We start from the raw sequence: 54000 nt of genomic DNA, 5'->3' as shown, positions 1-54000 counted from the left end.
GCACTGGTAAATAAAGAAAGGTGAAAGACCAACCTAAAGGTAAGCAGGTCACATCACTGTACAGCCTAGGACATTTAGCTGCAGGAGTGGAGTTATTTATTCCTGGCATTTCTATGACAAAAACATGCCTGGCTGTGAAATCCTCTTATTTTTGTCTCTTTGAGGCAGCTGCTGCAGCAGAAGCTCCTGAATACATGGAGGGATTCTAACATCATTGGCTAGAGAGAGAGGGACTTCAGGGTTGAGGGGTTGAGGCTTAGGAAACCGGAGAGATAACGAAGAGACAGGCTGGGCACAGGGACCATGGAGCTTGGTGGGAGACTGTCAGGTGAGGCTCCAGCTTGAGAATTAATGCTTAGGGAAGGGTGAAACCCTCAAAGTCCCCACTCCCTGCTGTTAGTGAGCAGTGACCTGGGTAGGTTCCCACCGACCAACCCAGGCTGTGCCTCCACTGCTTTTCACTGTTGGTCAGCTTGTGGAGACTCGGCAGCAACAGCCAAAGCTCCCGCGGGAATGTCCAGCAAACACAGTGTCTCAGAAACTTTCCTTTTCCCTATATGCACGCACAAAACATGACCCAAAGGCTTGCTCTGACTTCTCCAGGGAAACGACTGAGCCTGCTATAAATCTGCATGATGTTTGCTCTAGCTACCAGCTTTTACTCAGTCTCCCTGAGCGAGCACGCCCAGCCCCAATGTGGCCTTTGTGCACGTGTAAGCCCTGCCCGCTTTTGTCGAGAAGGCTGTAAAGCGCAGGGTTCTTGCTCACCCTCTCTAGGTCCACCAAAGAGCTTTAAATTAATGCTGAATGAGCCCTTTACCTTTTCAGGGAAGTTTAGGCACCTGACTAGAGGTGACAAACCAGCACTTTTAGCCATTGGCCACCTTGGTTAGAAAAGCAAAATACTTAGGCCAGTGTGGTGGTGCAGACCCCCACCCCTTGGGCTGCACTGCGATGTCGGCACCAGCCATTACGTTCTTGTTTAATTACAAAGTGGAGTGGGCTGGGGCAACGTGCTACTTTCTGACCTTGTGTAAGGAGGCAGGGGGTTGAAGTATTACAGTACCTTCCCGTCCTGGGTGCGAGTGCAGCAAGCTGGGGCGGTTACACACTCCCTAACTGCACCTGGAACCCCTGTTGCCTGGGAAACGTACCCCAACCTCCTCCTGCCTGGATCATCGCCCACTTTGAAGATTGCCTGTCGAGAATAATGGCTACAATGAAATAGTACTGACCAAAGCCAATCATCTTGTGACCCTGTAAATACCGATCCCAAGTGAGGCCCCTTGGAGCTCTCCAGGATTGCAGCGGGCTGTGTCTTGGCATCTCCCCCGGAGCTGGGGTGACTCTCAGGCCAGACTCTGACTGTCCACCTGTAAAGGGAGACAAAGGATAAACCATCCTACCACAAAGGCAGAAAGTGGAAAACCATCTGCTTGTAAAAGCTGATGAAGGGAAAACGTAATTCACCATAATTATAATCTGCAGAAAGGGAAACATCTTAATCATAGGCTAGCCTCTATAACTGTGTATATATATGTATATGTGTGTGTGTGTGTGACTTGTTTAGAAACTTTTTTGACTCCTTATCTAAATCACTGCATTGAGTATAACTGATTGTTGACTAATTAAGCATTGCAATATATATATAGTTCTACTGCTATCTTAAAGTTATGTAGGACTCACAATATTGCGTTAAAAGCACTGCACTAAAATCCCTGTACCCAAATCCCCTTAGTCATAAACTGTTGACCAAGTCTTGGACTAAGGATGGAGCCAGTCACACTCTCTAAAGGAGTTTAGAGGAGTTTAGAGGGGGTCCATTCTGAACCTCGTGACCCAATGGGAGGGTCTCCTTTATCTATCTCCTTAGACATAATCTGTTGTCCGGGACTAAGGGTGGATCTAGCCACACCTAGACTCCTCTCTGAGAAGGAGTTTAGAGAGCAAGGGGGACCACTCTGAACCTCATGACTCAATGGGAAGGCTTACTTTACTCCTTTCACTCCCAATCCCTGTTTAAAATCATTCCAGCCGAAGTCAATTTTTCTCTGTATATTTCTTTCACAACCATTCTAGCTCAACCCCAAGTCAATTTACCTTTGTATATTTTCTCCCACATAGTAAGTAATAAGAGTGAACCTTGCCATCGAACTTTGTGGTCACACTTTTATAAATTCATATTAAATCATAATTCATATTAAAATAATTTTTGCTAATATTGATCAAAATTGAACCCTGATAAATCTCTGTAGACTTTGCTAAATTACATCAAATTCATTAAACTGTCAAATTTTCATTCTACCTCAACAAAATATATTGCTGCTTTCCTATTCTGAGTGAAGTCCACTCCACTCATTCTGTGGCAAGCAGGGTCCTAAATCAGGATTCTGCCACAAGTGATTTAAGTGAGAACCACTTTCCTCCGTGACAGCCAGACATGCACAGAGACGCCTACATGCTTTAGAAACAGGTCTTATTCACAGGGTTTCCTTGCTCCTTGACTGTGGCAAAGGTCAGCAGCTGATGCTTGAGGCAGCAGTTTTGTTAGAGAGAGCATCTTCCGCAAGTCTATTGCCCAGTTCCTTTGGAAATGCTGTTCACATGCGAGTCAGCCAGCACCAAATCCCCATTCCCTTGTGCCAGAAAAGAGGAAGAGTGAGCAGGGGGAGCCCAACCTCAGTTCCCGTGCAGCAAACATACGCTGCCCTGTGCAGAAAGCATTTTGGTTTGACAGAGCATTGCCTAATCTCTTCAGTAGAGAAAGCTGAGCCACGGTGTTAGCAAGGCTGCTCCCCAGACACTCAGGTTTTCTTACTGCCTGCGTTAGACCCAGGAACGACCCAGATTTGGTGCTGATCTCATTTGCCTTTGATCAGCACTTCGTTTCTGTTGGCAAATACACCCTTTTATACTCTTTGAGATCCTTAAGTTTTTCTTAGCTCAACATCTAAATTATAGGACAGATTTAAGCACACGTTTGGTTATGAAATCACTAGTGATGCTGCTGATCTGACCTGTAATTTTATCAAAGATTAACATAAATCCACCGACTCCAGTGACGCTGCTGCTTGTAAGTGGAAATTCCCTGGGCTCCCATCAGGGCTTTTTCTGCTAACATGAATAAAGGACTTGCAACTTCCTTATAGACAGAATACGCCCACTGGCTTTTGTATTTTAGACGAAAGCCTGGAAGAAGACTTCCTGCATTCAGTTGATACACACAGGCACTGTATGTTTTGTTATTTACCTTGCTTATCCAGAACTGCAATAAATACTATCGAAAAATGGTAAAGAAAATTTATGTCAAAATGAAGAATGTTCAATTTTGAGATACATTAATTTCCCCTACCAGTGTCAGAAGGAAGCTTCACTTTTTAAGTAAGCTAGCTGCATGTCTTGTCCCCTGTGCAACTCCATGTGTCAGGCATCTTCATTATCAGGAGCTTTGTTTGGGTCTAATATGATTCTTTGAAGGGGTACATGGACCAGAGGTGCAGAACCATTTATGTACTAGTAGCCATCAAACCATTTTGGCTTCTATATATATACATAGATACAGATTAAACCTATAGCTATGTTTTTCAAGAATTAATTATTATGAAGAAGAAAATTGTAAAAGTATCAATCAAACAGAAATAAGCTTTAAACCATCTGAAGGTTAATTTAGCCACATAATGAATGCATGCTTCCCAGGACAGGTACTGGAGTGGGTACCTGCACTTCACAGAATCACAGAATCAAAGAATCACAGAATCACAGAATGTTAGGGGTTGGAAGGGACCTCGAAAGATCATCTAGTCCAGGCCCCCTGCCAGAGCAGGACCACCCAGAGTAGATCACACAGGAATGCATCCAGGCAGGTTTTGAATGTCTCCAGAGAAGGAGACTCCACAGCCTCTCTGGGCAGCCTGTTCCAGTGCTCTGTCACCCCCACAGTGAAAAAGTTTTTCCCTTATGTTAATGTGGAACCTCCTGTGCTCCAGCTTGCACCCGTTGCCCCTTGTCCTGTCATTGGACATCACAGAGAAGAGCCCGGCTCCATCCTCCTGACACTCACCCTTTACGTATTTATAAACATTAATGAGGTCACCCCTCAGTCTTCTCCAAGCTAAAGAGACCCAGTTCCCTCAGCCTTTCATCATAAGGGAGATGTTCCACCCCCTTAATCACCTTCATGGCTCTGCGCTGGACTCTTTCAAGCAGTTCCCTGTCCTTCCTGAACTGAGGGGCCCAGAACTGGACACACTATTCCAGATGCGGTCTCACCAGGGCCCAGTAGAGGGGAAGGAGAACCTCTCTCGACCTACTGACCACACCCCTTCTGATACACCCCAGGATGCCATTGGCCTTCTTGGCCACGAGGGCACATTGCTGGCCCCTGGTCATCCTGCTGTCCACTTACCAGCACCTGCCACCACATGCTTCCAGTGGTGCATGCAAAGTGCTGCCTTTGTCAAACATTTCCTGATTATAATGCCTCCTAATAGTTACAAGGTCCCAACTAGCAATTTCAGCTGTAAGCAGAGAAGCATACATTGGAGTTTTTTTCTTCCCCACCTGTAATTTTTTTGATCTCTGATTTATTATCATCTTCCATTCTATTTTCAAATGATAACTGTATATAGAACAGCAAGAATAGAATGGCCCATCCATCTCAGTCAAGGCTTTCAGAATTGAAATTCTTATTTCTGCACCCAAAATTCATGTAAAGATCTAAACTCTGTTAAGAAATAATCCAAAAGAACTCCTGATGCAATGCCATGACTCATTTCTGAAGTTCATACAAGGATCTCAGGACTGTATCTGAAAACCCAGGTGGCAGTCGCCATGCGTCTCTGCGCCATCACCTTCTGTATTCCCTGCCATACTGATGGCCTGCGGAGATAAGGCGAAGCAGGAGCCTGGGAGAGGTGACTCTGACTTCCTGGTCTGAATGTGCCTGCGCAGAGGGAGGTGTGAGACATGGTACGGTTCTTACGCTCCACGTCTTCTTGTGGGGTTTGGCACCTCCTGCCTCTCCCTTGCCTTCCTGCACTGCCTGTCAGTCTGAGTGACAGTCCTCAGCGGGCAAGTGGACTATAAGAGGGAGACAGCTCCACACATTTGACGACCAGGAGGATTTCTGAGCTTCAGGTTGCCTTGTCCCTGCTCAGTATACTTGCTAAGAGAAAAACTTCTTCCTGGCATGGCTAATGGGTAAGAGAAAAAATCATACTAGCTCTTCTCTAACGTGAAGGGCAGCACGGATGGGTTATATTCGTCTGGGAGACATGTAAAAGGGAGTTAGGTGAAATGTAGCACTTCAATAACCTTGCTTCTTCTTTCTATTCTATTAACTCTCTTCAAGCATAACAAGTTGGTGAGACAACTGAATCATAAGCTGTTTTAGCTAAAATAAGGTGGTGCTAAGATCAGATTTTGCTTAAACATAGCTGATAACATAGAATCAGTTCTCCAAACATCGTCTCCCTGCCCAGGACCTTGACAGAGTATTGGCCGAGTAACTGCCCACTCTTATGTTTGCCCTTGACAATGTATTTTCCTTTCCACCTACAAAACCTATCCTACTTATCCTTTGGTATTTCAAATACTAGCTTTAAACTAAGAAAAACATAATTGGACTCAAGTAAAAGACATTAAAAAATTGACACAATCGCTTGTATCTTCTATTAACCTTATAAGCTGATACATGTATTTCTCAACATTTGAACTGATTTTTTAAATTATTGGAAACTTCTTGTAAATAGTTGCTGTCCTGCTTTTGGCTGGGATAATTTTCTTCCTAGTAGCTGGTACAGTGCTGTATTTTGGATTTAGTATGAGAATGATATTGATAATACACTGATATTTTAGTTGTTGCTGAGGAGTGGTTATTCTAAGTCAAGGACTTTTCAGCTTCTCATGCCCTGTCAGTGAGAAGGATGGAGGGGCATAAGAAGCTGGGAGAGAGCATGGCCAGGACAGCTGACCCAAACTGGCCAAAGGAATATTCCATACCATATGAAGTCATGCCCAGTGTATAAACTGGGGGGGAGTTGGCCAGGAGGGGCCAATCGCTGCTTGGGGATTTGGATGGGCATCAGTCAGCAGGTGGTGAGCAATTGCATTGTGAATCACTTGCCTTTCTTGGGGTTTATTTCTTTTTCTTTTTGTTATCTTTATTTTCTTCTTCATTATTATTTCTTTTTAATTTCAACTATCAAACTGTTCTTATCTCAAGCCACAAGTTTTACTTGTTTTCTATTTTCCCCATCCCACTGGGGTGGGGGTGGGAGGAGTGAGCAAGCTGCTGCTTGATGCTTAGTTGCTGACTGGGGTTAAACCACGACACTGCTCAGGAGGTTTTCCAAATACTTTTCTTCTCTATGCCAAGATTAAAGGCTTTTCAAAACTGGATGTTGTTCAAAGGATCTCTAAAGGTAAATTTACTTTGGAGAAGATGTTCAATCAAACCTTCTTTGCAGGGCTTCACGTGACGCTTTTGCAATACATGTTTTTCTTGCTTTGACACTGTTGACTTGCTCACAGGTTTCGCCACTGATCCTTTAATCCTCTTCATGTCTTGAGTCATTTCTAGCAATAAAAGAACTTTTCTTGGGGCATTGTTTTGGATAGAATGAAAGTTTCATATAAGAAAATCACTTGGAAAAAACAGGGACATCATGTGAATGTTTCACTTGCAAGCTGTAATAAAGTGGAGACGCTAGGTTCTTTTGCTCTAGCCACACTGCAGGTGCATTAGAGTTACTATTGCAAAGAGCCGCCCCCAAAAGTTTTCTTAGCTCTTACAAGTGCAGACTAAGTATTCTTGTTACTGGGGTGGCGCTTTGCGCACATAAGCACATCCAAGCAAGACTCCGACTGGACAAAATCCAACTGGCCAGACTTCTTGCATGGAAGTAATTTATCCTACTCTTTTTCAGGAAAACCTTACCTAACTGCTGTGTGTCATGGATTTGCATTAAAGTGTTGGACGACTTCCCTTTGAAGTTGTCTCACCTCATATGTGTAAGCCAAGTTTATGGACCTTTTTTAAAGAAATACTGTCCAGAAAGAGTTTTACAAGATGACTATGTAAGTTGCTAAACAAGTTCTTTGCTTTCGCAGGGATGTATTTTTCTTTATTCTAAACTTCAGTTACAATGTCTAAAGGTGCTCTGCTCTATTTGGAAACTAAAGGGAAAACAAAAAGGCGAGGAAAAGTCCATGATAATATTCTGGTAGCACCCAGCAGAGAAAAAGGAGAGAAAACGCTTTTGTTTTATAAAATTAAGTGGCTTCAGAGTTTTGGGGCACATTTTCTGAATGCAGGAATACATTTAGTAGAAGCATATTTATTAAATAAATATGAGGATTGAAATCTGTAGGTACGCTCTTGCTGTAACCCTCTCCTGAGTAGACCCCTTGAGCTTGCCTCCATGAGCTCATGCGATATTCCATAACATTTCCAGAAGAGGAAAAATCCTACAGCACTTTATAAAAACAGGACAAATCTGCCAAGAGCAGACCAAGAACACACAGTAGGTATTGAAGGGCTGACAGATTTCCTGTATAGATGACTTTTACCAAAATACATACATACTAAAATATATTATTATGAAACACTATATATATGGAACAAAATATTGAAAAAAACCCCTGACATCACCCCCTAATATTTCACATACCTTGGATGTTCAACAGACAGCAGACTCCTATCTGCCACTGGTAGTTACTTCGAAAGTAAAAACTGTATTAGACATAATATGGCATTACTCAAACAGATGAGATAAGCTGGTGCACAGCAGTAGACAGCAGAAGGGTCTGGAAACCCAGGAGAAAAGTGAGCCAATAAAATTAGGTCAGTCCAAGGTAACATGAATGTAGACTTAAAGTTTGAAAACCATCTCCAGTACTGTTCTGTGAACTTGCTGATCTTGTTCTTTGGACTTCAGCTGAGCTGGTGAGATGAAAAATTTTCTGTTTAGTGTTGGTTTGTAAACTCTTTCAAGAAGGAATTGCTCTTCTTAAGGCTCTGGAAAGAATGTGGAGGTACTGCTGAAAATAAATAAAATATGCTGCTGTTGGTGGCTTCTGTGATATGCCATGAGGCTAACACCCTGTGAAGTTGGGCAGGTGCCTCATTTGGGCTGCACAGCCAGTATTGATACTGTGATGCCACAAGCCACACTTCTGTATAAGCAGAGCCTGGGGTTTGGGCAAGGGCTGAATATACCTCCTCTGTGACAGCCTCCTTCTGCTCCACTGTAAGATCCATGCAAGTACTTGTTCCAAGCAAAAAAAATCTTCCTTCATGTTCATGTTTAACCCTAGCAAAAAAACATATCTTTTGGCTCCCATATACTAGAAATTTTAGTCCTTTTCCTTCTTTCAGGTATTGACACCTATTGAAGCCCAGTTCAAAATTCAAGTGATCTGGAAGATATATCATTAACAACAATCTCAAAGTATCACAGAGCTCAAGTGAAAACAGACTGTCCGTGCCTCCTGCATAGTTGAGGCACACGATGACTCAAACTCCCAGTCGCAGGCAGACTGAGGTGTGGCAGCCAAAGTAGTTACGGTTGTCTGCCCTGCCCTTCTGTAGGAGGTTACTCTCCCCACTCTAAATAACACTGTGTATAATATGAATATCAAAAATATTCTTTATGCTCCTCAGCTGCTGCAGCTTATCCTCAGGTGCATTAATGTAAACTGACTGCTTTTGGCTCTTAACTCAGGGATATGAATTCCTCTGGGCAACATGCTCTTGAGGAGTTAAGCGCAGCTTGCTTATCCTTTTCACGGTTTTAATCTTAGGCCGTACAAGTTCCATCCCACAGTTACACACACAATTCTGGAGAAAAAGTTTCAGTTCTCCAAGCACACTTTGCTACTTTCTATTTCTTTCAACGTGGAGCTTAGACCAGCAGTTTCTGAGCCAGTCATAAAGTGCAGACCAGGACAGGAGAAGGCACATAAAATCCTGCTCTGCTGCTTCTAGACTGTTCTCCCACCATTTGATTAATGCCCTCTTTTCTGCTTTGACCTCTATTCCCTCCCTGCCAACAAGGGGGCAGGCGCCCGCCTGGCTCTTTCAGCTCTTCCTCTCAAGCTGCCTCACATCAAGGCTGCCAACATCAGAAGACTGTGACCTTGCCACAACATACATTTGCTCTTTCTGTTAAAGAGAGCAGGGAATTTGCCACTGGCAGGAGGATGCAGCAAGTATCTCCGTCCTGGCCAGGATAAAAGGAGAAGACATAACAGTAATCAGTTAGGAGGTTCAGAGTTGGGCTTGAAGGTGCCTTGGTTCAGTTTAGGAGAACCAGTTGTTAAATTCACAGCAAGTGCCCAAATGGCTATTTGAAAAAAATGCCCATTGTTGACAAATTTCTGTACTTTTTTTTTCTTTTCTTGAGAGCATCTGCTTTGGAGGAGAAATTGAAAATTATCAAACGGTTCTTCTCTCGGCTTCGATGCATGTGCTGGTTTGTAACTGATTAATTCAACTGTCAGTCATTTAAAGATTAATCCACTTCTCTTTCTTCTCCACTCTGTTGTCTTGCTCTTACATGTTAGTGGGGACATAATGCCTTTGAAACTGGAGCTACCTTTGGGTGGTTCATCACAACAACAACCATTCCTAAATCTTGTTGATAGGTGGATGGATAGACTTCTGAAAACTATACACTGTTATGTAGGACAAAATTCCATTAAAATGAAGAAAGGACGAGCCTGGGTAGGTTTGTATGTGCATCAGAGATCAGTGCGTGAGAGAATTTTAATTGTATGCAGACCCTGTGTTTAGAGTCTTTTAGTCACCCTCCGTCACACTAACTGTATGCTAAGATAACCACGCGTATGGGCGAAGGAAGGCATATCTAGTGTAGAGTCTTGCAGGAAAAAAGATAGGAAGAGTGTACATAAGATTGCTGCTAGAAAAACATCATAAAGAGAATCCTTTGCTTTTTGGTTTGTTGTGTAGTGTTGCTGCATGCTGATAACAATCTCCTGCTTGCCTCTGGTTTGTACATAGAATCCTCCTGAATGAAACTCCACATTCTTCATTTTTATTTCAGTGCATGGAAAACCACAGGAAGGCTTATTAACAAGAACTTTGTTAAAATATACTCTAAAATAACCCTAGGGAAGGCTCAAGTTTCCTTACAGGTTACCTGCATTTTTAAATATGAACACGAACCATAAGCTCTATGAGTTTTAGAGCAGCATTGACAGAAAGGTGTGGGGAGAAGAGAAAGCTCTCCTGATGACAAGCTAGTATCCGGAACATAGAGTGACATTAGAAGACTCTAGAAGTGACTTGCAGACTTAATAGCATGTGTCTTTTAACTTGTGTATATTTCTCTGGATTTCTTGACAGGAAGCCCTTCAATCATGAACTTTCTAAACTTTTCAATGAGATGTGGGACATGGATGTTAACCGCCTTATGCCTGGGAAGGACTACACAATTGATTTGCAGGTAACCAGTTGCTAAGTCACATGAGGATTAAGGGCAGTATGGTACTGTAGGAAAAGGTGTCTGCAAAACTGCCTTTTGCCGAGTTGCCTATACTTCGTTATTTCCACTAATGGCATAGGAATGACTGCCTAATGACAAAGAACCACTTAGGAGAGGGAACAGTACAGAGAACACATTAATGGTCCACACTACCTGGATGTTGGTTACAAGTGGAGTCTCTCAGGTGTCTGTCTTGGGTCCTATAACATTTAATATTTTTATTAGTGGCCTGGAGGAGATGGAGTGCAGCCTTTCCAGATGCAGATCACAGCAAACTGGTGATGAAGTTGGTATGCTCAAGCGCAGGGCTTCTCTTCACCTGGACATAGGCAGGCTGGAGGAATAGGCTAAGGAAGGGGCACCATGAAATTCAGGACAAAGGACAAATGCAATCAGAACAGGATGCCCAGAGAAACTGTGAAATCTCCATATCTGGAGGTTTTCAAGACCCAACAAGATGACACCCTGAGCAATACGGTCTGAATTCAGTGTTGACCATACTTTGAGCAGGACTAGATATGTCCTGAGGTCCCCTCCGCCCTGGCTGTTTCTCTGTGTGTATGACTGCATGTGTGTATGGTCTGGGTGACTTGCAGCAAGGGAGAAGGGGAGATAGGTCCTAAGTTATTCTTGGGGCAATAAAGAAGGAATTTGAGGAATTCCTGAGTCTCTCCTAGGGAGTATGGAGTAGCACAGAGGTGTGGGTGAGGAGCATTTAAGGATTGTTGCTACCAGTCCCAGGGAACTGTGAGGGAGGAGTGGATATCAGATTTGATGAGCAGCCATTTCAGTCCTTGCCAGCTCAGCGTAGTGCAAACATGACCATGTGTTTTGGCCACAAATTGCAGCAGGCCACTGAATATTCAGTATCCAATTCTATACTCGCACAAGTGCTCAGACACTTTATTTCAACATTGCTTCATATTATAAGATTTCGTTTTCTGTTGATGATAAACTTGAAAAAACGGGTACCTACCACAGGCCAGAATGTGCGTGGGGAAAACTTTTCCTGTGTGGTTTCTCCATTTCTCAGAACAAGGCTTTAGTTACATCTTGCCCATGTTAACCAACTGCTACTCGTCTTTTCCCTGCTTTGAGAATGCCCTATTTGGAACAGAAATTTGAAAATTGTCAGGAAAGCCTCCTTTCCATTTTGGATGTGCTTATTGGTAACATTGATTAAAATACCCTTAAATGTGGGCAACCAGAAGTCTTTGAAAACTTCAGAGCACCAGGATGCACCAGTCTAAAGCTGGTGGAGCTGCACAGAACTATCTCGGCATCTCCCTGGCACTGGGGTGGTGGCTGGGGCTGTGGTCAGAAGTCAGAAAACAATGGCTAAGCCTGAGGGATCCTAATCAGGAGTTGGACTGCTTAAGCATTATCAGAGAAGAGAGGACAATTAGATGGGCTAGCTTGGGGAGTAGGGACTCAGGAGAGAAACAACCCCTCTGCTGCACTGCGTGGCCTCATAAACTATACGCAGTGGGTCCGTGGGTTACAAATGAACAGAGAAGGAAGTGCCCAGATCTCCTTTTTATTTACTTGTGTCAGGAAGGAGCCGTGGCTCTACATTACTTCTCTTTATCATGTGTTGTATATATAGCATAGTAGCACAGCCGGTTACTGAGCAGAACTGAGCTCTTACATGGGTCCTCACAATCGTCTCTGAAAATGAGTCAACAGAGAAGTTTCATGCTCCTACGGTATCAAAGATTATGTCTTTTTTCTTTATGCTGTCAGTTCTTCTGTAATGTGTTCTCTTGTTTCATAGGAAGACCATTCCTAACAAAGAATCCTGATAGCATTATGGGTTTTGTTTTTATTATAAAGGCAGGCACTGTCTCCTCTAAGGGCATCTTAGTTCTTTCATTGTTTTACTCTGGTGTTTCTCCTAGGGAAAAGCAGGTGCCGCACAGCAAGGTGACAGTGCTGTCCAGGACAGCGCAGCCAGACATCTGTTTCACAATGTAAATGAAGAACGCCTGAAGAGCATAAAAACTTTTGCAAGTGAGACCTTTTATTTTATTAATTGTGGAAATGACATGAAGAATCCATGTTGGTTTTTATGTGTTTGTCTAAAATACAATATGATATATAATTTGGATGGTGATGATGATCATCGGGCCGCATGTCATTTGAAGGTAGTTTCTACAACATTTCCATGGAGGTTACTGTTGCCTCAGCCTCAGGACGAACGTCCTTTTGTGCCTTAGCCAAAATATGAATTTCTCTGTGGTTCTTCCACTACGAAGTGAAATGTGTTAAAAAAGACGCCAAAGTGATCTTTCCTGCTTTGCTTACAGCTTCTAGCCCTCTCAGATAGCACTAGGTCCACAGCTACTTCTTGCATTTCTGTTGAGGGTTATACTTCAAGCATGTCTATGAATGTGTGTTTCCTTCCCTGATTTTTCTTTTCCCCAGAGCGTTACATTAAGCTGATCAAACAGCCAGCATAACGGGCAGCACCATTTTTCTCTGTTCTCCCCCTTCATCTCTGAGCTACACAATGGTGTGTCTAGTGAGGGCAGCCCTGGTACTCATTGAACCCTATGCTGAGTCCCTTCAGCTCACTAACCTGGCAGAAGATGACTTAGGTTTTTGACCTCAAGTATTTTTCTACGAACTTGGTGTGCTGAATCAGCCCTCAGAGTCCACTGAGTGTCAGAGCACGTATAGACGAAATGACGCGAGGGAGCATGTGGCAAAAGGGGTGCGAAGGAGAAAATGAACCCATCCACTCGGTGGCCACACGCTTAAGCTCAAGCCATCTCATGTAGGTTTATGCTGTATTGTTGCTCTACCAAAGTAATGCCCACAAAGCTTTCTGCCAGCATAGCAGAAGCCTATGTTCATAACCCTACATCTGTAATTCTGGTGGTCAGATATGATTTGTTTTGGTAGAAGGTCACCATTGCTTCAGCACTTAGTTCCATAAGGAAGCTTAGCAGCGAGCTGTTTATCTTAAAAAGAACTACAGCAGTGGTCTGGCCTTGAGTCACCTCTAGACCTACACCCAACGGTGTACCTGAGAATGAAATTTGACGTATAAAGGAATGTCTTTCTGTAAGGGCTGTCAAGGCATATTATATGGCATCTTTTTATGATGGCAGTCTCTAATGTCAGGTATGATTAGGCATATGGCCTGTTCATCAGAACGAGGATGCTGAAAGTTTCTCTTTTTCTGCAGCCTTTATTTCCTTATTGGACAACTATGAGACATCAACCGGTGTAGCAGAAGTAGTGACTCCAGAAGAAATAGTTGAAAATAATTGTTTTCTTGATGCAATCTTAGCGACAGAAGTCATGAAAGTGAGTAACACAGATCTTTTTTAGTCAGTGAAAACACTGAATTAAAAAGTAAACTCTGTATATGTCTTGCTTTTCTATCCTTCAGCTAGCTCATGAATATCTGCTTAAAAAAAACTTAGCAAAGCCAAACCTTGCCGATTTCAAACATCAACTGTATGACATCTGGTTCGAGCTCTACGCCAGGAAAGAAGGAGACAGGTACGTTTGATGGATATGATTCTTGATAATCTCTTCACTATTCTGACTCAGGTAAATATAAGCCCAACTGCCATCTGTTACAGAACTGGAAGACAGCCTCAGAACATGGCCTAAATCAGGTGTTCATCGGTCCCACACAGATCATGTTTAAAGACTTACTGATCAGGTACTAACAGTGCTGACCCTTGGGGTACACCACTGCTGAATTGCCTCTGGCTGCACTTCGTGTCCCTAATCACAGGCCTTCAACTGCAGACATTCATTGACTTTTCGGCCCACCACATCATCCGCTTTTGTAATCTGTACCTCATCTATTTGTCTATGAGTCTGTTATGGCAGACAGTGTCACGAGCCTTGCTAAAATGTGGATAAGCAGCAGTGATGCCTCTGTGGCATTTAGTAGCAACCTTTATTATCCAACACAAATTTAGACTTCATGGCTAAATTTCATCAAAGTTTTGTGCAAAGTAAGAAAGAAAACCCAACAAATCCAAACAAATAAAAAAACTGCTCACAAATCAACCTAAACGAGCTTGTGCATCTTCTTGCCTGTTACCTCTGCCAATTTGAACTATTTAAACACATAAAAGACCTATATATTGTTTTTTTGGTTTATTACAGACCTGATTCTTGCGGTTTTGAACATGTTTTTGTTGGAGAAACGAGGCGTGGAAAACAGATCTTAGGTTTGCACAACTGGGTGCAATTTTACCTTCAGGAAAAGCTCAACCAAATTGACTACAAGGGATATGTCGCTCGGAAGAACAAAACCAGGGTAAGAACAAGCAGGGTGCCTTTGCAAATAAGACAAATGGATCCAGAGATAAAAGTTGTGGTAATGAATCAAGGCACAACAATGCAATCACAGACTCAAATGTTTTGAACCTAATTTGTCCAAGTGTACATAAGCAGAAGAAATACTGGTATGCCCTCAAGTCCAGCTTTCTTTTTTGCAAAAACTATTTAAAAAGGTAATGCTGGTGTTTACAGAATCACAACACTGCTGAAGCTTAATTGAGATGAATGATCATGTACGCTCCAGAGGACAGGGAAAAGGCTGTGCTCCAGCTATAGCACCCTGGCACAGCAAGGATGACTGAATCTTGCAATGCTCTCAAAAATCTGGTGTCGGAAATTGTATCTGTCTGGTCACAGCTGTGTTGGAGATTATTCTGTTGTTTTGTTTATGCTTTCAGCCTGACAAGGATGACCAAGTTTTGAGCATCCAGTTCAGCTGGAAGGGCTCAATCAAGCCAATTGGAAGCACCTTTATTGGTGTCAGCCCGGAATTTGAATTTGCCCTTTACACCATCATTTTCCTGCTGGCTGAAGAAAGAGTCACACGTGAAACAGTGAAGATAGAGGAATATGAGCTACAGCTGGTTGTTTGCCGCCATGGGCACCATATTGGAACAGCATATCCAGTACTTCTCAGCAACAGTAACGAAGACTAGTAGTTAGAGTGATCGGGCAACATTTCCTTTTTTTCTTGGGGGGGGCGGGCAGGTGGGGACAGACAACCAGACAGCAGAGTAAGTTGATGCATTGTGTTATACAACTTCTTTCAAGTAAAAATTGATGACTCACTTTTGGTCTGCAATGGAGTATTTAATCAATAGTGTGCCATTGCTCAGTATCTGACAAATCTTGAAACATACTGCTGCTTACATTAAAAGCTGGATCAAACTTACATCAGCCTTCCTTCACGCATGATAGCCCAGCAAATAATGGCATTTAGGAAAAGGCCATATTAAAATTGATACACGTATTTCTCTTATTTGTTAGCTATTGGATATCTGAAAGAGCAATAACCACACATTGCTTATACTTTGTCTCCCAGGCAGGAACTTTGATTTGGCACAAGCAGAACCACAGTACATTTTTTTTTTTCTCCTCTTCTGATTTCAAATGCATTTTTACAATTACAGTGCCCTGGACACACAGGAGACACATTCAGCTGTGAGAATTGTCATCAGATCAACAACTGGTCTATCACTGCATTGGCTCTGCCCAGGTTTGCTAGAAGCCACAGCTGGCTTTATTGCACCTAACTTTAAAAGTCCATGGTATAGGCACCTGTGTTCCCATTACAGGCAGTGATGCCTGCAGTCACTTATCTGCTTGTGTCATCTGCATGAAGATGAGAGGAGTGACCCTGCATAATCCGTTGACTCGATCCCCAGTGACCATAATAAGATGTCACTGGGGACACTGGTCCTAGCTCTGGACCTGGTCACTGGTCCCTCTGCTGATATGGACACTTCTGTCCCTGTTCTTCCACAATGTGTTCAGTACTCCAGTGAAAGGAATGTAATGCTTCTTGCAGCAATGCAGAAGCAGGCAGATGCTGAGACCCTCTGAGAGTGTGACAAGGCCTGTTGAGATGTGCACATCTCACAAGAATTTCTTCAACAGAGCAAGGATCTTTACTCAAACTGGTAAAAGAAGTGCATTTGTCTATTTGTTCTCCTGAAGAGGACCAGAAAAGTTGACCCATTGCTGTGGAATGTAAAACAGTAGAAAAGATCATTTGAAATGAAAGTACCTTTGGAAAGCAAGAAAAACATTACACTGAGCTGAGTGGGGACTTAATATATTTTCTATTTCTTAAAGCAATTTTCATATATTCTCCACATATTTCACCAGCTGTAAGAATCTTTACCACGTGAGGAATTTGGTCCTAAGCTCCAGTAAACCGTGTCCTATAGCACTGGCTGGCATTGATTTACATACTTAGAAATGTTACAGTGAGCAAGCCAAGTGTTCCTACAGCTGTTGAAACTACGTGAGAGGCTTTTCAGGCCTAATACACAGCAGGAGCAGTTGAGAGAACAGCAATAGAGATAGGCACCAATGAACAAGTTCACCCTTCCCTGCAGCATCAACAAGGGTCCAAATTTAGGTTCTAGTGTATATTTGAAGCACGTAGGATCTGAGGCAGATATTGGAAATAGTACAAAATCACTGAGCTGTCACACAGAATACCTGCTCCGTGGGCTAGAAACTTAATTCTGTGGAAGGTGAAAGGCATTCAGTTTCCTCCATGTTGGGGAAATTCCCTGCAGCCAAGGGCTTACAGGTCACGTTGCAGGCCTTGACTCCTCTTCAGAGTCCCTCTTCATCTTCACATATGTAGCAGGGCAGAACTGAGAATGCAGCTGAGCCAGCAAAGCCTGGGATGTGACCTGTAGCCTTGTCCCATGGCTCAGTTTGTTCCATACGTGCACCGCGTAGGTGTTCTTAAGGAGCTTTTGAAGGTCCAAGGAGCTGATTGCTTCAAATAACTTCTGCCATTCACCCCAGTGAATAGGATAAAAGGCTTCTGAGGAAAGAGCACTCACTCCTTTGCAGCTCATAGCATTCTGGATATTAGTGATGGAGCACCACTTCTTGAAGACACGCGTTAAGAGCAGTGGACCCTGGTGCCCCCAGGTCCAGCTGTTGTAGTTCTCCACAAAGTCCTTCATGCAAAGCTCCATGAACTCATGTTTGGGTTTAAAGGACAGAAAGGCCCCATTCAGCATATCATGGGACTGGATACCGAGGGCATTGGTGAGGTTCTTTAAGTTCTTAAGCACAATGAAGTCTGTGTCCAGGTAGATGCCACCGAATTTCCACATGATGACAATTCTGCAGGCATCAGACAGGACGGGTAAGAAATAAGGCTCCCAGCGCTGCTGAGCCTGCAAGTACCAGTTTGCCAGAGGTGTTCCAGAAAAAAGCTCTGACAGGTCCAGTGGACGGATTTCCACATTGGGAAAGAAGCTCAGCAACGAGAAGCCCCAGTGGTTGGGTAACGAGACGTCACCGTTTGCCAAACCTTTCATGAGCACCACGACCCTTGTCCCAGGGTGCGCCCGGGCTGCTGACTCCACAGAGCATGTGAACAGGTAACTTGGGCTAATTCTCTCCGAGGTCTCCACAAAAAACACATCCCCTGGGGAAGGAGCGGGTCCATCGGCAGTGGGATGAGGAAGGCAAGGCAAAAACTGTTCACACCTGTTTTGTGTAGGCAAGCTGTAGAACTGGCCCTCAGCATCCTCCCCAGCTCTCCAGTAGAACATGACAAAGGCAAAGAACACAAATGAAATGGTGAGAATAAAGAGAGCCCCAAGCCTGCAGTTCAGCAGCACCGTGGTCCGTTTTGGCAGGCAGTTGGACATCCTGGGCATTCTTGCTCCTTTCAGAGCCTGCTCTCACAAGACAACTGTCATGACCTGAAAGAGAGGAGAGAAGACACTGACAGGCAAGGCAGCAGACCACGAGCCTTGGAACAGTGCTATGGCAGAACAGAACTCTCCTTCCTACACCACAGGACAGCATGCTTAAATTATGCCTTTTGGTAATTACTGAAGTAGTCTCCTGGCTTCTCCATATTGTCACAGGGCCTTCAGATCCCACATCAGAACTACTGCCCATCTTTGGATCCCTCTCTTTCAAACACAAAATAAGGACAAGTCTCTCTTTTCTGTGTATCACAAACCAAGACTGATCCTCAGTTCTGTCCATGTAAGTTGTGCTTGCTGCTTGGAAGGATGTACAGCACTTGCACTCAAATGGCCTACCTTCATGGTGGTGCACAACAAACGCTGGGAACAGCATTAGAGACCTTATATGTCATCTTCTAGAATTTCAGGTCATTCTGGACATGAGATATACATGCAAAAAACCCTAGGATGAGGAAATAGGAATGCTCCTTATGAATATTCCTGGACCTCTGTCAACGGACATGATGTGGAACTGCTACCCTGATGAGAGTTTTCTCTCATCATGAGAGTTTTTTCCCCTGATACACAGCCTGTCCTTCCCCAAAACCGAACACAATACGAAAACCCCAGTGCTGACACCAGTTTTTATCAAGGGGCCTCAGTCTCCAAGGCTGTTGAACCAGCAGTTGTTGCCTTTTGAAATCAATCACCCACCCCTACAGAAAGCCTGACTCATTTTTCATGGCACTGTAGGATAGCAGAATGGATGGATAGTGGGAGGGGAATTGATACAAGGCAGCTTTGGAGGCAAATGTAGATGATAAGGACAAGAACTGACTAGGTGAAGAGAGTTTCAAGGCTGCTTCCCAACCCTGCTCCCCTGCCCAGTCCCCACTTCTACCTTCTCTGGTAGATGGTGCTGGCTAACCCAGTCATCACCAACAGAGCATGCAAAGGCCATGCTGGCTCTGACCTGCTCAGCTCTGCCAGTGGAATCACCTAGTAATGCATTTGCAATCCCCCCCCTCCACCCTACCCTTACTTCCTCTCTTCCTCCTGCAAAAGGGAAGGATGGAGAGGAAGATATTATTAACAAGGCAGCAACAAAAAGAGAAGTCATTCTAGCTACATTCTCAGCATTAGCATTTCTGCCCTGGCTTCTCCTTAAAGTGAAGGAAAGCAGAACTAGTGCCTCCTGGGCCCACCACTGGGGCAGCAAAGGTCAATGCACAAAAGCATGTGAAAAGGCAGTGAGGAGGATTGTGGCATTTAGGACGAGAGGAAAGGGCCTCAAGGCGTGCCAGAAGAGGTTTAGGATACTGGATATTAGGAAAAATTTCTTCACTGAAAGGATTGTCAAGCACTGGAACAGGCTTCCCAGGGAAGTGGGTGAGTCACCGTCCCTGGAGGTATCTGAAAGACGTGTAGACGTGGCACTTGGGGACATGGTTTAGTGCGGACTTAGCAGCGTTAGGTTTATGGTTCGACCCAATGATCTTAAAGGTCTCCAACCTAAATGATTTCTCCTGCCTCCCTCGGCTCCATCTCCAAATCCAAATCCCCATGCTCCAGAACAGCAAAAGATTTAATCAAACAGCTGTAACCAAACAGACAGGGAACAGGACAGAGAACCCAGCTGGCACGATCCCATTTGTCATTCACCCCTCATTATTGCAACTGGGTCACATACTAAACTCTCCGCTTAGCCAGAAAATGAACCGTCAGCCACACTGGAGGTTTCTAAATGCAACAGCATGGAGCCACTGCCTTCCACTAGACACTGGGGCTTGCCAGGGCAGAGGAGAGGCAGCTGATATGCAAATCATCAGCTCTGGATTCCCACAACATTTTCTTCTCCTGCAGAGAAATACTAGCATGCGCTGTGAGTGTTACAGGCAGCAAAAAAAACCCACTCTGCTTTTTACATACCTATTTCCCCCCTCCCTCCATACCCTAGCTGGTTGAATCCTGTAAATAATTTGTAGCTTGGTAAGCTGAAGAAGAGAAAGCAGGTACAGAGTTTGGGGGCAGAGCCTTTGCTGTAGAGAAGGCAGGAAAGCATGGCTCTAATCTAACAGTGAGCAAGCTTCAAGATTACATGCGTATTTTTAATAAGACGAGGAACTTCTACTACAATCACACTTCTATAGATTTAAAAACATATTTCTTGCTTTTGTAGTGGATAAGAGAACGTTTCAGATGCTTCATTCGCCAGTCCATTTATTTCACAAAACACAGGAAATCTGGGTCTCTGCCTTCCTCCGAAATTGCCATTGTACAGAAACTGCAAATACTACTCACCCGTCCCTCAAGACACCACAGAAGTTACTGCTCAGCTGGACAAGATTTTCAGGAAGTTAGTGTTTCTGAGAGTGCCTGTAACTGTAGTCTGGCACTTTCTTTTTCTGAAAAGAAATGGTGAGATATGGAGTCTGAATGCATGGAGAAAACAAGCAGATCAAGGAGGATGTGATGTCATAAATCCAGTTAGTACAGTGGCTGATATAAGGGTCATGCAGCTATGTTGTAAAGAACCCATCTAATTAGAAATCCATCAGGAAAAAAAAAAAAACCAAAACAACAACCCCACAACAAAAGAAGGAGGAAATTGAAACCCCATTATCACTACACATTAATTTTTATACTGTGGCAGGAAACTGGTTGCTGTTTTCTTTTACTTTGCTAAGAATTCCTAGTACTCATGCTGCTTGTGTGGCTGCCAGGAGAATTGAGCTGAGAGTTCCATGGAGCTGCCTCCTCCCACCCCAAGACTTCAGTTTTGAATGCTCCTTTGAGCACACATTCTTTTGACCAATTAGTTTACTCATTCATTTGGGAATACTCCCTCTGATGCCAGGTACTTCACTGAGTGACTTTGCCAAATTCAGGTGTTCCTCATTTTACGACAGAGTTCCCCCTTGTCCCCATGCTTGATAGTGGCTGACCTTCCCTTACAGAAGACACTTTGACACGTTCATAAAATACCACCTCTATCCATACATCCACTAAGTTTAGGGTGTACTGCAGTTTCTACTCAGTTGCCTGCAACAAATGTCAGGCCTATTGCTCTGTAGCTTCCCAGATCCCTCTCCCCTCCCCAAATCCTTCCAAGCACTGCAGCATCACAGACAGACTCGTAAGATGCCAACACTGGGGAAGCTCTTTGGAAAGCACCTTAAAGCTACTCCCAGATCTTTCATCACTGGAGCTCTCCAGGCCTCAGGTCAGGTCCCATCTAGTCACAGAATCACAGAAGGGCTGGGGTTGGAAGGCACCTCCAGAGATCATTTGTCCAACTCCCCTGCTCAAAGCAGAGTCACGTAGAGCAGGTTGCTCAGGATCAAGTCCTCTTGGCTTTTGACCTTGTCCAAAGACAATGGCTCCCTGGGCAAGTCTTCCAGTGTTTCACCACCATTTCTTTCACTCTAATCTCCCATATTTCAATTTGTGCCCATTGTGTCTCATCCCGCCACTGGATTCCACAGAGAAGTGTCTGGTTTGTCTTCTTTACCCCACCCGTCTTCAATTAGCTATTTATACACTTTGACAAGATACCCCCTTGGCCTGCTCCTCCTCCAAAAAAAAAAATATCGGAACACTTTTAGCCTCTCTTCTCCACCTGTTGGTGGAGTCATCATCCCTGGAGGTGCTTAAAAAACATGTAGATTTGGCACTTCGGGACATGGTTTAGTGGGCAAGGTGGTGGTGGGTTGATGGTTGGACTTGATGATCTTAGAGGTCTTTTCCGAACTAATGATTCTATGATTCATACAGCATGTGCTCCAGTCCATTTCTCATCTTAATGGCCCATCGCTGGACTTGCTGCAGTATGTCCATGTCTTGCTTTTACTGGGGAGCCCAGAACCACCATTACAGCTATGTCTCACCAGTGCTGAGTAGCGGGGAAGGATTGCTTCCCTTGACCTTGCAGGCAATGCTCTACATAATGCAGCCCAGCAGGCTGTTGGCCTTTGCCACAAGGGCACTCTGCTGGCTCCTGGTCAACTTGTTGTCCACAGGGCCATCTGGTCCTTTGCTGACAAGATGCTTTCCAGCTGGTCAGCCCATATGCTTTTCTCCCCTCCTTAAGTCTATTGCTGCATTGGCTCTGCCCAGGTTTGCTAGAAGCCACAGCTGGCTTTATTGCACCTAACTTTAAAAGTCCATGGTATAGGCACCTGTGTTCCCATTACAGGCAGTGATGCCTGCAGTCACTTATCTGCTTGTGTCATCTGCATGAAGATGAGAGGAGTGACCCTGCATAATCCGTTGACTCGATCCCCAGTGACCATAATAAGATGTCACTGGGGACACTGGTCCTAGCTCTGGACCTGGTCACTGGTCCCTCTGCTGATATGGACACTTCTGTCCCTGTTCTTCCACAATGTGTTCAGTACTCCAGTGAAAGGAATGTAATGCTTCTTGCAGCAATGCAGAAGCAGGCAGATGCTGAGACCCTCTGAGAGTGTGACAAGGCCTGTTGAGATGTGCACATCTCACAAGAATTTCTTCAACAGAGCAAGAAACCTGCAACTGCATATTTTCTCACAATACATGATTTGCAAAATACCGCATATAATTTTCACAACCTTGATTGCTAAATTTAAAGGCCTAGCTAACCAAAGCGGTGCTGGAAATGTGCAAAGAAGAAAACAACACCAAAAAAACTCAGTTCAAAGAAAAATGTATAGACACCTTACTGCATAAGCTATAGGCTTACATTTAAATGATAGCAAGTTTTCCTTGTTCCAAGCACAAAAGGATTAAAACGTAGTACAAAGGGAACAGACATAGGGCTGCCATCATAGATGATCTTGTAAGTCTGCCATACAAGGACTTCAGTCTGATGCTGCTGGATCAGCACATGCTCACATCTACTCTTGGTGCCCCCCTAAGGGGTACTGGAGCACCCTGCACTGAGCAAGGGTGCCCTACAGGACTGTAAATATGCTTCACTGATATTTTCCTTGGTAGCAAAAGCACAGACAGCAAGAAACGGAAACAACCAATACTGGATGATTCAGTGATAGTACAACATGAATCGTACAGGAAGCTGACTTGCATAAAGCCAAACAAGCATCCCCAGTTCCTGCAATCCTTTACTTTTCAAATTGTAACAGCAGATACTCAGAAGTCCCCAAAACCTGGCAAATCATTCCCAATAGGAAAAAAAGTACACTGTCGAGTGATGTTGTTATAGAATATTATCAGATCATCGTGACAGTTCAAATAGTGACAATAAATGGCAAGAAGTAAGCTGTACAAACTCTTTCAGGGCATGCATTTAGCAATGTCAGAGGATGAAACATTACTGAAAGCAATTAGAAAAGGTTTTACATAATTGCATTAGAACTGTATAATTCTCAGATTATGATTTCTGTAGGTCTCAAACCTCCAGGCCTAAACCATAGTATAACCAGGATAAAGAACTGTCTTAGCCAGAGGCGATCAGATGTTTACAGAAAAAAACGAGGCTGTGTATATTGCAGAAGTGCAAATGTTGTTTGCAAAGTAGAATATAAACTAAGGATGTGAATAAGGATTTTTGTTTCTTTTGTTTTCCTTCCTGTGATTTAATTGATACAGTTTATGCCTAGGCAACTAGCAGATCTCTGCTATGAAGCGAGATAGACCCACAAATGAGCAGAAAATTAGAGGAAAGAAGGTGCAAAGGGATCATCTAGCTATTAGGAAATACACCTGCTGAGCAAAAGGGGAGAAGAGGAAAAAAAGAGAGTAATAAAAACAGAGGCACAGACTAAGGATTGTGTTTTGCCTAAAAGGTTGCAAGAATAGAACAGCAAAAAGAGAAGCCAAATGATCCCTGACACCCAGGCACTCACTGATCACCTGCCCAAAGGGACCGGCAAGGGTGATTACCAGGGTGCCTGTGACTTTGGCTGCTGGAGCTCATGCTTGCTGTTAACTACGCTCTTTGTCTTGACAACCAGGCTGCTCTCTCCTAAGCTGGCCTACCTGTGGAGTGCAGGGAAACAACAAACCCAGCTCCTAGGCTGTGTGGAGAAGAAAAGCTGAGCAGACAGCTTCTGAGGCTGTAAAAAACAGGAGTAAGAGTCAATTTAGAATTGGAATATTTGACCCATTCACAATACTCTCAAACAAGAGGACCCCTGGGAAAACTGGAATTGTGATTGAGTGCTCCCACAGTGTAGAAAGAGGAACTACAGGCACTAACAGTATTCAGCTGACATAACCCTAGGTAGAGGGAGAAACTCCTCCTTCCAGTCTTGTGAGCTCTTTGAACCAGTCTTAAAAGGAAAATAACCACTGCCTGTCCTGTGAACCTACCTGTACGTAGTGCACATCCCTAGGGTTGTCGGGAAGAAGACCCAAACCTAGTGGCTCTGGGTTCAGAGGAGATGAGGTGGATTCTCTGTCCTCAAAGCCTTCCCGTTGCCCTCCCTTTTTGTGCGTTCCTTGTGTTGGCTTCTTGGTCCCCACGTTCGCTCAATCTCACCCAGCAGTGACAGAAAACACAAGGTGGCGCTCACACTCATCCCTGAAGAAGGGAACATGTAAGAGAGACGTAACCTATATCTACCTCTATTATTAACTAAAATAGATTGACAATGTAATTATTTTATATCCCTCAGAGTATGTTTAAGTGCAGATTTACAATAGAGACTAGTTAGAGTCGGTCTTGTGTCTTAAACCGAGCAAGATGCTTTGGATGGTCCCTTTCATAGCCAACATTTTAAAGCAATAGTTGTGCCCTCTCGTGGCCAATTCAACTATCATTCCTGCAGTTCTGTGCATTAAAAATAGCCTTCTGGGTTTCAGGAAGGCACTGCTGGGGAAGCAAAGGAAAGAGTTGCAGCTCTTAGCATGGGACCCAATGCTAGAGGCATCAAGACTGAGGCTGGGCTGGAGAATCTGGTACAGCTGAGATTGGCCAGAATAGGTCATGAAGATCCAAATCTAACTTCACAGGCTAAATGGAAGGACACTGTGGTATACCTTCCCTTCTTTCTTTGTCTTATCATTCATTGCTTTTCTTCGTTGAATAATTTTAGTGCATCTTCAACTACTTTATGCCATTAAACTATTAAAAAGTTGCATTTATGGTACATCAAGTAGAAACATGGTAATGTAGCTCTGATCATCCTTGGAAGAAGTGATTGCACCAGTTCAAGTTGTCCTTAGGAGAATGAACAAAGTACTCTTGAGTTTAGTGATGTCCTTTCAAGTAAGCCTGTGGATGTATGAACAGAAAAACACTGAAGGTGGTGTGTAAATTTGCTACAAATTTAGTTACAGAGAGGAAAAAGGTCCAGCAAAGTGCTGCTGCGTACCCAGGTAGCTGCTAAGGGTCTTGAACAGTATCAGTGATCACAAGCAGCCTGATAGGAGTATTTTGGGGACGCACCAGAAAACAGCTGAAGATCTCCATTTTCTCCAGATTTACATTACCAACAAGAGCAGAAGAGGTAAGATTTCACAATACCAACATTCAGTCATGGAAAAGCAGAGCAGTGCCGGTCAGGGATGAATCCACCAGCTAATTCCCTCAGTATTTAGAGGAATTAGTATTTAGCATTTTAGCAACAGCTTTGGAGCTCCTCCTTCTGACCCTAGAGAGCATGGCAGACCAAGCATGTGAGAATATTTGAGGTGAGACAAGAATATTGTAATGGGTATATTATTACAAGCCGTAAGATACTGTAGCTACAGGCATATGACGCTTAAGGCATCTGTCTCAACTGCATCTTTTGTGCTTAATCACAACTTCACCTTGCCAGAGTGAACCCTGCAATATCCAATTTTACTTACATGGGTTTTAGAACTAAGTTTTCCCCGGAATTAAAAGAACAAACATTGAAAATACCCACTCATATAGCTGTAATGCAGTGCTGGATAGGCAATCCATGGGGTAAGAAGAATGAAAAGCAAACCACAGCGAGTTGGAGGATGATGTGAAGGACTGTCTGAGGTTTTTTGCCTTAAACAACCTGTTTTGCAGATTTTATATACGTGTCTTGAACAAACCTGTTTTACAGTGCAAGTTTTATGTATTAGCCCTAAAACCAGCCTGCTTTGCAGTACAGCCTGCTCCAGGGAGGGAACAAGCCCTGAGAAAGTGGAGTGGTGCACCCTCCTCAGAGACAGAAAAGTGGAGTGGTGTTCTCCCTTCAGAAACTTTAGTTGAGGCAATTGATAAAGGAGGATTCAGTTGGAGTGGCTACCAAACCTCCCCTATCCAAACCCTGCAGAAGAAGGGTGTTTCTGGATGTGGGGAGGCCCACTCCCTTATCTACAAGTGGACACCTAACTTGGAGGCCCACTCACTTATCTATAGTGGACAGAAGCCCCTTGGAGCCCCCAAAATGTTCCATATTGCATCTGTGTCCTAATTAGCATTAAAAGCAACAAGAGGGGATAATGTGAACAGGGCTCATGAATATTAATGGAACAGACAATAAAAATACCAATAATCAAGATGCAGGAGTGTACCCGCCACCGAAGAACCAAAGATCAGACTGGACTTGCGAGACGTCCCTGGACCCCAGGAGTGCTGATATCTCTCTCTCTCTCTTTCTTTTCTTTCTTTCTCTTTTTTACTTTTCTTTTTTTTTTTTTTTTCCCCCTCTCTCCATATTATTAGATAGAATTAGGGAAAGCCATACTTTACCCAATCTGTGAAATATTATTATTATTGAGGTGTGTTATTGCTGCCAATCTACTGACCAAAAAGGGTTATTAACTCACTACCTTTGCTGAGCAAAGGGTCTCTGCTGTGCAGAGGAAAACCCTTTTTAAAAGGGAGGACACAAAAGATTCACCTACCCCAAAACCCACCAAGTGGGACGGGACAGATGATACTAGTAAGTTTCTGCAAAAAATAAACAGATGATGGGGAGAAATGATATGGCCGTTTTTATAGCTGTTGATTCCCAAATCACTGTACAGAAAGTGGCCATAGATGTGATGGCATCTTGCTGATGTTATCCAGAAAAAAAAAAATATACAGTCTTTGTCTGTTATTTGCAACAGAGGGAACCAATGAGGTGCGTAAGTAATGGCCACAAGCAGAAAGTCACATAGCCAGTCATGGCAACATCATTAAGCTTCAATTCAGCTTCAGCCTCCCTAAATACAATAAGCAGTAGTCTAAGATTAGTCAAAAATCATCAGTAATGCTATTACACTTAGACAGAGTAGGAAATTTTTTGAATGAATTAAGATAAAGCTGTAACAGCTTCCAAAAAGTCAGGCCTGCTCAATTTCAGTTAAGTGCAGTAGCTTCAACAATCATAAAAAAAACACTAGCAGAAGCTGTTATTTTCTCAGACAGTAACCCTTTGAAAGGATTAGCTTGTACTCAGTGACATTGCTGTTTGAGAATGGTGGCATATGAACTCATAACAGAGAAGCATTCTTCTAATGTTACCCATGCTGTTAGCTACAGCCGCAATGTAAGTTGCTTGCTGAGCCAGACCAGAGACAGTGCAGTGGTGCATCAGAACAGTGCATGCCAGCACTAACCCCTGAGCCCAAAACCAGATCCAGCACTCCAGATGTGACTCACCAGTGCTGAGCAGCAGGGAAGGATTACTTCCCTTGACCTTGCAGGCAATGCTCTATTTAATGCAGCCCAGGAAGCTGATGGCCGCCTTTGCCACAAGGGCACACACTGCTGGCTCCTGGTCAACTTCTTGTCCACAGGTGCATGGAGTTATCCCTCACCAGTTGCATCTCTCTGTCCAACTTCATGAGATTCCTGGCTGAAAGTGAGCAGGCAGTGTGCCCAGGTGGCCAAGAAGGCCAACAGCATCCTGGCCTGTGTCAGAAACAGTGTGAGCAGCAGGAGTAGGGAGGTGATCGTGCCCCTGTACTTGGCACTGGTGAGGCCGCACCTCGAATACTGTGTCCGGTTTTGGGCTCCTCAATACAAGAAAGACACTGAGGTGCTGGAGCGTGTCCAGAGAAGGGCAACGAAGCTGGTGAAGGGTCTGGAGAACAGGTCATAGGAGGAGCGGCTGAGGGAACTGGGGTTGTTTAGTCTGGAGAAGAGAAGGCTGAGAGGAGACCTTATTGCCCTCTACAGCTACCTAAAAGGAAGTCATAGTGAGATCGGTGTTGGTCTCTTCTCGCAAGTAACTGATGACAGGAGAAGAGGTAATGGCCTCAAGGTGCATCAGGGGAGATTTAGATTGGATATTAGGAAGAATTTCTTTACTGAAAGAGTGGTCAGGCATTGGAACAGGCTGCCCAGGGAAGTGGTGGAGTCACCATCCCTGGAGGTGTTCAAAAGACATATAGATGTGGTGCTTAGGGACATGGTTTCGTGGTGGGCTTGGTAGTGTTAGGATAATGGTTGGACCTGATGATCCTAAAGGTCTTTTCCAACCAAAATACGATTCTATGGCTCATTTCTCCAGCTTACTGAGGTCACTCTGAGAGGCAGCTGAACCACCCTGTGTATCAACCAGTCCTCCCAGTTTTGCATCACATGCAAATTTGTCACAGTTGCACTCCATCCCATCATCATCAAGGTCATTAATAAAGATGTTAAACAGTACTGGCCCCAGTACAGACCCTTGGATTGTACCACTAGTTACTGCTCTCCACTTGGACTTTGTGTCACTCATCACAATCCTTCAAATCCAGGAGTTCAGCTAGTCTTTGATCCACCTCACTGCGTTTATGTAGTCCACATTTCATCAATATGTCTATGAGGCTGTTACAGAGTCTGTGTCAAAAGCCTTACTGAAGTCACAATAAACAATATCGAATGCTCCTCCCCTGTCCACTGAGCTGGTCATTTAATTATAGAAGGCTATCAGTTTGGCCAGGCATGATTTCCCCTTTGTAAATCCATGCCAGCTACTCCTAATCACCTTCTTGTCCTTAATTTGTTTGCAGATGACTTCCAGGAAAATTTGCTCCATCACCTTCCCAGTGTTCAAGGTGACACTGACTGGCCTAGTGTTCCCTCGATCCTCTTCCTTGTACATCTTGAAGATAAGCAAGATAGGAGTAACTTTTACTTCCTTTCACTTCCCCTGATCTCTATGACCCTTCAAGCATAACAAAGAGCAGTCTCACAATTACATGAGCCAGCTCCTGCAGCACTTGTGGATGCATCCCATCAGGTCCTATCATCTGTCCATTCGGTCCTGAGATGTATTCTATGGACACATGATGCGCAAGGGACTGTAGCATGCATCCCCCACAAGAAGGGATTACAGTATAGAGAAACATCCCCAAGTTCCTCTTACCTGTAGCCAGATGGAGAAATTAATTTTGGTTTGCTTCGAACAGATCTCTGAACACCCTCTCAATCTCTCATCTCCTACTGCCTCTCTAGCAGGCTTCCTGTTCCTTCTGCAGTTGAAAAAAAAAAAAAGAACAACAGTATTGGTAACTTTAGTATCTTTTGGAAATTGTTTTTCAAACACTGTTTCCTATGGCCTTATGGTGTTTTCACATTTAACTTGCCAGACTGTATGCCCACTAATTTTCCCCCTGGACATAGACTCTACTTTATGAAGAATACTTTCTTACTTCTTGTACCGCTGTGAACATACTGCAGAGCCATGGCAGCTGCTATTTTGGCTCCATCATTATATGGAAATTTAAAGGTCAAGATCTCAGCTTGAGCTGTAATGGCAGGGTACAGCTGAAGTGGCATCCTCCTGTAGTTTTCTCTTCTGGACTATGCCTATTCATCTGAGTTCCAGGCATGGTTGCAGAGAAGACACCAGAGACACCACAAGCCAAGTGCACACAGGGAGTGGTCACAAATACTTGAGAGATATGAACCTGAAGTGCATATGAAAGACCAGAGTGCCAGTATTCACAAATGGCATATCCAAACAGAGCATGTGGAGAACTTTGTTTTTCCTCTTCTCTCCTGCTGAGGACAAACCAGCCCTAGGCAGACCCCAACATATACAAGATTAAGGCAGTTGATTGCACTTTCCCTCAAGAAGGGCTCTTAACCTACTTTGAACCACAGCCTTCCTGGACCACACATTTTGGGAAGAGGAAAAAGAAACAGGGAGGAGAAGAACAAGGGAATGAAAAGCCCTACAGAGCATTAATACTTACTGTGCATCCTAGATCCTCCCCAACACAAGAGTTCCTGGCATAGGACAGCTCTCAGCCAGCACAGAGAAAATAACCATCATTCAGTTTCTTCCCAGGAGACTGGGTCCAGGATTACCCTATTGATCCTTTCTTACTCCTCTTCTGTTGCACTGTCCAACTCTGCATCTCCAACCCCCACCCCAGCCTCTTTGATGTACTTTACACCCATGTACCTGTAACCTTTATGAACTCAAGGACAAAGGAGACAGGGCAAGAAACAGCTAGCGCCTTCTCACCACTTCCCATCATCCTTGACTGCATATCAGCAATGAAGAAAGCACAGGCAACGATGTTACATCTCAAAGGAAAACTGTTCCCCTGGCTCTTGACTCAAGGAGCCATAATAAAACTCCTCTGCACACCAGACCCCAACAGTCCTTTCACAGCCTCTCAAAATGCTCCCCTGGACTCCAGGGTCTTTAGATCAGGCTCTGAAAGGAGTACTGCAGGCTACTTGAAGAGGTCCACCATAAATTACTCATAAATGGACTTGAATTTAGACAGTACAGGTTCCCTACCATCTGCAGCACAACCCTTCCACTTTCAGGTCTACAAGAGCACAGACACTGTTGCTATTAAGGGAGGCTGTAGCTCATCACCCAGGGAAAAAGCAACACAATTTCTCATGTAGTATCCTATTCCATAACATCCAGGCCTTCAGACTGAGACTAAAATGCCTTGCTTCAGATAGATTGCAGGTCATAAATGATGGGGCGATACCTGGTTTGATTAGAAATCAGTGCTTTCCTCTATTCCCTCTGCTCAATTCCCAAAGATGGCATGTAGCCATGGTCCACAGAGTCCCCTTTCCACAAGTGCTTATGCTCAACTTGCTTCATGTTCATTCCACACTCCTAATTTTAGTGAGTCACTTCAGGACACAACTTCAAAATGCTTTCCTGCATAATAACTAACAGATTGCTCAGACCTACCACCAACGCCTCACAGAACAAAATGGAACATCTTGGCAGAGAGAAGTAATAGTAAAAACTGTATTTATTTTTCTTTCAGAAGGCAAAGGGGAAAAGCCCAGGGGCTGCTTTGGTTTGATTCTCTCCTTATCAAACCTTGGAACATTGACTCTAAAGGGGAAAAAAACAAAACAAAACAAAACAAACAACAAAGAAAAACATTAAAATAACCCACTCTACTTATCCAAAAAGGCACTTCCCTGGAATAAGCAGTGGTACACAGAGCCAGATATTCATTGCAGCCGGTCTCAAACATTCCCATAATCAGTTCATGGTATTGTCATGGTAGAGTCCCATGTTATGCCTTTTTGACCACCAACCACCATTTTACCATCTCTAGCAGGGGTTCCTAGCTCACTAGGCTTTCTGTTGTTTAGCCCAAAGGGCCCAAACCAGAAGGCACCAGCAGAAGGAGAAACCATGCCCCACTGATGACGCACACTAGGCCAGGGCTGACAATTTTGCAGCTGCTTCTAAAGCAAGCAGTGAAAAAACCCCACAGAGTAGTGACAGTGGGAGCAGGGAGTGAAAACAGCATCCATTTACACCACTTAGTGTGCTGAAGAATGCTTTTACAGTCAGGAAGTTCTGCTGTTTCCCCACAAAGTCTTTATTCTTAAAGATGTTCAGTGCTGGGAGAGCTGCAGACATTCAAAATCCTGAATGCCTCCAGGATATACCATAAAGCTGGGCAGAACAAAGGTGTAGCACTACATATGTACGTGCGTATGGTGCCAGACACTGGAGGGGTGTTTCCAGCACCTTCTTCACTCCCAAGTAGCTACTTGTGCACAGACCTCACACCCTGCCCAATTCACAGGCAGGTAGCTTTCAATCAGAGCAGCACTGGCCTCTGATCAACACTGGACAGCTCAGCATAAAAAAAATAAAAATAAAATAAATATTAAAAAAAAGGTGCACACCCTCCTTAAGCTCCCATGGCCATGAAACTGTTTTGTAAAAGTGATGGGCAATTTGACTTTCTCATTTTATCATCAGAGAAACAAATAAACCTGAGACAAACAGAGAAATGTTGCATGCAGAGTCTTCTACGTTTTTGACCATTGCCATGGCTGAACTGAGCAGACCTCACACTGCTTGTGGTTGACCTGGGAAACAGAAGAGGCCTCAGGCAACTGCAGATCTAGAAATCATTTGAGTCACACTCAGAGGACTTGCAGGAAGCACCATGTGAAATAGTTATCACTTTGGGCCCAGGTGACACTGAAGATCTGAATGGTGGTCATCGAAGAGGCCATTGGACCACCCCACTGCTGTTCCTAGGTGTAAGAAGGGGAGGCATACTGGAGGCAGAAAAGATTTCACAGTGAGATAATAATCTCTTAGTAGTGTAGGAGAGGGGATGGCCAATGCTCTGCTCATTTGCACTAACCCTGTCATAGTGCCAAGCTCATGTGCCTCAGCAATCCCCTTTAGAATGTGGTGGAGACCAGATGTAATGATGCTTATGGTCTCAACCTTATTCTTGTTTCTCACTGCTCTTTCTCCATTATTTTCCAACAAGAACTGTAAGAGCATCAATACATCCTTTTGGCCATCAAGGCAAGGGACAAGTTTTCTCCTACAGCTTGTCCAACAAACTTGCTTCTGTGGTGGGAACCCTCAAAGGCACAACAGCACCTTGCCAGAGGTATGTTAAGTTTCTTCACTGCAGTTCAGGAAGATGTTCAGGGAGAAGAGTAAAACTTTCCACTGCTGTCCTCAAGACCTCCCAGCACAGATTTGTACTCCTGGACAGTGAATTGCAGGAGTACTGCAGGCTACTTGAAGAGGTCCACCATAAATTACTCATAAATGGACTTGAATTTAGACAGTACAGGTTCCCTACCAAGCTCTCTGTAACCTTGGAAATAGTTGGAAATATCATGCCTTTCCTTCAGGATCCGTCCAAGTCTTGAAAGATCTGGTCCATCTTAGACGCAGTTATAGACATTTGGTCACAGAGACAAACTCACTGTAAAAGATAGTTCACTCTTCCTGTGTTAGGTGCAATTTAAGGTGCAATTTGGACAAGTGCTCCTGCTCATCACAGGCTGTTAATTTGCCATTACTATAAAATAAATCATTGCTGTGCAAGAGCTCATTCTATATGATGAGCTGGCCTCAGATCCTCATGTTCTGATTCACACCAAATTTCCATGTCTTTAGATCTATGACATCGAACAGAGACTGCAGCATCCTGCTCCCTGCTCAAACCAAAAATGAGAAAATCTCCTCCACAAAAGGCTTCAGAAGAGAAGGGAATTAAAAGAAAAAGAAGTTGCTTTAGCCCTTTCTTTCTTCTCTGTTTTCCTCTACATTTTTCTCAGGACACCTCCTCTAGCACATCCTTAACTTCCTCCTCTGTTCCTGTTCTTTGCTCTCCCATCCTTTCGTTGCTTTGAGGACTGCACTTCAGAAGTCCTGAGAATCAGGCAATGAGATATGCATTTCTACAGAGGCCTCTTCCAGGTTTACAGCCGTAGAAAGGGGCCTTACTCCTCTGAAAGGCTGAAGGAGTCTGCCACAAGAGGCCCAGCGCTTGCTCCCCTCCTGAGATTTCTCTACCTGACCAAGCAGAGCAGAAGACAGGTCCTGCAGAGAAAAAAAATGTTGCTGGTAGGCAGTCAAAATCAAGACAAAGAGCTGCACAGACATCAGCTGAAGCTCCAGGCTCCACCTACAGCCAATAAATGGCTTTTATCCTCAACTCTCACCACCTCACTTCAAGCAGCTGGAGAGTTGTGGCTCCTGGGCAACATATCTTAGCTGTACCCTTGAGTCAGCGCTGTTCAAAATCCTTCTTCATGATACTGTATGTGGCAGGGCAGAAGTGAGAATGCAACTGAGCCAGCAAAGCTTGGGATGTGATCTCTAACCTTGTCCCTTGGCTCTTCTTGTTCCATACATGCACTGCATAGGTGTTATTAAAGAGGTGGTGAAGCTCCGAGGAACTGACCACTTCAAAGTATTTCTTCCAGTCCTGCCACCGAATGGGATAAAAAGCCTCACGGGGCAGAGCACTCACTCCTTTGCAGCTCGTACTGCTCCTAAGACTCCTGATGGAGCACCACTTCTTGAAGACACGTGTTAGGAGCTGTGGGCCCTGGTGCCCCCAGATCCAGCTGTTGTAGTTCTCCACAAAGTCCTTCATGCAAAGCTCCATGAACTCATGTTTGGGTTTAAAGGACAGAAAGGCCCCATTCAGTACATACTTGGATTGGGTACCAAGCACATTAGTGAGGTTCTTTAAGTTCTTAAGCACAATGAAGTCTGTGTCCAGGTAGATGCCACCGAATTTCCACATGATGACAATTCTGCAGGCATCAGACAGGACGGGTAAGAAATAAGGCTCCCAGCGCTGCTGAGCCTGCAAGTACCAGTTTGCCAGAGGTGTTCCAGAAAAAAGCTCTGACAGGTCCAGTGGACGGATTTCCACGTTGGGAAAGCAGCTCAGCAACGAGAAGCCCCAGTGGTTGGGTAATGAGACGTTACCATTTGCCAAACCTTTCATGAGCACCACGACCCTTGTCCCAGGGTGCGCCCGGGCTGCTGACTCCACAGAGCATGTGAACAGGTAACTTGGGCTAATTCTCTCCGAGGTCTCCACAAAAAACACATCCCCTGAGGAAGGAGAGGGCCCACCGGCAATGGTGCGTGGAGAAGGCACAGAGTGAGCACAGTGGATTTCAGCAGGCGAGCTGTAGACCTGGCCTCTGCCCTTAGGGTCCTCCGCGATTCTCCAGTACAACATGATGGAGGCAAAGGACATTAACTTAAAGGCGAGGATAAAGAGAGCCCTGAGCTTGTGGCTCAGCACCACCCTGGTCAGTTTTAGCAGGCAGTTGGGCATCCTGAGCATCCTCACTCCCGTCAGAGCCTGCTCTCCCAAGACAACTGTCGTGATCTGAATGGGAGGAAAGAAGAAAAAGACATTGACAGGGAAGACAACAGACCATGAGCCTCAGGATGGTACTATGCAGAGCCTCATACTGAATTTTCCTTCATGCAGGCATACTTAAATTATGCCTTTAGATCATCTTTAAAAAAGCATCCTGGCTTCTCCATGCTGCCACAGTGCCCGCAAGACCCCATTAAAAATGATAGCCCATGTTCACGTTGTGAGCTTACGTGATAAAGCTCATCTGCACACACACAAAAACCTCAGATGGACAACAGCAGGAGGGGGAGCCCAAATATACCCTGCCAGGCTACTCCCAGGCCCATCTGCCCATTAAAGGCTCACCTGCCCAAGCCCAGAGGAGCAGCAACACAATGGCAGGTGTGATCCCAGATCAAGGACTCTAGAGGAAGCAGCACATTGTCTGGGCCCCTCCTAGGCCTGTCCCAGGGTCCAGGCATGAAAGCCATCACCAGAAGCAGCTCTCCAGATCACCCGTCGGACTAAGGGGGTCACTGCCTATGGGTGGAACATATTATGGGCTGCAGGGGAAGAACAGTTTGGAATTGCACAGGACTTATGAGATATTTAGCAAAGGAACAAAAGGTGGGGCAAGTGAGGTGTTAAGGTGATTTGGGGAGGAGCAAGAGTGGGAAAATAGAGGTGTAAGGGGATAACAGGGGCCAGATGCAAGTAAATAGCTTGCTGGTCAGTAGACTTGTCTGGCCACGCCTTGTGCCTGATCAGCACAGTCTCTCTTGTCTTCTTATTAAATTCCTTTCTGACTCTTTCCTGAGTGAGGGCTTTCAGTTGTGTGGACATGTGCATACTGGGGTATGAACACAGCAACTGGGGTCAGACAGCAGGTCAGAGGGCCCATGTGTCCACGGCACCAGCAACTGCAGAGAGTGCAGCTGTGCAAGTGTGCGATGGCTAGCAAAGATCAAGTGGACCAGCCTGTGAGTATGCAAAGTGACTTGGGAGCCAGGAGGGCGAGGGGGTCCCTAAGGGCCAGTGCTGAGTGTGAGAGAAACTCTGAAGGGCAAGAGCACAGGGGGGTCAGCTACGGGACATGGAAAGCCCTGGCCAGCTGTGTGCGTGTGTTTGACGGTTTGTACCAGCAACTGGAGTGGGGCCGCAGCCTTGGGTTCTTGTATGTCCAGGTGCCAGCAACTGGGATCCAGGGGCAGCTGCTGGGCTGAGTGTCTAAACCCAGCTGCTGGAGGGATCCACTTTGTACAAGTGTCTACGTATATTCCCGCTTGTGGTCTTCTGTCCTGCCCAGCCAGAGAGCGGAGCAGGATGAGGCTGTTGGTGCTGCCTAGGTTCACGTGGGTGCTCTGAGTGTCTGCCTGTGATCTGTGTGGCCAGCCATGTATATGTACATATACATGTAGTGCATACGTGTGCTTTACGTGCGTGTGCCTGCTGAATAATCTGCAGCCTCCCTACTGTCTGGACATGGAGTAGTGGCAGTCTCACCTCTCTCGGGCTGTTGGATCTGGTATGATATATTGTCCTCTAGCAAAGATTACTCTCCTTCAAAAACAAAATGTGGTCAAACGTCTCCCTTTGTTTATCTCAAACCAAGACTGACCAATACTTTCTTGGATGCATACTGTGCTTGCCACTTGTAAAGAAATACAGCAGTTACTCCATTTTATCTTCATCAGTCCATTATTTTCAAATCAGACATATACAAGAAGAATCCTAGATACTAGGATTTTAAATTCTCTTCTGTCCTCCAGTTTCCTGCCACACTAATGATCATAGAATCATAGAATGCATTGGGCTGGAAGGGACTCCCAAAGGTCATCTAGTCCAACCCCACTGCAGTGAGCAGGGACATCTCTAACTAGATCAGGTTGCCCAGAGCCCCATCAAGCCTGATCTTGAATGTCTCCAGGGAACATTTCTAGTGTTTAAAGTTTAAAGTTTCTAGTTTAAAACCATTGCCCCTCGTCCTATCGCTACGTGCCCTGGTAAACAGTCCTTCCCCAGCTTTTCTGTAGGCCCCCCTCAGGTACTAGAAGGTGCTATAAGGTCTCCCTGGAGCCTTCTCTTCTCCAGGCTGAACAACCCCAACTCTCTCAGCCTGTCTTCGTAAGGGAGGTGCTCCAGCCCCGTGATGATTTTCGTGGCCCTCCTCTGGACCCGCTCCAACAGGTCCGTGTCCTTCTTGTATTGAGGGCTCCAGAGCTGGACACAGCACTGCAGGTGGGGTCTCACCAGAGCAGAGCAGAGGGGGAGAATTACCTCTCTTGATCTGCTGGACACGCTTCTCTTGATGCAGCCCAGGATGCGATTGGCCTTCTGGGCTGCAAGCACACATTGTTGGCTCATATCCAGCTTTTCATCCACCAGCACTCCCAGCTTGTATTGATTACGAGGATTACCCCAGCCCAGGTGCAGGACCTTGCACTTGGCCTTGTTGAATCTCATGAGGTTCACACGGGCCCAACTCTCCAGCTTGTCCAGGTCCCTTTGGATGGCATCCCATCCCTCAGGTGTGTCAACTGCACCACTCAGCTTGGTGTCCAGTGAGTGGGACAACTGCTTCTGAGGTATTTCATTTCCTCAAGGGAGAACCACCTGCCAGCCTTCCTCAATACTGAGAACCCATCTAAAACCCCAGTGCTATCATCTGTTCCTGTCAAGAGATCTCAGCTCCCAGAATGGTAGTTGTTTCCCTTCCATTTATTCTTTGACAACCACCCTGTGTCCCATATTTTCTACAAAGCTCCACAACACGGTAGTGTTTATTATGTTCCTTCACATAGCACCTCTGTTCTTCACCATGCTCTTAATTTTATATCTAAGCTTTTAGACTTCGAATACTTAACGCTTTCCTTCACTGAAAAAAAAAAAAAATCATATTTTTCACTCCTTTCACAATTTAAAACCACACTTTGTGAAAGAGAATCGAACATTACAACTGTTAAACCTTCAGTACAGCATTGCCTTTAAAAGACACATTCTCCTCTTTTCCAATCTATTCTACCCACAGGGCCAGACCTTCTCTAGCAATACGCATCAAGTTTAGGGGGACACCTATATACCCTCCTGTCAGGCCGTTAAGCTGGGATACACAGTGCTATTTCTGCTTTTACAAGCCTAGTGCAACCATCCTGGCCAGCCCCCAAGTTTAGATCTCTGAAGTCCAAAGTGTAGGTTTAACCATAAAGATGTATGTTGCAGTAGATGGAAGAGTGCAGCTGAGTTTATTTTCAGGAAGTCGAACATTTTTTAATGGTGTGAAATAAGGTGTGTCAATGCACTCACTAACTGAAGAGCACTGTCATCAATGTGTCAAAGCCTTCCTCAAAACCTGCATTGCCAAAGTGGTGCCAGGCTCTTAATAAAGGAAAAAACAGTAAGGTTTCACTAGGAATATATTCTTTAAAGGGAAAAAAAAAATGTCTGAAAGATGCAAAACATTTCAGTGTCTTCTGCTTTAATCCCTGTTTCCCTTTTGGTAAAAGTTTGCATAATTTAAAAGAAATAAAATCAATACAAACCAACAGTAAAAACAGAAGTTCTGTGAGATAAACCAAAAATGTGCAGAATGTAATAGAGGACTACATTATGTCTGCTACAGATAGCTACAGGTCAGCTTAATAACAGAACAGAATTTTCCATTTCAAATTAATAATTCTTCAGTTGAAAAAAAAAAAAAAAAAAGCCTACCGAGATTTTTTTTTTAATCTCAATTTTTTTTCCTTCATTTGAACAAAAGCTTTATCGTCCTACGATTTTTCAACATATCTCCAGTCTCTTAGAGAGACCGCTTTGGAGCGTTTCTAGTCTACCGCTGTAGACAGTGACACATCCTCTGGCCAGTAGCACTGGGCACTGGTGTGCCTGGGAACAGCCGTGTCATGGTGAGCTGCCTTTCCCCTCTGTACCCTCTGCTTTCCTTCAGACTCTAAGAGGGTAACACACACTTTCTTTCCATATAGTTGCAGGAAATGGCAGGACCCTGCCATCTCCCCTCCCTCCGTTCTCTCCCTTTTCTCTCTATCACTCCACTCCTATTTGGAAGGAAGAGTGAGGGAGTGAGATTTTTTTAACCATGTTACACCTGGAGTATATATTACTGCTAGGCTAGTAGTACTGCACCAGCAAAGAGTTTGAGGGTGGGGCAAGAGAGAGGGCTGTGCAACTCCAGCCTGCAGAAACAGCACATCAACAGCAAAAGTTTACTCCAGCTCTGTCCCACAGCTCAGTCCCTCTTTTACGGGCTGAATATAAGTGTTTGCAAATAAATCTGCATTTATACCATGGCTTTTGCCTACACAACTTGCTCAAAGATCACCACTCATAAACACCTGCAACTGGCTGCTGCTGGCCCTTCTCTAGAAAACTGTGCTTGGGAAAATGCCAAAGTGTGGATGCAGCAATACAGGGGTATGCCAGTCTCACAGGCGGAGAGAGGAAGCTCCTCCCAGATTACATCCACATGGGTTTTGTAGCATTTGGCCATGTCACTGCTAAACCACTTTACATCCCAGCATAATGAACATACTGCCATATGCAAAATTCTTGACTTGGGGAATTTAACTTGGTTTAATTTATTACAAATTAACATAAACTTTTAATTACTGATTCAGGTACTGAGGAGGGAAAAAAAAAAACCCAAACACAAAGACCAACCAACAATTAAAGAAACACTTTGGGAAACACTTTTCCTCCTCTTTCCCCAGCCTCATCTTCAGTCCACCTCTCCTCCCCCCTTCCTAGCCTCAACTTCCCTTGTTTTCACTGCGGGTTACACTCAGTCTGTCACAATTCCTTTGGTGAGGCAACGGGCAGCACAGGAGGCTATGAGTCAATGCTAACGGTTTCTTTTGGCTGCTCCTTGCTTCTTAATGCTCCTCTGTGCCAGCATGTGTTCTTCACAGATCCTCAGGGGTGTCCCTGCCCAGCATGGGTTGCAGTCCCTCGAGGGTAACTGCGCAGAGCGCCTCCTTCCAAGAGAGCATCTCCAGCCATGTCCCCAATGTCCCCTTCCACGTCTCCTCTGCTTCTTCCTCCCTTTACTCCAGACAAGTCTATTCACATATCTCCTCACATCTCTGTCATCATTGTATTTCCTCTCACATCTCCTCACATCTTTGCTTTTGTGTCTCCTTTTATTTGTCCTCACACATGTTTTTTGTTCCTCCTGCCCCATGTCACCTTTTCATGTCCTTTTTGAAACTCCTCATGTCTCCTTTTTTGCATCCTCTCATGTGTCCTCCCATATCTGTCCTCACATGTGCCCTTCTGTGTCTCCTCAAGTGCCTCCTCCCACGTCGCATTTCTGTGACTCCTGTCCCTAGCAGCTACCACCCTTTCTTAAGTACACTCGAGCAGAGGCACTGTGTGCTGCTCTGACTGGCTGCCATTCTGGTGTGCAATGGGCCATTTTTGTCTGGTTTGGAGCTGGCTGGAACCAGCTGGAACTGGCACAGGGCAGCTCATCGCCCCTTTCCACACAGGTCACCCCTGCAGCCCCCAGCTCTCCAAACCCTCCCAGTTTCACCTAATACAGAGTACTTAGTAATGTTTAAATACAGAGAAGTCCCTAGGTTTTTTCTTTCTCTGTAAGGCTGAAATCTGGATTTGAATGTTGGATTACTAACTGGTGAACTTCACTACTTAGTGCAAACAAAACTGGTTATAAAACACATTAGGTGGTCAATGTTACTGGCTTCCCGAATGACTCATGTATCTATTTCCCTTTGTGGTAACATCTGCTTCCACGAGTTCCCTGTACAATCATTTTAAATTCTTTAAATAAAGAAAATGAGCGACTGTAAGTGACACATCATCATTTACCTACTTGCAATGCTAAAGGCTTGCCAACAATTTATTGGGGGCTTCACGTTCCTGAAAACTCCTTTTATAGTTTGCTCAAGCCTATCAACAGCTTGCCCTAAACTTCTCCTTAGCACGTGCCAAATGGCTCTCTACCAGTTAAGCAAGAAGAATGCCCCAGCACTGCCACCCACCTGTACTTCTCCAGAAAACAAGGCTTTGTGTTGCATCTAAACCAAACTAAGGAGAGGTTTCCAACAAAAAAGGGATTCCCTCAGGTACTGAGGCAGAAAATTTCACCTACAAAATAAATATGAAGGTTTTCTGATGGTTTAGCTTCCACAGAATAGCTAAACTGAAGTGCAAATCTGAGGGAGAGCAGTTAAGAGAGCACTACTGCTCCCTCAGTGCTTCTCCCTTACGAACAGCAAGGAAATAGCAATGCCCAGTTTGGTTTATTTTAAAGATACCCAGCAGCTGAACAGGAGATAAATATCTTAGGCAGTAAATAGGTGCAGCAGGCTACAACAGCTGTTTCAGCAACAGCACTGAAAACATCGGGGAAACCACAGGCTCACCCAGGGCAGTGCAAGCACCTCTAGAGCTAAAGCAAAAGCTCAGTGTCTTCCTGTCATGTCTGTTGAAGCCTTATCTGAAGCTACGTGATAGCTGATGGTGATACACCACTGAAGTCCCATCCAGTAATTTCAACTGACTAAACAAAGCAAGAGGAAATGACCACAAGCACAGAAATTACTGCCACACCAATGCAAACATGCAACTGCATTTGTTTAAAATTCACTCGTTTTTATTTTAGGGGTGCTTTGTGTCTAAAAAGCAAAGCAAATATTAATAAGGTCTGAGCAAGGGAGTTTCCTGACCCTGTCAGAAAGAGGCGCTTCAAGGCTATGCTGGGACAACACAGAGCTGACTTAGAAGCAAAGAGGTATCACAGCAGCAAAAGTCAAGAGCCAGGTCCTCCCTCACAGAAACCACTGTACGGCACTTTCCCATGAGGCAGAAAACAGACCTGTTGAGTTCATTTACTGTGGTGCACACACCAAGGAATAAACTTGTTTGTTATTTTGAAGTACCTTTAGCATAGTACTTTCTGTGCAGGTCAGTGTGCCACATCCCAACATCAATCACAACATCCATCCCACAAAATGGCCTTCACATCGTGCCAGATACCTCCTTCTATTTGAGCCCCAATGGTTAGTTATTCATGGCTGAAGCAGTATGCTGTTGGCTCAGCAAGGCAAGAGCATGCCATTCAAGAGTTTCCACAAGGAGGCGGGAGTGCTGCTGCTTCATGGGGAAGGTCAAATCCATAATTTCATTCCTCTCTGCCAACAGGTTTTAGCCCTTGCTTTTGTTTTTCTTGGAAAGCTATGACAAGTTTTTCTGGGGGTACACCTATAGCTTTTCCTCTAAAAGCCACTGGAAATATAAGTCACAAGAAAAGACACAAAATCTTAAAATCTCAAACTAGTACCAAAGGAGAATTGTCAAGACAGACTTTCAAGTAACATTTAGAGCACCAAAATTAAAGATATTAAGCTTGAATCTAGATCTAAGGGAATTTAGAATAAACAGTGGGTGTAATTCCCATCAAATACATTTGGTGTTAAGGCATCCTTAGGTATAACTAAAAAAAGAAAAAAAAAGCAGCTGCTGAAAGCTTACATAAATCAGTTCCCAGTTATGTGTTTCAGAGCAGCTGCAGATATGCATTTCCTTCCTTTCAAGCACAATGGAAAATTAAAACTTGCAATGCTTTCATCCAGAACAAATTAGGAAAAAAACAGATCTACAAACTACATGAATTGCCAAAGCAAAATGCGCAGCATCTTTCAGTCCGAAGACCAGAAACAACACTGCTCTGCACTGTCCCTTCCGCTTCTATCCCTTTGCTCTTTCAAGTTTAGCACATTTGCCAAGAACAGTAAATAGTAACAATTTAGAGTATCACTTCCTATGTGCCATGGAGAGCTATGGTCAAGATTGGTCCCTAGAAATACTTGGAATAAGGCAGCCTGCAGCAGAAAGGTGGACAAAAACTCATGATGTTTTGGTTCTGCCCCCCGTGCTACAGATGGTAATGGGAGCAGATGCAGGTCAGTTTGTCTGAAGCCATTCACACAATCACAGCCTAAGGGGGAAACCGCTTTCCAAAGGGTACATCAGGTATCCTAGTTAACACATTTAAAATGCCTTGGTTTTTTTACACAACCTGAATCTAAGTTAAAGTTTCTTGCTTATTAAGGCTTCCCCCAATACTAATACCATACAGATGAAACACCAAGAGATCATGCATTAGGTTCTGTTCACTTCTGCTCACTTTGTGATAATATGCTATTTGCACTTAGCTCAACCAGTGCATATCAGGATCATATGCAACCTCCCTGAATACACTCCTTTTGAAATTCAGTGCTATTCATGCTCCACACAGCATTCACGTAGAGAATTTAGCTACCCCATCAAGAGAAGAGATTTCTAATACTAAAATCGTGGCTGCCTGCTCAAATGAATACAGGGCTGAACTGCTCAAACACATACAGGACTGAAGGGAAAGCATCATTTCAGACTTGCAGCTTTCCCAAAGCCTTCCAGGGAGCTCTGCAGGTGTGAGCAGCATCTCTGCGGTGAGGCCACCAAGGTGCGGGGTGTGGAGCAGGAGGGCTCTCTGGCAGATGTCTGCTCCTCGCCTCCATCTGCTATCCACACACCTTGCCTGCCTGGGGACACCTGAGGTTACCCCAAAAGCCACAGGAAGATTAATTATCTTCTTAACTTTACAAAGAGCTGTTGCTAGTCTTTAAACTATTTATTTAAATAAAACACTCTATGTATCCTTGCAAGGATCTCAAACGATCTTGAGTATTTCTTAGTGAAGCTTCACAAGCACGAGTAAAACACTACAGCCTGGTGTCCTCCTGAGATTTCTCCTATTTCATGAATAAAGTCATAAGATTTACTCACACCTGACAGACACAACAGCAGAGCATACCAAAAAGCCCCCAGCACTAGGTATTGTACAGCTGGCAAGCACTCCCAGCTGCAGACTACTGCACCCCAGTGATGTGGGAGCTGTAACCTGCCTCCCATCTCAAAAAGTCATGTAGTAATTTGAAGCACACCCCCCCTCACTTTCTTTTTTCGAACCTCCATCACTCCTTCACAGTGGACCATAGACCGTTCACTTCCTCATCGCAGGTGCATCCTTCCCCACCTTGCTCTGCTCCACACCTTCCTCCCCACTGTGCCATGGCCCTTGAGCCCAGCACAAGGAGACACAGGGGAGCAACAGCCATGTAGGAATCAGAGGTGGCAATAGCAAGCATCACCAACCCAGAAACCCTAAGCTGTGAGGCAAGGCAGAAGAAGGAATTGCTCAACAGAGGAAAAAGCATTGTATGAGGCAGCTGGGTTGCAGGCAGGGAACTGGGAAGGAGCTGAGAAATGTGAAAAGGGCTCTTGCCCCTGACATTGCAGCTATGCCTATGTCTGGCCCTGTGCCACATTGATCCAGACCCTACCTCACAGACCAACCCCAGAGCTGCCTTGCCTCCATGGCTGGGCCTTGTCTGGGGCTCCCAGCTGAGCCTGCTGCACCCCATGGCTGCCCCACTCAGCTCATGGGGGGGCTGGTGCAGGTCAGGGAGGGCCTGCCCGGCCCCCTCCTTCCCTAGTGCCTCCTGCAGCGCTGGGTAACACCATATCAGGTCAGGGTGCTGGGCTCTGCTGTGCCAAACCAAGGTCCCTGGGGGATGGAGTGGTGAAGGGTTTCATCCTGGTGGGAGCACCAAGCAATGCAACGAGCACAGTGGAGAGAGGAAACATGCTAGGGTCACTGTGGGGCACAAAGTGGGGCAGGAGAATTTACGGACAGACCTGGGTAGAGAAAGGCTGGCAAAATCGGGAACCCAACTATGGTGCGTAGTCAGACTAGTATCTCTTTCCACCCAAAACAGTACAGGAGCACCTTATTCAGCACTCTGTCAAGAAAAGTTTCCCAATGCTTTTTTGTACAGCTTAGCATTTGGGTCTTCTTTAACTGAAAGGAGCAATTTTTTGTTCCTCACAGCTTTTAGCTTTCAAGAAACAGACCACATAAACCCCCTCATCAATACTTAAAAAGAGAAGGCAGAATTTGGCTGTGGAAAGCTGCTGGAAAGGACAAACAGACAAAAGGGACAGATGCTAGTGGCAGATCAGATAGCAAATTGATACTGCTCTGCCACAACAGCTTTCAAGCAGTCGTTTCCTATTACTGCATATTTGTAGAAAGCCATGCATACTCATTGTACAATAGGGCTGGAAACTGTGTATAAAATTTAAGTCTAAACACTATTTTAACCCTCACAGCTCAAGAAAATACTGGCACATGGCTAGAAAAGGAGCAGCTCTTTGGAAGGGCACGCACATACGAGGAGACTGGGAGAGTCAGGAAGTCACAACTATGCCTGGTCAGGAAGTGAGCAAATCCAGTTAATCCCTGGTATTACTGCTGGCTACAAGCTTATACAAGTGCTTCGCGGCAGATCTTGCAAAACAGAGAGAAGAACCCTCCTTCTACAGGGAAGTCACTGACCAGGTATCCAGCAGCATCAACAAGTGAAGGGATACAGTGTATCAGAGCATACTAATGATTAAACACTTCAAGCCTAATAGGCCAGTATGTGGAGAGTTTTTCCTTCCCCTAATCTGGATGACACTTTCTTTCTCTGTTTTTAAAATCCAGAGACACACAGGAGAGGAAAGATGGTCCAACAGCAGACAATACATGGATTCAGGGGGTTTCTCTTTATTTTGCTGCTCTGGAACAGGTTTCTTACAGGCCAAGAAACAAGTCACTTAAAGCTGAAGCATAAAATCTCCCCTCTGACTTAAAATCATAGAGAAATCAATGTCTGAATTTCTTCAAGGATCTCAGAAGTTGTTTTTCTGTCTCTAACACAACCTTCCTCCTATCTGACGGAACCCCTGCAAGGCTGAACTGCCTACTTGGACTTCCCAAGGACAGACTTTGGCCTATTTAGGAGCCTGGTTGACAGAGTCCCTTGGGAGGCAGTCCTGAAGGGCAAAGGAGTCCAGGAAGCCTGGACATTCTTCAAGAAGGAAATCTTAAAGGTGCGGGAGCAGGCCGTCCCCACGTGCTGAAAGTGAAGCTGGCAGGGAAGACAACCAGCCTGGCTGAACAGCGAGCTTTGGCTGCAAGTCAGGGGGAGAAAAAAGAAAAGCTTATGGCCTTTGGAAGAAGGGACGGGCCACTCAGGAGGACTACAAGGATGTCAGGAGGTTATGCACGAAGAAAATTAGAAGGGCCAAAGCCCAACTAGAACTTAAACTGGCTACTGCTGTAAAAGACAATAAAAAAATGTTTATATAAATACATTAGGAACAAAAGGAGGGCTAAGGAGAACCTCCTTCCTTTATTGGATGTGGGGGGAAACATCGTGACAAAGGCTGAGGAAAAGCCTGAGGTACTTAACACCTTCTTTGCCTCAGTCTTTAATAGTAAGACCAGTTGTTCTCTGGGTACCCACCCCCCTAAGCTGGAAGACAGGGACAGGGAGCAGAACAAAGCCCCCATAATCCAAGGGGAGAAGGTTAGCGACCTGCTACATCACTTAGACACACACAAGTCTATGGGGCTGGATGGAATCGACCCAAGGGTACTGAGGGAGCTGGCAGAAGTGCTCACCGAGCCACTTTCCATCATTTACCAGCAGTCCTGCCTAACTGGGGAGGTCCCAGTTGACTGGAGGTTAGCAAAGGTGACGCAAATCTACCAGAAGGGCCAGAAGGAGGATCCGGGGAACTACAGGCCTGTCAGTCTGACCTCAGTGCCAGGGAAAGTTATGGAACAGATCACCTTGAGTGCCGTCATGTGGCATGTACAGGACAACCAGGTGATCAGGCCCAGTCAGCACGGGTTTATGAAAAGCGGGTCCTGTTTGACTAACCTGATCTCCTTCTATGAAATGGTGTGGATGTTGTCTACCTAGACTTTAGTAAAGCCTTTGATGCAGTTCCCCACAGCATTCTGTTGGAGAAAAAGGCTACTCATGGCTTGGAAATGTGTACTCTTCACTGGGTTAAAAAATGGATGGCTGGGCCCAAAGCGTTGGGGTGAATGGAGCTAAATCCAGTTAGCAGCTGGTCACAAGTGGTGCTCCCCAGGGCTCAGTTTTGGGGCCAGTTCTGTTTAATATCTTTATCAATGACCGGGACAAGGGGACTGAGTGCACTCTCAGAAAGTTTGCAGACACCACCAAGCTGGATGGGAGTGTTGATCTGCTGGAGGGTAGAAAGGCTCTACAGAAGCCTCTGGACAAACTGCATTGATGGGCTGAGGTCAACTGAATGAGGTTCAACAAGTCCAAGTGCCAGGTCCTGCACTTGGGTCACAACAACCCCATGCAACGCTACAGGCTTGGGGAAAAGTGTGTGGAAAGCTGCCCAGCAGAAAAGGACGTGGGGGTGCTGGTCAACAGCGGGCTGAACATGAGCCATCAGTGTGCCCAGGTGGCCAAGGAGGCCAACAGCACCCTGGCCTGTATCAGAAACAGTGTGAGCAGCAGGAGTAGGGAGGTGATCGTGCCCCTGTACTTGGCACTGGTGAGGCCGCACCTCGAATACTGTGTCCAGTTTTGGGCTCCTCAATACAAGAAAGACACTGAGGTGCTGGAGCGTGTCCAGAGAAGGGCAACGAAGCTGGTGAAGGGTCTGGAGAACAGGTCATAGGAGGAGCGGCTGAGGGAACTGGGATTGTTTAGTCTGGAGAAGAGGAGGCTGAGAGGAGACCTTATCGCTCTCTACAACTACCTGAAAGGAGGTCATAGCGAGGTGGGAGTCGGTCTCAAGATGCATCAGGAGAGGTTTCACTTGGACATTCGGAAAAATTTCTTCACTGAAAGGGTCGTCAAGCATTGTAACAGACTGCCCAGGGAAGTGGTTGAGTCACCATCCCTGGAGGTATTTAAAAGTCTGTAGATGTGGCACTTAGGGACACAGTTTAGTGGTGGAGTTGGCAGCGTTAACGATTGGACCTGACAATCTTAAAGGTCTTTTCCAACCTAACATGATTCTGTGATTCTATATCAAAGGGTGGGAGATATTAACCCGTAGATCTTGCACAGATGGAAGGTTTTGTGCAATTATACAAAAGCATAGTGTGAACACCTTCCTTTTTAACAGAAAAATCTAAATACTAATGTGATTGTACTTAATCCTTTGCTCGCAGAGGAGTGGTTGTTTCACAGTGCCATAATCTGAAGTTCCACCAGATCTCACGTAAACTGTCGGGCAGAGCTCCCAGCCCCAGTTTAAGACAATGGTAAAAGTCAGCAGAGACAAGCAAAGAAATGAGTTACAAGCAAAGAAGTGAGTTGGCAACGTATCACCTGTTTCCCAGTGAAAGCACCACCTGAAACAAGGTTTGTGAATCTGTTCTGGAATCTGAACAACCCAGCAACGTAAGGAGTTTTAAGTGTGCTCTTGGTCAGGTGTGCTCATGAAAAAAAAACCAACACAACCCCAGATGACAGCAGAGAAAGGGATCTCAAAGCCAGAAGACACAGTCCAAGCTTTTAACAAGCATGGGAAGCTCAACCCTTAGGGAGCTAAATGATATAGTCCAGCTATGCTGATTTACTTAAGGGGCTGGCAGTAAAGACAGGAGGGTTGTCCCCAATATCTCCTGCCACCACATACTGGAACTTGATCCAAACCACAGCAGCGCTGATAGCAAGACATATCCAGTGAAATACACTGCTTGTCTGGTCTTCCCTCTATATATGGAAGAGGCACATCTGTATGGTTTTATACGGTAACAGTGACTGGCAGACAGGGGCCTCTTTCTGTACTAAGGACCAAACAAGCACAATGAAAATAAGATGAAAGTAGAATTACTCATAAGTACCTCTTGCCAAAGCATCCACTGATGACACAACAAAAAACAAGGCAATCGCTAATTGCTGCTAAAGCAAGTGGACCCACTCCTTTCCTCCTCAGGCTCTTCCTTGACACTCCTCTGACCCTGCTGTGACCAGCCCTAAAAGCTGAAGCACCAAAAAGCCAATTCTGCTGAAGGGTTTGATTTTCTTACTGGTTTAGCTCCCAGAACTGGTTTTACTCCACTGCAGGGTGAGACAAGCACAAATACTGGCACAGAGAGAGATACAAGCACAGGCAGCCAGGAGGCTGCATCCTTTTAGTATCACTGAACTCAGCTCCGTGGTAACACCAAATTGCACACTGAGGCCTTCACAGTCCACAACTATTGAACTTGGGCCCATGATACCCCTGAGCAGGAAAAACTTCATTAGAGCCACTGTCAGATGGAGACAGGCAATGCCTTGAGAGTCAGTAGAAAACCTGTGAGAAGGAAAACGGGGCATAGCTACCAGATGCTACCTGAACCACACATCTAAAACTAATTTATGGCAGGTAGATTGCTATTAACACAGCATCACACCCTCGGGCCCTCAAAGATGACTGCCATTCCTGTGTTGTCAAATGAGGGGTGTGTGAACAAGAGAAGGGCCTTCATGCATGACTCCCTAGTCAGTGCTTCCTCCTACAGAGCCTGTGCCTCTAGATGCTGCTGGAATTGCTACAAGAACCAAAAGAGATGAATTTGAGTGCTGTAAGATTTGCCTCTCTGACTTCCACCTAACAAACCCCATGAATAACAGTGCAAAGCCATCGGAGCTCAGGAGAAGCTAGAGAGGGTTTTTTTCAGGGTCAAGAAACATCCAGTCTATTCTGAGCACTCTGTCATGCATTAGGAAACAATATGTTAGTTTAACCAGGATAGTTCATTTTTAGCCAAAGCTTCTAAACTTGCCTTCTTTCAGCAGCATTACTAGTTTTATGTTACTACAGCTAAAAGAGTAACGTGGGGTTTTTTACACCTCTTTCATAACCGCTTTCTTCCCCCTCTCACCACAGCAAGCATTTCTACAGCTCTATTGCGAGTCTCCATCTTTCTTCCTCAGCCCTTATCCTTGCTCAAACTCTGACGTCAGTTTTTCAGGGCACTCTGCCTGGGAACATGACGGCCAGCTGCACCCTCCCCTGTCACCAGTCAGTCCTGCTGCCTTTCCACCCTCTCACCCGAGCCAGCCCGTCACCGCTGACGGAGAGGAATTCCACATTTCTCCGTCCCACCTGACCCTTTTCTCTTCGTCCTCCCACTGCGCTGCTGCCAGTCACCTGGACCCACGGTTCCAGCGTCTGGCTAGTCCTTCTCAAGCGGGACGGAGCCCCCCCGGTCTGCAGCACACACAGGCACTGTACGTGCAGCTCCCTGCCCCACGGCTGCTCTATCCCCCCTCCCCTTCGCCAGCTCCCTCTGACAGCGCTGCCTGCACGGCAGAAACCCTCCCAGAGCTGTGCAGGGGTCTGAGAGAAGCTTCCCCTTACAAACATCAGCCGAAATGCCCTCCCTCCGCCGGGAGGGAGTGTCGCCCCGTCTCGCCCCCCCCCCCCCCCCCCCCCCCCCCCGTCTGCCTGGACCGTAGGAACTGCTATCTGTAGAGCTCCGACTGGGCACGGCAGCTGCCCGGAGCTGCCCGGGGGTCCTGGCTGAGGGCAGCCCGGCCACCCCACCTCACGCCCCCCCCCCGCCCCGGGCAGCCGAGCGGAGCCGCAGGTCACCTCCAAACCCACACATAAGGGCTGGCGGACGGGGACGCGCTCTGCTCACGGGAAAGTTCCCCGTGCAAAAATACACCCTTCCCCGAGCGGAGAGGGAGGACGAAGCCACCCAGCCCACGGGTAACGGGAGACCCGCGTCCCCCCTCGCTAAGCCCGGGCGCCGTCGCGGGGCTGCGCCGCCCTCCCCGCCCCCAGCCCGGCCCGGCCCTGCCCGGCTCCCCTCCCCGCACCCCAGCTCACCTCCGGGGCCGCTGCTGCGCGCCCGCCGAGAAGTGCGACTCCCTCCCGCCGCCCCGGGCATCACCGACGGCGCCCGCCCTCCCCCGCTGCTCCCGCCTCTCCGCGCCGAGCCCGCCCGCGCCCTCCCGGGGCCGCTCCGTCTGGTCGAGTCGGGAAGACCCGGTGGGGAAATGTACCCGTTACTTACCGGAGACGAGGGGCCTGTGGCACCCCCTGAGCCGCCCCCGCACCGGGCGGCATCGCCCCCCCCCCCCCCCCCCCCCGACGGCAGCGAGAAACGGCTCCCCTCCGAAGCAAGGCCACCGCTGCTTTCGGGGCGGTGGTTTGCGGGTTTTTAATTCATAATATACCATTTTAAACCGCTGTAAGGCTCCCCGCCGCCCCCAGGCGTTTCTCCTCTACCCCACTTGTAATCCGACCCCCGCTTGTCCGTCGCAATTTTACCCGTTGTGACACTGGGATACATCAAGCGGAGCCCAAGCGACGGTATCGGTGGTCGGCTGCTGCGAGGGACTTTTAAACCCCGCTGGTGAGAGACCTCAGGGCCCGAAGGGCTGGTAAACCGCAGGCAGCAGGAGTCCGGGAAAGTGGGAGCTTCTTACATCTGACACCTGGGAGAAGATGGCAACAGTAACACAAAGTCAACATTTCTAACTGAAAGTGTTAGAAGAAAAAAAAAAAAAAAGAAAAAAGGAAAAAAAAGCTGCACGCAGATGAGTGTTTTACATGTTGCAAAGCGAGTTTCATATGTACCCTCAGGCAGAAGGAAGGTTTGCCAAAATTATTCCTGGCAAATGATTGCTTAACAAGTTCTGAATGAGCATGAGTAAAGAAAGGAAATCTGGGCTTTCATTTGAAAAGTACCTTTGACTGCAAGGCTGTTATGGGGTGGAGTAAATTGCATGGGAAGATCACGAGAGATCTTGGGAAGTAGGTTAGATGATAATCAGGAATGGTTTAGATAGAGGTAATCCTACCTGGAGCAGGGGTTGGACGTGAGCTCTTTTGAGATGCCTTCCAGCCCCGGTTTTTATAGTTCCTGTGATACAGTATGATACTTATGTGTTACAAAAGTGTTACAAAACGCGTAGCTATGGCAAACATTTCCACGGAACAAATGTTGACATTGCCTTAAACAAAAAACCACAGTTCCCCGTGATTAATGAATCTGAAACTGGTGTATGTGTGTCCCCCAAAAAATGCTAAACTATTTCTTTTGAAAGAACAGGCCTTAATCAAATTTGAAGCTAAAATGGATTTCAAGATATTGCTGAGATTCAAGATACTGCCTCGCTGAGCAGAATTTAGATTAACAAGACAGAGTTGCTACTGAAGGTTCAATGCTTAACCTTCTCAGAGCGAGGGTTTGGACGAGGTCACATCCTGAGAGCCCTTCCCACCCCGTATTTTCTGCGTTTCTAAGCAGCACCCTCAGCAGCCGGTGGCGCTAAGCTCAGGGATGCTACTCCTCACCTGGTCCCTGGGCGAAAGCAGGCACTGAATGCAGGGGAAGGCAAGGTGAGGTTTGTGAACCTGGGCTGGGTCCATTCGGGGACAAACAGCTACACCATGGGAGCTGGCAGGGCAAAGCAGTACCTGCAGTGCTGCCATATGCCAGCAGCCTGTGACACTACAGGTGGCTTCATCCTTATCCCTGTTTCAAAACAAGCCAGCGAGCTGCCGGCCAGGGCTGAGTCCTGCTGCTGGAAAGGGCTGTGTGCCAGCTGCCAAGACACTGGTGCCAGGAAGAGCTTACTCAAAAATTACTCCTATGAAAGAGGCACTGGTCTCTTAGCCTGGGAAATAAGTAAACGGCTCACTGAAGGTGGGGGGGGGAGAAGGGTGCGGCGCAGCCGGCACTTAGCAACTAGATTGTAACGTCCCACTTCAAGAATGAGGTGGGAGAAGGAGGTGGAGGAGGGAGGATGTGCCAGAGGCTTTGGGTCGCCAGCAGCATGCAGCACAGGGGGAAGGAAGGCAGCCAGTGGGGACATCAAGCCCTTGCAGTATCAATCTCTCAAACACTCTACATGCTTTACTGATATTATATGTACCTTTTGCTTGATGGACTGACCGATGGACAGACTGTAGCTTAGATGTTCATGGAGCTGAAAGGCCCAAAGTGGTAAATTGCATAACCAAGGGCACGGTCTTGCCTTTGGGGCTGTTTTTCTCTGCCAAAGGGCTGCCTCCTTGCAGGCACCTGGGACGTCTGGTGCAGCACTGCTCCTGCCTTTCTGTCCAGCAGCTCCTCACAGGGTCATGTCAGGGGAGTGGCTCATCCTGAGGGGCTGCGGATGGTGACTCAGTGGCCAGGCTGACAGATGCCCGCACCCATTCTCCTTCCTCACGCTTTTCAACTTCAGCTGTTGGCTTCACTCCTGCTGTCTCTTCTGGCTTTGGTTTTAAGCAAACCGGAAGTATTCCCCTCTCTTCGGAAAAGCAGATCAAACCCTCTCATGATGCAGCCACCAGCCCTTCTCCTGTTAGGAGCCAGATTACAGACTGAGACCCTTCAACCACCTGCCTTTTTTTTGTGCTACTGTGCCAAAGGGATGGCATTCCCAATCAGCCACAAGGTTGAAACTGGGACATATTTCCGTTGCCAGGTTTTCTTGGTCAAATTTCTGTGGGTGGAAAGAAGAAGAAAAAAAAAACAGTAAATGGTTTTGCTAGCAGATACTTGCCCCTTGAAATGAGGTTGCTGAGCCTCTACCAAGAGACCTTTTTTTTTTTTTAAATTAAGTTGGCAGATAAGGATAAATCCTTTTAGAAGCATTAGCTCGGTGTTGTTAGGACATTATCATATTTATTGATCAGTATGCACCAAAAAGGGATACACTCTGATAAATTTTGCCAATTGAATCATGCATGATGATAAGCACCGTGTCCAGCAAGAAAATTAGAAATGAAGAAGTGATAAGAGGGAAATTGGAACAGCACAGTACCTTCAGACAGAAGGCAGGTGGCTGCTACATCTTTTAAACTCAAAGGGAGGTGGCACTACCACAGGTGTAAGAGCCTTCAGCTGGACAAAAGGCTGGGAGCCATCTGCTTTGCATGAAGATTGGCCAAGCATGTCCCCGCTT

At 45.6% G+C, this 54000-nt stretch overlaps 3 protein-coding genes across 3 annotated transcripts; 1 reads left to right on the top strand and 2 right to left on the bottom strand.

The window, feature by feature from the left end:
• The first annotated feature begins 5188 nt into the window (after positions 1–5188).
• Positions 5189–15469, top strand: LOC104348010 (poly(U)-specific endoribonuclease-A). Its single transcript, XM_009953189.1, has 7 exons — positions 5189–5199; positions 10367–10466; positions 12404–12515; positions 13696–13817; positions 13903–14015; positions 14637–14790; positions 15212–15469. The coding sequence occupies exons 1-7, from the start codon at positions 5189–5191 to the stop codon at positions 15467–15469; spliced, it is 870 nt and encodes a 289-aa protein (XP_009951491.1).
• Positions 15470–17095: 1626 nt separating this feature from the next.
• Positions 17096–18187, bottom strand: LOC104348011 (lactosylceramide 4-alpha-galactosyltransferase). Its single transcript, XM_009953190.2, has one exon. It carries the CDS (start codon positions 18185–18187, stop codon positions 17096–17098), a length of 1092 nt encoding a protein of 363 aa, XP_009951492.1.
• A 15900-nt stretch (positions 18188–34087) lies between these two features.
• Positions 34088–42147, bottom strand: LOC104348009 (lactosylceramide 4-alpha-galactosyltransferase). Its single transcript, XM_086466347.1, has 2 exons — positions 42100–42147; positions 34088–35212 (listed from the first exon to the last, which is right to left on the bottom strand). Exons 1-2 carry the CDS (start codon positions 42145–42147, stop codon positions 34088–34090), a joined length of 1173 nt encoding a protein of 390 aa, XP_086322473.1.
• Between the last annotated feature and the right edge of the window lie 11853 nt (positions 42148–54000).

This window comes from Leptosomus discolor, chromosome 1 (genome assembly GCF_034619465.1).
Source record: "Leptosomus discolor isolate bLepDis1 chromosome 1, bLepDis1.hap2, whole genome shotgun sequence".
In the NCBI taxonomy this organism is placed as follows: Eukaryota; Metazoa; Chordata; class Aves; order Leptosomiformes; family Leptosomidae; genus Leptosomus; species Leptosomus discolor.
The sequence above is the reverse complement of the archived record's forward strand: the minus strand, read 5'-3'. Positions and strand labels throughout refer to the sequence as shown.

What these genes read in the sequence shown, in the direction of transcription:
- LOC104348011 (XM_009953190.2), bottom strand. Translation starts at nt 18,187, where the DNA reads ATGCCCAGGATGTCCAACTGCCTGCCAAAACGGACCACGGTGCTGCTG.
- LOC104348010 (XM_009953189.1), top strand. An exon ending in TAGCGACAGAAGTCATGAAA is followed by an intron (nt 13,818 to 13,902) that starts GTGAGTAACACA and finishes TCTATCCTTCAG; the next exon opens with CTAGCTCATGAATATCTGCT. An exon ending in CTCGGAAGAACAAAACCAGG is followed by an intron (nt 14,791 to 15,211) that starts GTAAGAACAAGC and finishes TTATGCTTTCAG; the next exon opens with CCTGACAAGGATGACCAAGT.
- LOC104348009 (XM_086466347.1), bottom strand. Translation starts at nt 42,147, where the DNA reads ATGTTGGGATGTGGCACACTGACCTGCACAGAAAGTACTATGCTAAAG. An exon ending in CAGAAAGTACTATGCTAAAG is followed by an intron (nt 35,213 to 42,099) that starts GTACTTCAAAAT and finishes CCTCCCATTCAG; the next exon opens with ATCACGACAGTTGTCTTGGG.